We start from the raw sequence: 71,450 nt of genomic DNA on the forward strand, positions 1-71,450 counted from the left end.
GGAAAAAGCAGAGAGAGAGAGAGAGAAATTCTGGAAAGAAGTGGCTCGCAGTGTTTGAGATTATACAAGCTCTGCATTTATAGAAAAGAAGTCTATTTAACGTATTAGAAAGAGATCGAGCTGCTTAGAGCAGAGATTGGGCTGCTCGAAGTACTGGTCCTTGTCCTGTGATGGCAGGAAAAAATATTTCTGTGATTCCTGGAAATATTCCAAGTGCTAAGTGAGCTTCTGTGCTTAGCATATAGGCCTTCAGTCTGCAGGGGCGAGGAGGGATGTTTTGGTTGGAGCAGACCAAAAGCTGATCCAGTCCTGCTGCTTGTTTCTCACACTGGCCACCAGAGGTCCCATGGAAGCTCCCAAGAGAACCTTCCCAGCAATGGGTAGCCAGAGGCATGCCAGTTCTGATACTGGAGGTAGAATGTAGCCATCATTACTAGTCACAGGCATTAGCCTTACCCTCTATGGATTTGTCTCCTTCCCTTTGAAAGCAATTGACACATCTTGTGGAAGCTGTTTCTACCACAAGTCAGGTGTTCATTCTGAATCTCCACCGTTTTGCTTTACATGGTGATCTCCGGGTTCTAGTGTGATGAGAAAACGGGAGGAACATTTCCTCCCAGGGACCATAAGATCATAGCTATCAGATGTAGCTTTCAGGATTTGGCATTCACCATTAGCAGGCTGTGATTTGTCACCAGAAATAGGTCCCTCAGTACCACAGTTTCGGGCTGTACCACTGAACCTCAGATGTCTCTGTCGAAGATATAAAAGTGGCTTCCAATGGCCTCTAGCAAGTGGCAATAGCTCATCCTATTCCTTTGGATTCCAAACTGCGCTAGCAATGACGACACTTGACTTCTTAATTTCAATACAGGATTATCAAAATATGCTCTGAACAGGGGCATGTGTGGTGGTTTTCAAAAAGTTATAGATGGAAAGAAACCCTGCTGATACGTACAAATAGATACTTGGCCCCCAAACCACAACCAGAGACTCTTACTCTGGTCTGAGGGAAAGTGGGTGCAGGAATTGAGCAAGCCCTGGTGAGGGTTGGGCTGGGTTTACTAGTGATCCAAGCAAGACCAGTCTCAGCACCCGGACATCTGGATCTCCACCCAAAACTTTCCAGGCTGGGAGGAGGAATAGCCATGTTAAAAAATGCTGGATTAATCCAGTGATCTATACATTCACAAAACATTCCCTTTTCCTGGGAGCAGCATAACAAGACATTTTAAAAGTTGGTATCACTAAAAGACACCTACAGAATGCATTTGCACCATTGCAAGATTTATTTATTTATGTATTGATATTATGATTTAAGAAAATCATCTTGCTACAAGGAAAACATTTTATTTTTCATCACATTAAGAAGCTCAAGTTTCAGGCAGCTCCACAATCAGCTCCTTTCACATTTCTGTGCTCTGGTATGGCAGGTCCTTTGCATTTTCATTGAAATATCAGTGAAGATCAGCTATTGACTTTCTTTGTGTCTACCTTTTAGCCACCAGCCCTTCATACAACATGAATAATTTCATCTTTCTTGTAAACAGCACCAATGAACACATTTTTCAGAATTTTAGATGCTGGTTCCAAATTATTCTTCTCATTGGTTTTTTGACGGAAGTCACAATGATTGTCCTGTTTTTGTTTGTTTTCAAACGAGAAGGAAAACCCACCATCTGCTCTAGCTATATCATACTATGTTGATTTCTGACTATCCTGGGCTGGACCATAGCACATTTTGCAGGGAATGCAGATTAAAAAGTCTATTTAGCCAAGAAAGAGAAGAGAAGAGAACTATTTTTGGCAGAAATTTTACTTAGTGTCTATAATTCTGACTGTCAGGTGTCGCTTCCTTGCTTTTTGTTACAAAGTGGACTGGGGCAAGAACATGAAGTGGTGGTATTAAAGTCACACAGAGGGCTCAATAAAACATAAGCAGAAGAAGGGACATCATACTTACAGAATCTTCAAATGAATCTTGTAATATGCAGCTGGTCTATGCTATGTGTTCCTTAATTGTCTGTGTTCCAGAAATATATAATCCCCAGTTTTCAATATTGGCCACTAAGCAGAGCAAATATGGTGATGAAAGTGCCAGAGGGAAGAGGCATGAGGTTCTTCCAATCTCATTTTTTGCACTTTGTGTACTGGGACAAACAGATCAAGGATTATTTGCACCTGATGGCTCCCTCTGGATTGTTCCGTTGGGAGCAGTGGAGCTCCTTTCATTCCCTCTCACTAGTTCATGGACAGAAATAAAGGACGTTTCTGTGAATGTACAGGGACACATGGCCAATGTGCAAGGTGTATTTACTTGTGCTTAAAAGCATTATAAATGCTTTTAGGCAGAATGCAGGGACTAGAGAAGTGAGTGTAGAATGGCTGGTCAAAGACCAAGATGAGCCAAGCTGTTGTAATATGGATCTGTCCATTTTATAGGTAGGAACTACTGTCCTTGGGATGCATTTTTGCCTTAATCAGTGAAACAATGAACTCAAAGACATGCCTTAAGTAGGTATTATAAAGTCAAGAAACTAAGCATTTGGAAAACATACACCCATTTTAACAGAAGAGACGCATCAAAGACTGATTGGTGGCCACTTCTATGCTTTAGTGCTCACCAAGATTTATTTGCTTATTATTAAAACCTTTTATATACTGTTTGCTCTGTCACAAGCTTTTGGAATGTCCAATTCTTTTGTGATTGCTGATGAAACAATTCGCTTCATTGCTTGTGAAACTTAAGTGTCCTTAAGACACAGTCCTCTGCATGTTTAGACAGAATGTAAGTCTTACAACTCCCAGAATTCTCCAGCCGGCATAGAACTGTAGGACTCCTAAGACCGCACCCTGTGAATGTTTGTCCACCAGCTACAGATTTCTGCTGATTTTTATCCTTGGTTTAAAAAGACAAAAGACTAGGGTCTTGTGCACACCTTTAACTGATGTGCAAAAAATATGTGCTGGGGGTCTCATGTGATCAGAACATGTGTATATTTTATTCCATGCATACAAGCTGCTTGCATATGCAGAATGCTGGAGGCATGACATATCAGCAGGTGTGATATTAGCTTTTCCTTCACTCCCAACATTTTGCACACATATACTCAGGGCTTTTTTTGTCATAGAACGCACCGGAACAGTGTTCCGGCACCTTTTTCTGATGGATTTTTCCAAGTGATTGTGAATCACCCTGATGGGCATAGCAGGCTGGCAGCAAAAATAATTAACATAGTGCCTGCGGGCTGCTTGTGTGTCGGCGCTGATTGTGAGGGCACTGCTTGGCTTGGGACGCTGCTCGGCTTGGGATCGGTCGTGTGGTCGTGCACTGAGTGCTTACTGCCGGCGGCGACCATTATGTTTATGTGTGTGTAGAGTGACTGGCTACCTGCGAAAGGTAAATAAGTTCTTTATTTCAAAAAAAGTTGGTGAATTGAAAATCTTTTTTAGTGTAAAAGTGTGACCCCAAGACGTGAGTTCTGGCACTTTTTTTTTTTTTTACAGAAAAAGCACTGCATCTACTTATAAAACACCGAAACAAGAGAATAGCCCCTGTACATATGCAAGTTAGGCAGAAACAAGAGAGTTTGCACGAGAGAGGAAACAAAAAGGTGCTGCATGTTTTGTAATTTTGCTAGAGTGCCAAAGGAAAATTGTCAGATAAAATATGTGGGAACAGAGTACATCACACTCTGAATACAGTGGTACCTTGGCTCACGAACTTAATCCATTCCATGACTCTGGTTGTGATCCAAATTGGTTGTGACCCAAGTCCAGGGGTCAGCAACCTGCGGCTCCAGAGCCGCACATGGCTCTTGAATCCCTCTGTCGTGGCTCCATTGCTCAAAATACGCCTCACAGCCGCCAATCTGTGACCAAGGCTCCGAGTTACAAAATACCAATAGGTGATGATGAGGCATCCACTCAGGATGGCTGCGCTAGCTGGTTAAGTAAATCGGCACATTCCTCTGCTATTGCGCAGGGAAAGAGTGGAACAAGCTTCCTGCAGGCTCTCATGTTACAGGAAACGCTGCTGAAAAGATTCTCTTTGTCCCAATGTAATCTCCTTCCTCTGAATGTTAAAAGCTGCGCTTGGGACCTGTCATAGTTCACAGCACTTGACTGTTTATCTGCTATCAGTCACTAAACATACCTATATCTGCGACTTGTGCTGATTTACTGAGCTTTTCCCCCCAGTAGGCCAACCATGGATAAATCGAAGAAAAGAAAAGCTTCTGAAGAAAACTGAACATTTAATGGTACTTGGGTAAATTCATTTGCTTTTACTGCTGACGAACTTATGGGGTTTGCTGTTTAATGCATGCAGCCCTTTAGCACTGATTTTGACTCTACAGGAAGCTGTTCTCCTATTCAAAATTTATGAAAGGAGACCTGTTCTCCCTTGCAGAGGAAGGCAGGACGTGCTTCAACGGAGCAAAGCTCAGGGAGCCAAGGTGTCGTTTGGATGCCAGGAAGCACTTCCTGACAGTCAGGACCCCGAGGATGTGGAATGGGCTTCCACGAGAGGTCGTTGAGGCCCCATCGGTGAGGGTGTTCAAAGATAGGCTGGACGTCCACATGGTGGGCATGTCGTGAGCGGAGCTGGCTGGTGCCGGAGGTCAGACTAGATGGCCTGGGAGACTCCTTCTGACTCGCTCTGTTTCTATGTTTCTACTAGTTTATAGTATAAAATTAAAAATAACAGTTTTTAGTGACTGAACAAGAGCTACAGCTAAATCATAATGAAGATATAGATCTACTTCCTTGTTTTAAGAAGTTTCTTATAAAAATCCCAGCAACGTTATCACACTGGGAGAGGGATGTTTGTTCAATATTTCACTAGATTATTACTTATATTTGTTGTATTGCAGAAACTCTACTTACTGTATGAAAGTATCAATTAGGCCTTTTTTTATTCAGGTTGACAGCTGACTGCACCCTCCAGTACGTGTGATAAAAGGATGATGGCACACAGAAGCAGGGGGCATTTTTGGTTTGCTGCAGGTGGATAATTTAAGTTCGGCTTTTTATTTCATAAATACAAGGAGGACTCAAATAGACATTGAGTATTTTATTTGAAAGTAACCTTCAACCCAGCATCTTTTTTTTCGGAGTTCAAAATGTTTTTGTTGCATGCAGAAATAAAAATTTGTTTTCTCTGTAGCAATTCATTGATTTCAGAAATGCAACACACTATATTTTTTTTACACATAGCATATGCGGTGTTATCTTCATTTTAGATGTCAAAAGGGTTTTGCAGCTTCCGGTGTTTTCTTTTCTGTGGGAAACGGGTCCAAATGGCTCTTTGAGTGTTTAAGGTTGCTGACCCCTGCCCAAGTCAAATTTCCCCATAAGGTTCAATGTAAATAAGGTTAATCCATTCTGATCCCTCTGAATGTGGTTGTGAGCCAGTTTTTGGTCGTGAGTCAAGTCAAATTTCCCCATAAGGTTCAGTGTAAATAAGGTTAATCCGTTCTGTTACTTTTTTTTATCAGAAATTTTGAAACAAAGTGACAAAGAACAACAAAGTAACAAAGTCCTGTACAGTACAGTGGAGAACACTAACCTATGTCTGGGGGGAGATTATTGTTTTGAGGGAGAGTTCCCCTCCATAAGGACATTGGGGAGATCTCTTTCAGGGGTTTCCTCTCTTTGTCTCTTAGCTGCAGGGTCAATTTTGGTGAAAAATCTGCCTATAGTCACTTGTTTTTTCCTGTGCTGCATAGCCCTCCGGAAATGAGAGACCACATTATTGTTCATCAGATGCAACACTCTGTTCATTACATTTATGTTGGGGTGGGGCTTCTCAAAGAAACCCTGGCGTGGGCACGCTCCTGCAGGAAAGACGGGTGCAATCTCGGCCATCTCCCCTGCACCCCAACCAGCACGACTGCAGCCATCTCCCCACCCCCACCCCTGAGTGGGGTGATGGCCACGAATGCAGTTACATTCATGCAGGAAAGACGTGCGTGATCACAAGTCAAAGTTTTCATGAAATTTTTGTTCGTGACCCAATTTGGTCGTGAACCAAGGTGTTTGTGAGCCAAGTTACCACTGTATTCTCCATTCGTAAACAGAGCTTCAGTATCTGCTTCACCCTCTGATATTTATTTATTTGATTAAAAGCTTTTCTGTCCTGTCCCCTGCAGAACATCTCGGGATGGCTTACAATAAATAAATAGAATAGCACAGCCCCACAGCTTTCGATCATTAATATACTAAAGCCCCAATTAAAATAAATCAAACATTAAAATAACAGGGAAATAAAAAGGGTTTTTCCTGAAGCTGAAAAGAACATAACATTGGCACCAGGCAAACCTCCCTGTGGAGCATATTCCATAGTCAGGGCGCCACCACAGAGAAGGCCCTCCTCCGGGTACTCTCTCTCCTAATCCCCATCAAGGATGGCTCCTGGAGCAGGGCCTCCACCTAGGATCTCAAGGCGCGGGAGGGCACATAGGGAAGAACATGCTCCTTCAGGTATCCAGTACCTAAGTTATATAGGGTTTTATAGGACATCACCAGCACCTTAAATTGGGCCCGGGCATCAATTGGTAGCCAGTAGAGGACTGGAGTTATATGTGAAAATTTGCTGGTCCCTGTTAGCATCCTAGCAGCAATATTCTGAACCAGTTGAAGTATCCTGACCATCTTCAAGGGCAGCCCCACACAAAGTGCGTGACAGTAGTCCAGCCAGGAAGTTACCAGAGCGTGGGTCACTGTTGCAAGGCAATGCTCATCCAGGTAAGGACACAGTCGGTGGATCAGCTGAAGCTGAAGGAAAGCGCTTCTCACCACCACTGCTAGCTGGGACTCCAGGGGCAGCTCTAGGTCAAGGAGCACTCCTAAACTGTGAACCTATCCTTTAGGGGGAGTGCAACCCCATCCAGGACAGGGTGAAAAGCACTTGCGTGGAAGACTGAACTGCCAACCAACAGGACCTCCATCTTGTCTGAATTAAGCCTCAATTTATTGGCCCTTATCCAGCCCATTAGCTCATCCAGGCACTGGTTAAGGACAGCCAACGCCTCACCTGGGCTAGATGTAAAAGAAAGGCAGAGCTGGGTGTCATCAGCTTACTGATGACTCTGCAGCCCAAACTTCCTTATGACCTCTCCCAGTGGTTTCATGTAGAGGTTAAAAAGCATGGGGGACACAATGGAACCCTGTGGAACCCCATGACAAAATTGCCATGGCACAGAGCCAGAGTCTCCCAGCAGCACCTTCTGGAATCGGCCAGACAGGTAGGAGTGGAACCACTGCAAAGCAGTGCCTCCAACTCCCAACCCGGCCAGCCTATCCAGAAGGATACCATGGTCGATGGTATTGAAAGCTGCTGAGAGGTCCAGGAGAACCAACAGGAACGCACTCCCCCTGTCCCGCTCCCTGCACAGGTTGACCAAGGCAGTTTCAGTTCCATAGCCGGGTCTGAAGCCAGAATGAAATGGGTCAAGATGATCAGTTTCCTCCAAGAGTGCCTGGAGTTGTCCCGCCACCACCCACTAAAGCACCTTGCCCAAAAATGGGATATTGGCCACCCCCTCCCCCCATAGTTAGCAGCTATCTCTGGATCCAGAGACGCTTTCTTCAGGTCAAGCCTTAGCACTGCTTCCTTCAAAGGGGCAGGAACCCGGCCCTCCCTCAGAGAGGGGTTGATGACCTCCTGGACCCAGGTACATATCCCAGTTTTGGCTTTGGTGAGAAGCCACGAGGGGCAAGGGGCAAGCAGACAGGTGGTGGGTTGACCAATCCAAGCACCTTGTCCACATCCTCAGGTTGCAACAATTGAAACTCATCCAATAAATGTGCACTAGATGGCACTCTGGACACTCCCCATTCTTGGATCGTATCAACTGTGGAGTCCAGCTCGTGGTGAATCTGAGCAATTTTGTCCTTAAAATGCTGGGCAAAGTCATCACAGCAAGCTATGGATGGTGCAATAGGATTCTTTTTAGGGCCAGAATGTAACAGGCCATTTAGCACCCAAAAAAGCTTAGCTGGGCACTGTGAGGAGGCAATGGAAGTGGAGAAGAATTCCCTCTTTGCCTCCCTCACCACCACAGCATAGGCTCGATAATGAGCTCTAAGTTGTGATTGGTCAGATTCATCCTGGGATTTCCTCCACCTACGCTCTAGTCATCGCCCAGCTTGCTTCACTGGCTGCCGCTCAGGCATATACCATGGCGCCGAGTGGGCTCTGCATGATGGGAGAGGGTGCTCAGGAGTGACTGTGCCAATTGCCCTGGCCATTTCCCCATTCCACAAATCAACCAGGGTATCAACAGGAATGCCAGCTTTATCAACTGGAAAATCCCCCAAGTCCTCAGGAAACCATGTGGAACCATGAGACTCTGGGGGCAGACCATTTAATAGGGTCCACATCCTTACAGAGGGAGGCCACAAAAAGGCCACAAAATATGTGGCCTGTTTTGTTCAAAATTTGTCTGGTACAGGCAGATGCAGAAAAGCCTGCAATTGGTAGGTTGATTCAGGCAGACCTTGTGGCAAGTAATGGAGCAGCAGATTAAAGTAAAAGAGGTGGAAGGACAGAGAAAAGGAGGAAAGAGAGGTAAAACAGAAAGGTGCCAAGTAAATAAGGGAGAGAGAAGGCACGGGGGGAGCTGGAGGTGGAAAGGCTGGGCTAGATGAATCACAAGTCGGAATTAAGATTGCCAGGAGATATATCAACAACCTCAGACATGCAGACAAAACCACTCTCATGGCAGAAAGTGAAGAGGAACTAAAGAATCTCTTGATGCAGGTGAAGGAGGAGAGCACAAAAGTTGGCTTGAAACTCAGCATTAAGAAAGGTAAGATCATGGCATCTGGTCCTCTCACATCCTGCCAAATAGATGTGGAAGAAATGGAGGTAGTGACAGATTTTATTATCCTGGGCTCCAAGATCACCGCAGGCGGGGACTGCAGCCAAGAAATTAAAAGATGCTTGCTCCTGGGGAGGAAAGCTATGGCAAATCTAGACTGCATACTAAAAAGCAGAGACATCACCCTGCCGACAAAAATTTGTATAGTCGAAGCTATGGTTTTCCCAGTTGTAATGTATGGCTGTGAGAGTTGGACCATAAGGAAGGCTGAGCACTGCAGAATTGAGGCCTTTGAACTGTGGTGCTGGAGGAGACTCCTGAGAGTCCCTTGGATTGCAAAGAGATCAAACCAGTCAATCTTAAAGGAAATCAACCCTGACTGCTCTTTAGAAGGCCAGATACTGAAAATGAAACTCAAATACTTTGGACACCTAATGAGAAAGAACAACTCACTGGAAAAGACCCTGGTGCTGGGAATTATTGACGGCAAAAGGAGAAGGGGGCAGCAGAGGATGAGGTGGCTAAATGGAGTCGCTGGGGCAGTGTGTGTCAGCTTGGGTGGACTCCAAGGGATCTTGGAGGACAGGAGAGGCTGGAGGAATGTTATCATGGGGTCACAATGGGTTGGGTGCAACTTTGCAAGTAAACACATTTGGAAAAAGGGGCTACACAATTTTCAGCTTAAGACTTTCAGGTTGACTCTTCCCCAACAGATACAAAGGGTTCCCACTCAAACAGAGGTTTCTTGGGATGTAGTGCTGAAAATGTTGTAAGGGTTGCGGAGGATACAGAAGTGATGTAAATACTTGAATACAAAACCTCCACTTTGGATTTCCATTGCTAATCATATGAATAGTGCCTTGTGTAGCTGGCACTTCAATAAAATGAAAGTTAAGAGCATGGGACTGGGACTCAGGTGATCTGGGTTCTAGTCCCCGCTCAGCCATGGAGCCAACTGGGTGACTTTGGGCCAGTCACAGACTCTCAGCCCAACCTACCTCACAGGGTTGTTGTTGTGGGGATAAGATGGAGGAGGAGATGTAAGCTGCCTTGAGCCTTTGTAGGAAAAAGGCAGGATATAAATTGAAATAATAAATCAATACATAAATAAAATGTCCTTCAGGCACTTTGGGGTGGGGCATGTTGTTTTTAGAGCAATGGAAGATCCATCCTGCACTCTGGCAGAAATCTGGATTAGGAAGGCATCTATTACTTGCCCACAAATTCTTGCCCACAAAGAGCTAAGAGCTAGGGAGGACCACAAACCCAGACCTCTGCATGGGGTTCGGCAGTTGCTGTCTCTAGGTCCCATAGAAATAAACACGACTCAGTGAAAATCATGTCTGACCCTTTGGGTGTAGTCCTGCCCATTTGTTTCCATAGGACACCATTCCTTAGGAACCGGCTTTTTATGTAGTTGACCTAGGAAGGCTTGAGTTCTTTCAAGGGAAGAAATGTGTTACAGATTTAAAATAGCTGCACGTAAAGTTAATCTATGAGAGTGCAGAGTTTTAGCATCAGTTTTATTACAAAAAATGTTCTGCACCCATTCTTATTCTCTCAGAAAAGAACTGGTGCCCATGTAAAGCAGAAGGGATGAAAAATTCTTCATTTTTCAATGCTCAGCAGGCTGTTGTTTTCTCCTCATGTTCATTTTTTGGTGGGGTTCAGAATTTTCCCCATGAACAGAATGTTGTCCGTTTGGGTATGCCAAATGATAATCAAGAAAGGTCTGTTGAAATTGAGGACAAGCAGCGGATGAGGCGAGGCAGAGCGCAGCATGAACTCTATCGTGGTGACAGCTGCCACTTCTGTGCCGCTCTCATTCATATCCAGCATAATATGGTGAAGAGCCTATAGGGAAAGAACCACATTTATGGCCCGTGTGTGATCCAAGTACCCCGCCAGTGTGTTACAGACAGAACAGAAACACCACTGCAGTGATCACTGGTTTATGCTTCCCAGTACAGGCAACTAAAGAGGCCATTGCCAATTGCAGGACCCCAAAACACTCCAAAAGCAGTTGGCCAGAGGGAGACCACATAATAAAAACACCACAGTTATACTGTCCCAGAAGGGAGAGGGGATAAGAACAAAATGAACTTTGTGTAACCCACAGCTAGCAAGCTATCCTGATCTCATCAAAGGGACAGGGAAAACCGGTTGTAGCTGCCATGGAAGTTGCAAATGCAAGGCAGTAACAACCTGGCAAGCCTGTGTGCATCTCGAGAGAAATAGACATGGGAAATGTCCAGTCCTTGACAGAAGAAAGGACCCGTTGAAGCTAACAGTGGGCTGGGAGGTGCATACATTGATGTATGGATGCATTTGATGTGTATTAGGTGACCTAATTGCTTATGTACAGTAGCATATAAAATGCATATACTGGGCTGCAACTTTCGAGACTGATTTGGGAAAGCTTCATTCCCCTCTGTCTCTGTTTATGCTAAAGTGCACTAGAATAAAACTGTTTTGGCTCCAAGTCTCATCTCAGGCTCCTTTTGGCTCAGGGTCTGGGGTCCACCTGGGTTCGCTCTAGCTGTGGCCTGGCTGAGCCTGGAAACAAAGCTCACCGCCACCACCACCACCAGCATCGCCATAATTATCATTATCATTGTTATTATTGTCATGTCACCACCACCATTGTCCTCATAATCACCATCTACTTACTAGTCATAGAATGTTTACTACTTTTACCTCTTCCTTTTCCTTATTTCTATTTTTATCCTTCCTGAGTTGATTATGTTGCAGATCTATTATATTGCAATTAACTGTTTCATGACCTCTGAGATGTAGCTGCTCAGTGTATTTGCATTTTTATGCGTTGTTATAAGCCACCCTGGCAACTCTAGCACTGAAGGGCGGGATATAATTTTAGGAATATGTAGATATGTTCTTCATGAGAAGCAGCTCAAAAAACACCCCAGCTGGTGCAAATGAGGAGGCAACATGTAACACATGTTGCCTTCAGGTCCATAAATTAAAGTACAAGTGCACTAGTGGCAAGGTCCTCCCACATTTAAGTAGGGATGCATGATAATTCTATGCCGTCTGTGTTTTTATTTATTTATTTGGGACATTTCTATCCCGTCCTGCAGAAATGTCTCAGGACAGCGATCCAAACCATATGGTGGCAGCATACAGAAATATAATATAAATATCCAGTAAAACTAATATTAAAAACCAAAGTTAATCCTTAAAATACAGGGAAAATAAAAGGGGTTTGGCCTGGTACCACCCTTGATAACCCGCTGTGATGACTTTGCCCTGCACTTCAAGGAGAAAGTTGCTCATATTCATCAACAGCTGGACTCCACTAGTGACTCAGATTCCTTAGGGGAGGTGCCAATGTCACCGTCTGGTCACATATTGTTGGATGAGTTTCAGTTATTGCGGCCTGATGATGTGGACAAGGTGCTTGGACAGGGACGTACCACCACCTGTTTACTGGACCCCTGCCCATCGTGGCTACTGTCCAAAGCCAAAGACGGGATTGGTTCCTGGATCCTGGAAGTCATCAACGCCTCTTTGAAGGATGGCTGGGTGCCTGCCCCTTTAAAGGAGGCGGTGGTCAGGCCGGTCCTAAAGATTCAGGGATGGCTGCCAATTATAGACCGGTGGCCAACATCCCGTTCTTGGGTAAGGTGCTGGAGCGGGTGGTGGCGGGACAATGCCAAAGACTCTTGGATGAGACTGATTATCTGGACCCATTTCAGTCCAGCTTCAGACCCGGATACGGTACTGAATCTGCCTTGGTCGCCCTGTACGATGACCTGTGCAGGGAAAAAGACAGGGGGAGTGCATCCCTGTTGGTTCTCCTGGACCTCTCAGCAGTTTTCGATACTATCGACCATGGTATCCTTCTGGATAGGCTAAGGAGACTGGGAGTAGGAGGCACTGCTTGGCAGTGGTTCCACTCCTGCCTGTCTGGCCGATTCCAGAAGGTGGTGCTGGGGGACTTTGGCTCTGCACCATGGCAGCTATGCCATGGAGTTCCACAGGGGTCTATTCTGTTCCCCTTGCTATTCAACATCTGCATGAAACCACTGGGAGAGGTCATCCAGAGGTGTGGGCTGCGGAGTCATCAGTATGCTAATGACACCCAGCTCTACCTCTCATTTTCCACCAATCCAGGTGAGGCAGTGGCTGTGCTGAACCGGTGCCTGGCCGAGGTAATGGGCTGGATGAGGGCCAATAAACTGAAGCTCAATCCAGACAAGATGGAGGTCCTGCTGGTGGGTGGTTCAAACTCCTGTGTAGGTGACTTGGATCTTGTCCTGAATGGGGTTGCACTCCCTCTAAAGGACAGGGTCCGCAGCTTGGGAGTGCTCCTCAGCCCAGAGCTGACTTTGGAAGCTCAAGTGTTGGTGCTGGCGAGGAACACTTTCCATCAGCTTTGGCTAATCCATCAGCTGCATCCCTACCTGGAGGATGACTGTCTAGCAACAGTGATGCATGCACTGGTTACTTCCCAGCTGGATTTCTGTAACGTGCTCTACATGGAGCTGCCCTTGAAGACAGTCCGGATACTTCAGATGGTGCAAAATAGAGTGGCCAGGTTGCTGACGAGGACTGGGCATTATTCTCATATAACCCCAGTCCTCTACCAGCTTCACTGGCTCCCCATCGAAGTCCAGGATCAATTCAAGGTTTCGGTAATCACTTATAAAGCCCTTAACGGCTTGGGACCCGGATACCTAAAGAAACGCCTGTGGCCATATTTGCCCTCCCGCCCCTTGAGATCGGCAGCAGAGGCTCTCCTCCGGGAGCCTTCCGTGAGAGATATCAGGAGGCAAAGCACCCGGAGGAGGGCTTTCTCTGCGGTGGCGCCCCATCTGTGCAATGCGCTCCCCAGAGAGGTCCAGCTGATGCCGTCTTTTTTTTTTTTTTCGGCGCCAGGCCAAGACCTTTTTATTCAAACAATACTTTAATCATGTTTATTATTTATATATTTTTATGCAGCCAGTGTGTTTCCAGGTTTTAATTGTTATTGTTATTGTTTTATTGTTACTTTTGTGAGCCATCCCAAGGCTATGTAGCAAGGGGACGGCATATAAAAATTTTAAATAAATAAATAAAGCGTTGGTGCCAGGTACACCTCTCCAGGGAGCAGGTCCCAGAGTCAGGGCACTACCACAGAAAAGGCTCTTCTTCTGATCTCCTTCAAAGAGGGCCCCCAAAGAGGGACCTCAGAGGAAGATCTTAGGGGATGGGCAGGTGTGTACAGAAGCAGATGCTCCTTCAGATACCCAGGCCCTAAACCATTTAGGGTTCTATACCTCATCATTTAACACCTTAAATTGGGCCTGGATAGGGAGACTAGAGCTGATAGGGAAACACTGGTGCCACTTGTGGAATCAGCGGGTCAGATATACCCAGAGACAGGTCTAACATTCAAGGCACCAAAATCTTTGTTGGTCAGAATCATGTATATTTAGATGGGGTGGTTTGAGTAATCTCCAATTATTTTGAAGGGATTTAAGTTAAATGTGACTGTATTGGTCTTTCTTGGCAATTTTCTGCTTCAATATATATTAAATCTGATTGCACTGCCATCACTGTTTCCAACTACTTCAAGGGCATTTAGATCTTATACTAGCTCATGGGTGACACATTTTAGGATTAAATCCAGGGTCATCTCCTTTGGCCAGAAAGGAGACCAACCATTATAGGGCATAATTGTTTAGGGCACTAAGAGCATTGTTTTGGCCATTATCATGGTGGGAACATGTATTCATTCAGTCAATGCAGAGGTAATTAGAGTCACCCAGTATTATAGCACTTCCTTCATTCGAAGGCCTCCCTGATTTTGTTTCCATTTGACAATCACTCTGACATTGAGGTATGGGGGAGATAGCATAATCTTAGCAAGGCATCAGTTTTGGAGCTTGGCCTCATCACCCTTTTAGGCTTACTAACTTACTCTAGCTCTATCCTCTTTGATGTACAGAGAAATGCCTCCTGCAGCACACGCCACCTGCAGTTCACATCCAGAGACGATCCTATTGCACTAGTTCTCTCCATTCCATTGGTTTTCTGCGGTGCCTACTATATCAAGCCTCTCTTTTAAAACCAGGCACCCCAGTTCTCCTAATCTGGATTAGAAGCTTCTAACATTTGCACAGATACTTCTATATTCAGTGTCTCTCTCCAGATGTTCCTGGCATGTGCAACTTTGGCACGTAGAGGTCTTTGGTTATTATATTTCACCATATTTTCATGGCTCGTTTCCTTCCCTCCTACATTTTGGTAATCAGAAATGTTTCCATCTTCATCTCCTAGGGCAGTGATGGTGAACCTTTTAGAGGCCGAGTGCCCACACTGCAACCCAAAACTCACTTATTTATCACAAAGTGCCAACACTGCAATAAAACCTGAAAACTGAGTTTTTAGTTTAGAGAAAACAGCTCACAGCCAGTCCAAGCAAATGTATATATATCCTTGGCAGCGCACTGCCCAGCCATGCAAAAGCTCGGACGAGTCGCAGCTAATGAGTTGCAGTTTGTGATGTCATCACCTGGTGCCGCTGCTCCTTTTTGATCATGCACACGGCCCCTATGTGCGCTGATGCTCGGCTGCTGGGGCGATGCTGGGGCGACTTGGCTTGTGTGCCGACAGAGGGCTCTGCTTGCCCGGTGTGGCACCCATGCCATAGGTTCGCCACCACTGCCCTAGGGGTTATTTAACCTGGACCAAATACTTTCCAGCTCTTCTTGGCTTTCCGTAGGGTTCATTCTAAAAACTGCTCTGCCACCTTTTTATGCTTAGGTCCTGCAAGCTATCTCCATGTTGGTTCAAGCGGAACCCATTCCTCTTGTGCAGGCCTAGCTTGTCCCAAGAGGTTCCCCAGAACCTAAAAATCAGAGCTCCTGCTGCCTGCACCACTGCAGACTTACCCACAGATGGAAACTTCACGCCTTCACCTGGCTGCTGGCCCTGCACATGGAACAGGCAACCTTTCAGAGGAAGCTTCCTTAGGGGTCTGGGATTCCAACTTTCTACCTAGCAACCTGATTTTGTCTTCCGTGTCTTCACAGTTACATTTCCTGCATTGCTGCTATTAATATGGTTCAGAACTGCTGACTCCCCAGGTATGTAAATGGAACATGATATCCACAACCTTCACATCAATTTACTTTGCAGACTACACAGCTATAACAAACTCAGATGTGCATACAGTGGTATCTCGGCTCATGAACGCCTAAGTTCACGACCAAATTGGGTCACGAACAAAAATTCCATTAAAATTTTGACTCAGGTGGCGAACTCCGCATTGGGCGGTGACCTCGATCGTGGCCATCTCCCCACTCCCCCTCGATCGATCATGCTGGGGGCGGGGGGGGGGAAGATGGCCGAGATCGTGCCCATCTTTCCTGCAGGAGTGCGCCCGTGATTGTGCCCATCTTTCCTGCATGAGCACAACCACAATCTTGGCCATCTCCCCCCGCCCCAGCACGATCACGCCCATCTCCCCCCGAGGGTGCCTGCGTTCGCGCCCATCTCTCCCCCACAGTGCACCTGTGTTCATGTTCATCTCCCCCCGCCCCCCCCCCCAGCATGCCTGTGTTCACGCCTGTTTTCGGGCGGGGAGATGGCCATGCTCATGCTTGGGGTGGGGAGTGGGGAGATGGCCGCAATCATTGTTATTCTTTGTCACTTTGTTTCTTCACATTTTTCTGATTAAAAAAGTGGTTATAGAACGGATTAACCTTATTTACATTGACCCTTATGGGAAAATTTAACTTGGCTCATGACCAGTTTGGGTCACAACCAGAGTCCTGGAATGGATTAAGTTCGTGAGCCAAGGTACCACTGTATGTCCAAATCTCTCACTCCCTGCAGGCACTTCCTCTGTGCAAGAGGATATTTGCTCATTTTCTGAGAGATGCATCACTTCTCTCTTTCTCAGAATGATGCCCTTCTCTAAAAACCCATCATCCACAACAGCAGAAGAGCTGTCAGCCAAAGACCGGGAGACCTTCTATTCCTAAAGGTCTTGTTCATCAGCCTTTCTCCCTCTTAGCTTTCCCAGGTTAGCCACCTGGAAACTGTGCTGTTTACTAGGAGAAGGTGGGAAATTTACATACTACTACTTATGTATATGCATTTATTTAGAGTTGCCTGCTTTAAGAAGGGAGAAAAGAGTTGACTCCCCTGGCCTGTTGCTAAACTTTTGCAGGTTCTCTGTCTGTCTGTCTATCTATCTGTCTATCACATTTCTATGCTGCCCAATAACAGAAGCTCCTCAAGTGGTTCACAACAATTAAATCCAGTCAATGCAACATAAAATACACAATAAAAATTAAGTGGCAAAATAGAAGTAAAAGCCAAAGTAAAATTTAGCAATAGGACAAAGATTTCAATGGGGCTGTTGGCCACTTAAGTTTCTTCAGAATAGAGGCTTTCCACTGAGAAGAGAGGGCAATAGTCAATGGGGGATTTTTCTTTTTTGGGGGAAAGGACAAAACCAATGGGCCATGGTGGGGTGTGGGGTGTTCAGATTTAGGATGAAATGTCATTCAGGCTTCTTTGGAGATGTGAGGGACCAAGGAGCTGGCAGTGGGTTTCTGATTTGGGAAGGGATGTGGTTTGTAAGGGCTGGGTCCCTTTTGGAGTGGCTTTTAAAACAAAATATAAGTGAAACTATCATTTGGGTAAACCTATTTTTGAGCTTAGGTTTATGACTTGCTATAAGAATAAAAACTTGAGCTTGCTCTAAGCCCAGACAAAATACACATTTTTGTTTATAAGCAGACCCTTCCACTAGGTAGGCCTGACTCTTGTCAATACAGAACCATGCATCACTTTTCCTGCCCCTTTCTAAGCTTGGGTTTAGGTTAAAAATGGGGTTGAGATTCCCTTTGGCTATTTGGAAATCTCTGTTACAGCAACCATAAATACCTGCTGGATTTTACCCTTGGAAGTTTAGTCCTAGTGTAAATTTGTTAATGGTTGCCCTTCTTTGATTTATCCTTTTGCTAGGCTCTTGCTTTGGCCTCAACTGATAATTTATGAGTTTTAAATTACTCCTGGCAAACCATGTACTCCCTCCCTCCCTCATTTGCATATTTAATTGAAGGAAATAAGCATGGTGATGGGTTGCATCAACTCCAATCACATACTTACCTTAGAAACCTTCAGATTTCGCTGTCCAGTAATTCCAGACAGATCAGCACTGTCATTAAAGATCGCAGTCATACCCATTCTCTGCAGCACAGTTTTGATATCATAGGATGCAGTAATGGATAATTTGGGGATGAACAGAGCTATATTTCTGTTAAACAAAAGCAAAAATAACCCAAATTTTAAAACCAGCAGTCTTCTGCTGTGAGGAGGTGACCCTGGTTTGGCTCACGCCCCCACCTTCATTGGTCAAACTACTGGCAATTAGCATCATTATCGACCTTGTTAGGTTTGTTTACTTTTGCAAAGAGACAAAGAACAAGGAAGGGGGAGAAAAATGGAATATGATAACCTAAGAATGAGGCCCGAACTTCAGGTTATCATTAAACATAGGTGCTAGGTTCAACATATGTAGAAAATGATTACAATATAGAGCGGGCAGCAAGCCATTCTATTCAGGGAACATCCAGCAGTATAAAAGGAACTTAATTTTGGGGCGTTGTACTTCTGACTAGGGTTAGCATGAAACTCCATGGAGTCCATTCCTCTACCGTTCAAGGACTTCCTCTCATGTGTGGCCTGGTCTTGGAAGGTGAGCCGCGCCAAGAGGAAGTCAGCAAATATGCGGAATGAAGGCTGTGCAGCCATAAACCTCCTCTTGTGCCTGACCATGCTTTCTTCCTGAACGGACTTTGTCTCGTGTTTCAGCCACTGGCTCTGAGCTTTGGACTGTGTGACTGTGCTCTTGGACGAACCCTTGTGCTGCAGCCCGGCTGCCCGGGTCCTGGTCTGCAAGTCAGCCACCCCTGCCCTGGACGTGGACAGTGTGGACACAGCATCCGTGAACAGTGCCTAGCGCAGCGGCACAGCACTTGCATTGCACGCCGGAGGGCCCAGGGTTGGCCCCGGCATCTCCAGGGAGGGCTGGAGAAGCCCTTCTTTGAAACCCTGAAAGGTTGCTTCTGGTCAGTGCTGGCAATACTGAGCTTGACCGACCAGTGGCCCGGCTTAATATCAGGCCACTCCTCACGCTCCTAAATCACGAGGAGAACAGGTCCCTCCTTTCAGACTGGTGAACAACAGCCCAACCCTCCCACCCCATGCAATTGCGATCTTCCAAGGTCGCTGAGAATTCTCCAACCCCAGGCTTCAGAATATGGATCTTGGACTCAGGCCACCTGGGTTGTCGTGTCCGCTCAGCCACGGGGTTCACTGGGTGTCCTTGGCCCAGTCACAGACTCCCGGCCCAACCTACTCCACAGGGTTATCAGTCATCCCTATACCATTTGAGGATCACAATGTGATAATATGGTGTATTCAGAATGCTGTACGGAATACTATTAAAACAATATGCAATATACCATTTGATTTAAAAACAGATTTAAAACAAACAGGGTTGTCATGGGGATAAGATTGAGAGCAGGAGGAAGACGCCTTGCTCCTTATGAGTTCCTTGAAAAGGAAACAAGGTGGAATATAAATATAATCAATAAATAAATGCATGTCAGGTGGCTACTCTCAATTAATCTTGCGCAGTCCTTAAACAAGTGGCGGGCAACGTGGCATTGGGTGACAATTTCAGCCTCTTGCAGCCTCTCTGAAATTCGGCAGCGGCAGCCGCAAAAGAATCCATTTTGTCAGGAAATAGCAGTTGCCAACTGCCACATCTTAAGAAATCCAAATTTAGCTTTAAAATCAAAGGCATGAAGAGTTGCATTTAGTTTGCATGAATTTACTGCTACGGTAAATTCAAGGGGGAGATGGGGGTTACCAGACAGTGTCTGTGCCCATGGGCCATATGTTGCCTACATCTGCGTTAGAATACTCAGGTATGCAAGTGAAGAATATAAGAGATCCAACCCTTCCACTCCTGGTTAGCACAAACAGTGGCTGGGACGGCTCCTGCTCATATATAGCGTACAATAATTTTAAAACATGCCTAGCTTTGTTTGGGAACAAATGCAGTTTGTGTCTACTATGCTAAATAAGACTTCATTAGCATGTCAAAATAGGAAGGAGAAAAGGCTTACTCATATCTAAAGTTTTTTGTCCATTTAGACAGACTTTCTTTTGCCAAATTACTTTCCACGTGCTCCAGTTTCCCATTCTCTGGCAGAATGAAGAATGCTACTGCATTGCTTTTGTAGGGAAGTTCGACCACCCAGCAGGAGAGCTCTTCATCATGGAGATACTTGTAGTAGCCTTTTCGATGCATCATGTTGACTTTCACGGTAGTGTTTGCATCCACAAAGAAAGTTTTTTCCCTGATCAAGTGAGTATCAAAAGGATTTTTCCAGGAAGCTTGGAAGAAAAAGATTATTTAACAGAGCAGTGTGAATATTTCATTCCTCAAAAGACAGTGTTGTATACAATAGTTAACTATAAAAGGTTGGAGACTCCCAATGCTGGTCCACGAGAGGGTAAAATCACATTTGGGGAATCCCTTTTTAAGAATATGTAAAGCGGAAGTGTCCAACCTGCAGCCCGTGGGCCACATGCAACCCAGCATGGCTATGAATCATAAACTTACTTAAAAATCATAAATCACAAAAATCATAAACTTACTTAAAACATTATGAGATTTTTTTGCAATTTTTTTTGTAACTTGATTGCACAGTTCTCAGGCGTGAATTTTGCAGACAACAATGTTGTGTTGCAATGTCACGTAAAATAAACATACGTATGCTATTTGTATGCCTGCATGGCTTCAGTTTTACGGCAGTGTGTGGCTTCCAGTGTGTTATATTCCAAGCTCAGTCGAACTGACACCATCAGGAGTTACATGTGCTCATGGTGACTTGTCAAGTGAAACACAGCTAAGATCAATAATATTTTAACCTACCATTGCAAACAATGGATATTACAAAAACTATGCAATTTTTCTTTGCTCATTGGCTTTCATTAGTGTTTGTGCATTTAATGTGTAGACCAAGACAATTTTCTTCTTCCATTGAGGCCCAGAGAAGCTAAATGGTTGGACACCCCTGGTCTAAAGGGTCCCAAGGCAGTGAGGAAGGCTATAGTTTCCTGGGATCTGTTGATCAGGATAGGTGGTTCCAAAAGCATGGGGCAGAGACGAGAAACCAGCAAACAAAAATGCAGAAACTGGGCTATGTGTTATAGCTGTGATGTTCGCGGTTTAGACAGACTCTCAAGATGGTGATTACAAACTGAATCAAGCAATATTTGGGTTGCATCTCTTGGTGCTGTTCCACTGAAGGAAGCAGTTCCAGAGCAAGAATCAGGAACTGGGGGATTCCACCTCCTCTTGGTAGTTCTTCACATAACTGCAGCCAACATAAGAGGCTGGGAATTGTGTGATAACAATCCTAATAAATACATGGAATGTGCAGGCCACTTCTGCATCCAAATATGGACTGGCGAAAAGCACCACTGGGGCAAAATTGTGAAACAGAGGCTGAAACATTCTTTTTGCATCTTTTTTGCCCTCTCTGGGAATACCCTAAGCATTCAGTTCACTCTCCCATGACATATCACCCCCCCCCCACACACACACACATCTGTTATGACTGGAAATTTGCACTGCTTTTTAATAAAGAAGGAGGTTCGCTATTCCACAGCAAGCTGCAATTTTGTTCTTCTCCAGATTCTAGAGACATGCATATTTCTGGCTGCTGCAGCCTTCTCATTTAATAGAAATTATTCTGGTATAATTCTGCCTTGTTATTTACTTGTACAGGTCTAACTACTTATTCTCCACATGGTATAAATAACCATGAATAGTTTAATCAGAGCCCAAGGGAATAGCAGAGGGCTACTCCACTGTCAGGGAAGGACCCCGAGGGGGCACCCCAGTGCAACAGCACCCAACTCCAAATTTTTAATGCTATTCTATGTTGTTTATCTTTTTGTAAGCCGCCCCGAGACTTTCTGCGATGGGGGCGGCATAAAAATGCTATAAATAAATAAATAGATAAACAAACAAACGAACTAACTGTTATCTCTACTTTCAGTCTAAAGCCAAGGAAGCTGTTCTGGATCTACACCAGTGCTTGAAGTTGGTAATGAACCAGATGAAGGCAAGAAAATTATTTTTACATTTAAATCTTGCCATTTTTTTCTCCAAGGAACTCAAGGCAATTTGCATAATCCACAACCTCCTATCCATTTTATCTTCACAACAACCTTGCACGCTGTGAGGCTTAAAACTTCTTCTCTCTGGCATGTTTTAGATGAAAGAAAGGAAAAATGGGTATGCCTTTCCTCCTTTCAGTTCCCCAGAACTGATGCCGAACCCCAGCAATGTAAGTAGAAAATGCCCAGGTTTGTGGTCTGTAACGCTATATTGCAGGAGATAGCCTTGCACAGAGAATTTAAAAATGCCATTTGGCCTTCTCCCCTCTCCAGACCCCCCCCCCCACCTTTTCAGGTGCCAAGCGGATCTTGGAAGACCTGCCAAGAAGCACTGCTTGTAAGGAGTGGTTGGAATACAGTATGTTGTAATGCGTTCCAACACCACAGCAAACCCTGGTGATTGAGTACCTTGCAGAAACCCAAAGCCAGCCAGACTGCAGATGGCCCTAACTGTTAAGAGACTGGTATTGGATGGCAAATAAAAACTTTAAATAAATAAACCAGTCTGTGGTTGACAGCTGTTGGGTTTGTGTTTGTGTAACAGTTGTAAACACCACCACCAGTAAAAAATGGGAGGCAGGCAGAGGGAGGGCAATGGCTCCTCAAGACTTGACAAATTAAAGCAACTGTCAGGGGAACATGTCATGAAGTTAAATAAGATGTTTCAGGAGGAAGAAGGGAAAACAATGCAAAACAAAACACCCTTTTCCCTTTCCTAAAACCCAGTGCAGGCTGACTCATGCCACTTAGCTATACAGTGCTCAGATCTGAGGCTGGCCCTAAATAAAACAGCAGAAGGGCTGGTGAAGAGGAGGAAGGCATCCGTTGTCCCTCCCCATCCCTCCAACTCTCTGAACTAGACTCCAGTTCACGGTGGCTGCACGCCTCAACAAGAGCACTCCTTCCCAGGCTGGGGCTATTGCTGGTCCCGTTTGCTAATAACTGCTCTTCAACTTACCTTTGAAGAACAAGTAGTTCACAAGAAGCATCACAGTGCCTGGATTAAGTTCATCAAGAGCATGGGAAATTTTTCCATGAGTTTTGTTCTGCACATAATCATTTATCAGTTTTTTAGCCACTCTGGAAGCATTGAAGTCCACAGAGAAGCCTTCTGCTTCATAGAAGGCTTTGGCATCCTCCAGGAATGTTGGCAAGAATTTCAAGGACTGATCCATAAACAAGGCATTTCCTAGGTTCACTAGTGCTTTGCTATCTGTCTGGTGAAGCATATGCATGAGCTGCCGGAACCCTTCATGTATCTCCTTCTCCTTAATTTCCAACAGGTTAAAAGCAAGTCCTTTGTAAATCTCACCCTTGGTTTCAGATTTGGCACCTAAGGTCAGCAATGCAAAAGCTGTGCAGATGCTGAAGGGAGAGAAGAAAATATTTTTGGCAGCTGCATCTGAAGCTATGTTCCTGTAGAGTCTGAATGCAAAGTCAGCATTACTGGAAACTATCTTATGATAGTCTGGGGATGCGAGCTCCTGTTCTTCTGCCGAAGCAAGATGATGATGTTCAGATGGAGTTTTATCTTCGTGATCCTCCTGGTAGTCATGGTGTTCTGGGAGCTGCTGACAACGGACTTGAAGACTAATCAGTAACAAGGAGAGGTTGATGATGGGCTTCATTGGGATTTGTAATCCTTCTGCTAATAGTCCCCATAAAAGACATTAGAGGATCCAGAAATACACAGGAATGCTGCAACAGTGGGGATTGGGCCCTAGAGCTATACATTTACACAATATAAATGATTCACCTTTCCTGTGAGAATCATAAGGAGGAATTTTAGTAGTTAATGCTTAAATTACTGTTCTTTTTAAAAACAATGTAAAGTATTAGAACAATCTTTTTTGGAACATACTTTGCATGACTTGAAACTTTACTTTGAAAGAGTAATATTAATTCAAATATTAAATCAAAACAATTTCTTAATAATATGGTTCTCATATCATTTTGAAGTTATCTTTGAGATAGGTATAGAGTTTCATATTTTTTAATGCCTATATGAGGAGCCTTAGCCTCTGCCCTTCAGGCATTATTTAGTTATTTCATTTCATTTCTGTGCCGCCCCATAACCTGAAGGTTCTCTGGGTGGCTTCTCAGAATTGCATTCTTTCAAATTCTTCACACTAGTAGATCAAAAACAATAAACAAAAACATTACAAAAAATCTTTAGCTTTTAAACCTGAAGTTTTCTTATTATGCATTATACCTGATGATATTAGTAAACAAGAAATGTACTTGACTTTACATGTAATTACTGCAGCGAGGATTGCATTTGCCCAACACTGAACTGATCCTACCCACCCACCAATGAACTGATCCTAAAAAAGATCTTGGACTGTGCAGAAATGGGCAAATTGACTTTGTCACAGAAGGAGAAAGAAGATACGGACTTCTATCAAACTTGGGGCTCTTTTTATTATTGGCTAGAGAAACGGGGCTTCACATAGATTTAAAAATCTTCATAAGTTAACATAAAAAGAAAAAATGTGGGGGGTTGACCCAGTAGGTCCAATGTTTCTGATGATTGATGTTGCTTTTAGTTTTTCTTTGTATTAGGTTTATTTAGAATAAAACTTATAGGAAAAAAAAAACCCAAAACCAAAACCAAAACCCACTATTTGGGATTTCCCAGTTCTAGCAGAACATCAATGAAGATCTGCCATTATCTTTAATAGAAACTGAGTTGTACCCGCAGTGTCAAATTTTTAGGCATGGGACCAGAGAGTTCCATCCCACTCTTAGATGCTGGAACTCAGTTTTTTCTTAGGACGTTTGCACTGATATGCTGTCCTTTTTCATGATAAGAAAATAAAATCAACATCTGCTTGGACACAGGATAATGGCTCTGGGATTGCCTTGGAGAGGTATCCAAGCAGGCCATTGTGGAAGAGGGAACATATGGAACAGCATGAATTGCTTCCTCCCCGTTGTGCTTATAGTTGTCCCAGGGCCAGGAGCAGTTATTCGGATTCCACCCTTCATGTATTTTTAGGAGTGGAGGCTGGTGGCTTTTTATCTACTCTGGGTTTTATTCTGAACTTTGAAGCTACTATCCATGGTCCTGAACCTAGTTTGGAGATTGGGTCAGCACTATGGATAGTTTCTTTAAAGCTGAGAGTATAACCTGGTGCAAATAAGTGGCCCCACTGCCTCCACAGCTTTTTAACCTAAGCGGGGAGTGGATACATGCTGGTTTTATGGCAGAAAGCATGAGCAGGGGTAAACCAAGGCTGCAGCTACAGACCGACTCAATTTAGAGTTAACCCCCTTGAACTCAAGGGGATTTACATATAAAATTGAAAGGCCAGGGGAAAATGTTTATTATACTTACTGATCTCCGAAAGAATCCAATGGCACTCTGCTGAACTACAAACTTCTTTGCTTTGTAGTTTATATACCAGGTGTGTATCCCATTATGCAGAGCAAATAGTTATGATCAAAGCAAGTCAGAGTAAAACATGTTGCAATGCTCATGTAGCTTGACTCTGACCTTTAAGCAATGGAGTCAACAGTTGATCAATAAGGGGGCAGGTTTTAAGTATGAACAGCACAAACCAGTGCCCTTACAGAGTGTCCAGAGGGCCAGGGGATTACTCAGAGACCAGGCTATGAAACCAGAAAACAGTTCTGACCTCGGATCTGGCATTCCATGCTTGGGCTGGTCTGCTTCTCCCCTGCAGCAGACATGGAAATCCCACATGGTCTGCATCAATGAGGTTGCAAGAGCACCAACAGAGACTTCTCTGGAGGAAAGTGAGGGATTTTCACCAGATCCTCCTTTCCCCTCCAGCCACCCCGCTGCCCGAGTGTGCTGGGGGATGCAGGATGAAGGAAGACTAGGCAAAAATCCCATTCCTCCAGCAGGAGCACCCTCTAGGTGGAGTTCAGCTGATTAGCATCCTGGGGACAATGTTCTTTCTCTAGGTTAGTCCTACCAGCAGAGGCTGATGGGCCAAGAGTCAATGAGGTGGGCTGTCCACCCTGGATATCCATTAGGAGCTATCTATGGTGCTGAACAACTCCCAACGTCCTACCAGTTAGCAAACTTTCTTCATGCCCCTGTGCGGACTTTGGGATTCTCTGTCCAGTCAATTCTACCATGGCCCTTTCTTGATGGATGTATGCCACAGTATGGAGTTCTGCTACCGATTTTAGTGAACTTTTTAAATAGAGAAACAGAGCGAGTCAGAAAGGGTCTCCCAGGCCATCTAGTCTGACCCCTGGCTCTAGCTGGCTCTGCTCATGACATGACTACCGTGTGCGTGTCTACCATGTTCCAAATTATATTTAAAAGATCATGCTTTATTATACATAAATGTTCCCATTGCATTGAGGATGGATAGGCCTGACAATGTCTGGTTACTGCATTAATGGGGCCACGTGGACGTTGACGAGAGTCTGGAGGCAAATCTGTTTCGTCAACACCGTCTTAGCCCCCTTTACTGAAAGGCACGCTCCACTGTGTCTTCAGAATTGTATATAAAAGTGCAGCTGTGAACACACCAAGTGTAAATGCAAGCCCCGGGCTCTTCCCCTGGTAATTATTTGGGTCCACAATTTCCCCAAGAACAGCAGAACAGCATATCATGTGGGGAAGAATGCAAGATGAACATCAGGAAAGTCTGTTGAATTTGATGGTTAGAGGAGGGGGAGAAATCCCTTCGGACAAATGCACAAATTCAAACCCAGTGGCTGCTGTTGCTTCCCTGCCATTGCCTGAGCTGCCTGCAGTCAAGGAGCAAGAGCTCATAGCATGTAAGGCAACTCAGCGTTTCAAGCACCTGCAATGAGCCTGATGGGCATTGGGCCCATTGTGGGCACTTGGCTCCCTTCCTCTCTCTTCCCCTTTGTTCTTCCTGCTGGTATCCCAAGGGACACAGCAGAGAGGAATGAGGCTCCCTGTTCAAAGTTGCAATCCCAAGCCAGTGTTGTTTTCTGCGGCTGCCTGGAAGTCTCTCTTGTGCAAACAACGCTCCTGCCCTGAAGCACACCGGTGGCAGCTTCCAGCCTTGACTTGATACAGAGGACCAGAGGTTAGAACAACTGTGCTTGGGGCATCCTTGCAGAGGGCAGCCCCCTGCATGTTGCCCCAGTAGTGGCTGGAAGTTGACCCCCTTGTGCTTCAGAGCCGGAGTCTTGTTTGCACAAGAAGAAGAAGAAAAAGGAAAAATACCTTCCTTGATCTATTCTGAGCTGGTGCCCAAAGCACAGGGCAGCTGTGCAAGTGGACCAGAGCACCCTGCCTCCTCCTCAAGAGGAGACCTCTCAAACCGGAAGGGGAGACCTCTCAGCTCTGTGTCAAGGGCTCAAGGATGGGCAGATGGCATGGAACAGTGACCAGCAGTCTCTAACAGCTGACTCCGTATTTATTTTGCATGAACACTTTTGGGGCAAGAGTCAGCCATGCTTTCTGGATCACAGCTTGGCAAGAGTGGAAATGGCAGTTCTTGCCAAGCACCTCTCTCATTGGGCTTGGCCCATGTGGGGCTGCATTGCCTACGTCAGTTGGCTCAATAATCCATTGTGAATGCAACAAACCCTGCAGCAAATGGTTGGCTCATATTTTGGTTACCAAGCAGAGTAAGAATCCGTGGTTGCTCACTGCCCCGGCTTGCATGAGAAGCAACTGTTGCCTGCTATTCTTGGTTGCTTGTCATGCCTCCAAATCCAGGTTCTGAGTGACATCACATGATGGTTTTGCACAAGCAGAGAGCACCTCCACTAGCAAAGCACCAAATTTTGCCAATTTCGCCCCTCTTGTTGTTTCCAGCTCTCCACCACCCACCCACCTGCTAAATGAATGGGAGGATTGGGTGGGTGGTATTGGGAAAAATGAAGTATCATACCTTGCAGAAGTTAATTAGTACAAAGGTACCAATGAATACAACCTATTGTTAGTAAGGCTACCAATCCCATATGAAGCACCTGCCCACCTATTATATATTCTAGCAGCCCAATTATATATTCCATCTGCTGTAAATCCCCACAGGGGTTCCTTGTGCTTTGATGATTTAATTGCAAAGGGCATGTTGGGGTGTCTGTTCCTTGGATTAAAAAGCAAATAGGCAACCTTGAGAAGCATGCGTGCTCCTACAATAAGTGGTCGACGGTGATGACATGGCAACCCGGGGCTTACGATGCACATCCCTATTGACTAGTCAGATGCGAATCCCACTGAAGGAAAGGTATTTCCATCTGATTCTACATGCTACTTCCAAATGTGGCAGACATCTTGCTGGAGGCAGGATGTGCCTTCTACCCACATGGGATTTTAAGACTTCTGGTGAAGAGAGCTGACTAATGATAAATTCAGGACTCACATTCACAAAACCTGAAGGGTGCACACAACAGGCAAAGTAAGGACAGTGATTTAAGGTAAGGATGAGGAAATATGGATTGACTGTGGTAAATAGAGACACTGGATGGTATAACACACATCACCCGTCTCCCAGCTGGTGTCTCCAGATGTGTGCAACTAGAGCATCCATAGTGTCCCTGCCAGCTGTTGATTATGGGAGCTGTATTCCGCCCCAGATTAGAGAAAGCCAGTACATGCAATGGCAATCTGAATTGTTTGATATACTTTGATTTTGTCCTGCATTTCTTCCAAGGAGGTCAGGCCAACATGCATGGTTTCCTTCCTCCCCTTTTTATCCTCACAACAACTTGTGAGGTCGGTGAGGCTGAACGATACTGAGTAGCTGAAGATCACCCAGCAAGCTTTGTGGCTGAGTGAAGATTTTGCCCCCGTGGAGCCTTGTCTGAACCTTTAACTGTTGCACCATGGGCATGGACTGAGAGTACTCAATTGACTTGACCTGCCACTCAGTGGGGGGGCTGGGGAGAGGCTGAGCCTTTCCAACCCTGACCAAACACCAGTCGTGTGTCTCCTCTAGATGGGTCAGAGGGCAGCCTAGAGGAAAAAGTTCAAGAAGGAGGATTGGGGGGGGGGGGGGGGGGGGGGGAATCGCCTCTGTTGTACCTTGAGCTGCCAGCCACACTGCAGCAGGATGCAGGAAATTCAGAAACACAACTTCTGAGAACAGCTGCTTCCATTTAACAGATGCCAACCCTATTGGGTTGCATCCTTAAATGTTAAAATGTGATTTTCTTTTAAAGAGTGTTTTCTTTATGAAAATGCTCTGTCTTTAAAAAGTGCAACGTATATACTTTGGTCCATCTTCTCTGGACTGAGCTTCATTTTATTAGCCCTCCTCCACTCCATTGTCACACTCCGGGTTGGCAGACTGTGGTTGGCGCACTGGGTTGGCACATCCACAGTCTCATCTGATGGAGATGGAAAGAAGTAAGTCTTTTGCACCTTAAAAAGAGAGAGAGAGAGAGAAATGGACCACTATTTTTTCTGCTTAAGGGCTAACCTCCCTGAGGAGCTGTCAGAATCTGTAGGCTGGTGAGGAGAAGGAGGAGGAGGAGGAAGCAGCAGTGGGTGAGGTCAGAGTCAAAATTTCTTTCTGACAACCACTTTTCCCTCTGTTGTTTTGGCATCCCTTTAACCATCATTTTCTTGATGATTTCTTTATTTTCTTTTCTTTATTTTCCCAGAGAAGGGCCTCTCCCACAGATCTCAGGGGGCGGGCAGGCATATATGGACATAAGCGCTCCTTCAGGTAACCAGGACCCAAGCCGTTTAGGGCTTTATAGGTCATCACCAACACCTTGAATTGGGCCCGGACTTCAATGGGAAGCCAGTGAAGCTGACAGAGGACTGGAGTCATGTGAACATAATGCCCAGTCCCCGTCAGCAGCCTGGCAGCTCTATTTTGAACCAATTGAAGTATCCAGAACTTCTTCAGGGGTAGCCCCACATAGAGCGCGTTACAGAAGTCAAGGCGGGAAGTCACCAACACGTGTGTCACTGTCGCCAGGCAGTCGTACTCCAGGTAGGGGCGCAGCTGATGGATCAGCCGAAGCTGAAGGAAAGCGCTCCTCGCCACTGCTATCACCTGAGCTTCCAGTGAAAGCCCTGGGTCGAGGAGCACTCCCAAGCTGCAGACCTTGTCCCTAAGAGGGAGTGCAACCCCATTCAAGACTAGGTTCAATTCACCCTCACCGAAGACCAATCTGCGAACCAACAGGACCTCCGTCTTGTCTGGATTGAGCTTCAGTTTATTGGCCCTCATCCAGCCCATTACCTCGGTCAGGCACCGGTTCAGCACAGCCACTGCCTCACCCGGATTGGTGGACAACGAGAGGTAGAGCTGGGTATCATCAGCGTACTGATGATTCCACAGCCCACACCTCCTGATGACCTCTCCCAGCGGTTTCATGTAGATGTTAAACAGCAAAGGGGACAAAATGGACCCCTGCGGTACTCCATGGCATAACTGCCATGGCGCAGAGCCATAGTCCCCCAGCACCACCTTCTGGAATCGGTCATTGAGATAGGAGCGGAACCACTGCAAAGCAGTGCCTCCTACCTTCAATCCCGCTAGCCTATCCAGAAGGATACCATGGTCGATGGTATCGAAAGCCTCTGAGAGGTCCAGAAGAACCAACAGGGACGCACTCCCCCTGTCCTTCTCCCTGCACAGGTCATCATACAGGGCGACCAAGGCAGATTCAGTACTGTACCTGGGTCTGAAGCCGGACTGAAATGGGTCCAGATAATCAGTTTCATCCAAGAGAGCTTGGAGTTGTCCCGCCACCACCCGCTCCAACACCTTGCCCAGAAATGGGATGTTGTCCACTGGACTATAATTGGTGGCCATCTCTGGATCCAGTGACGCTCTCTTCAGGACCGGTTGGACTACCGCCTCCTTTAAAGGGGCAGATACCCGACCCTCCCTCAGAGAAGCGTTAACCACTTCCAAGATCCAGGTCCCAATCCCGTGCTTGTAGTTACTTATTAACCAAGACGGGCAAGGGTCCAATAGGCAAGTGGTGGGATGTACTCGTCCAAGCACCTTGTCCACATCATTAGGTCACAATAACTGAAATTCATCCATTAATTTTGGACCAGACAGCAGCACTGGTGTCTCCCCAGAAACCTCTGAGTCACTAGTAGAGTCTAGCTCGTGACGAATCTGAGCGATTTTCTCCCTGAAATGCTTGGCAAAGTCATCACAGAGGGCCTTCGAGGGTGGAACCAGATCTTTCTTAGGACCTGGATGAACCAGGCCTTGCACCACATGAAAAAGCTCCGCCAGATGGCATTTTGAGGAGGCAATGGAAACAGAAAAGAATTTCTTTTTTGCCGCCCTCACCGCCACAGCATAGGCCCGATAATGGGTTCTTAAGTGTGTTCGGTCAGATTCATCCCGTGATTTCCTCCACCTACGCTCTAGCCGTCTCCCAGCCTGCTTCATCGCCCACAATTCAGGTGTATACCAAGGGGAAGAGTGGGCTCTGCCCGGCGGGAGAGGACGCTTAGGAGCGATCGTGTCAACAGCCCTGGTCATCTCCCTGTTCCACAGTTCGACCAGAGCCTTGACATGAGCACCAGTCTTGTCAGCTGGAAACTCCCCCAGGGCCTTCAGTAATCCATCCGGATCCACCCGCCTCTGGGGGCGGACCCACATGATCAGGTCCACACCCTTACAGAGGGAGAGGCCGCTCTCGAGCTCAAACCTCACCAGGAAGTGATCTGACCATGACAGGGGTGTCAGACATAAATTCCTCACCCTCAGACCACCCTCTTCCTGCCCCGTCGAGAAAACCAGGTCCAGAGTGTGTCCACGTTCATGGGTTGGGCCGGTGACATGTTGAGACAGCCCCATGGCCGTCATGGAGGCCATGAAGTCCTGAGCTGCCCCGGTCAGACCAGTCTCAGTGTGGAGATTGAAGTCCCCCAGGACCAACATCCTGGGGGTTCTCAACACCAGGTCCGAGACGATCTCTGTCAGCTCAGGCAGGGAGACTGTTGGGCAGAAGGGTGCAGTGTACACCAACAGAATTCCAAATCTGTCTTGGTTGCCCAACACCAAGTAGAGGCACTCCAACCCTGACCTCGAAGGGACCGGAAGTCCCGCAAGGGAGATGGAGGCTCGGTAAACCAAAGCGACCCCCACTCCCCTCCGCTCCAGGTGTGAATGGTGCTGAACCAGATACCTGGGCGGGCACATTTGAGAGAGGGCGACATCCCCCCCTCCCGCTCAGGTCTCTGTTATGCAAGCCAGGTCGGCCCCCTCATCCACAATCAAGTCATGGATGAGGGAAGATTTATTGTGGACTGACCTGACATTGAGCAGCAGCACCATCAGGCCTGAGGGGCGGTTGACAAGGCTATCTGGCACCCTCTGGCTGGGGGCAAAACCAGAAGAAGGGACAGGTGTCAGCCATCTGTTCCTCCTTCTTCTACGCAGACACATTAAGCCCCCACCGCAGTAACATCCATTGCCCATAACCAACCCTATGGTGGCGCCCATGCGCTTCCCAGGAAACACAAATGTCGACATGGCCAGGGACGACTCCATAAAAACAAATTAAAATACAATAAAACTGGTGCGCCCCAGTCCGGCAGTGGCGGCAGATGTTCGGGGGGGGGGGAGCTCCAAGCCCGCCCAGCTCCAGGCCACATGCAGCGGGTTAAGCTGGCGCCTGCCCGTGCGCCCCGCCCCAATCCGGCGTTGCTTTCACCGGCACCGGCGGGTGGAGGGAGCAGGGAGGGGCGCGGAAACCCGTCCAGTGGCAAGATGGCGGCGCCCTCCTCTGCGCCGTCGGCGGCGGGCCTGGCGTGGCCCTGGCGTCCTCTGTGCCCGGGGTGGCCGAGCGATGGCCGCGGGAGCGGCGTCAGCAGTATCTGAGATGCTGCACTGAAAATGATATTCTTGGCTCCTGCAGAAGAGGGCAGTGCATTTATCCAGCCAAACTGATAAAGTCCAAGGTGAAAAACAGCTTTGCTGTACTTACAAAATCTCCAAAAGAGAAATACTGTCATTCAACCTGTTGATGTGGGTCCTTGCTTGATTTGCCTACCAGACTTATATAATGGCTAGAATTTAGTATTAAACATTAACTGTACAAATATTGATCACGGGGGGGGGGTGCAGAGCAGAATATGATGCAACAAATTTACAACTTGTCTCTGTACTTTACACAATGGCAGAAATGGTCAAGGTAAAGAGTCATCCTGCTTCTCTGGCTGCCGGCCTCATTTGTAGGAAGGTCATTTTGAAACAGAGGGTTCGTACTTTTTACTTCACAGGTAAACAAACAGTACCTGGAGGGACAGTTTTAGTAAAAAGTCAGGATAAAAATAAATGGAGCACTCCTGAAAATCTCTAGGAGGGTGTTCAGCCTCAAGACCCTGTGAGCAGGGCCTAATCATTTCAGATGATATGAGTTCTTTGAACAGAAGGAAGGAAAGAATAAAGGAGGAAAAATAAAGGATACCGAGTTGGTGACTCTTCCAGGGAGCAAAGGCAATGAGGAATGCATTCATCATATTTTATATATGTATATGTTTTTCTATGCATATATCATCTACAGAGAACTCAATAAACTTATACATCTTCTCACCTTCTCTCTTTTATTCACGCAACTGAATGCATATAATTATGCAGAATACACACTTTCTCTTTTATGCACAGAGTGCTCCCCTCCACACACACACACAAGGGTCATCCATTAGTAAAATTACTATTGAGAGTCAACAGTATTTCTCTCTAAGTTCTAATGCAAATAACTTTTACAAATATTTTGATATTGTTTTGTTGTCGTTGAGGCCCCATCGGTGCAGGTGTTCAAGGATAGGCTGGACGTCCACATGGTGGGCATGTCTTGAGCGGAACCGGCTGGTGCCGGAGGTCAGACTAGATGGCCCGGGAGGCCTCTTCTGACTCGCTTTGTTTCTATGTTTCTATGTTTTGAAATAGGAGTATATTTTATCCCAAACACTGGATGCCAGCTATTGCTCACACGTGCCTGTGCAAATGTTATCAAGGTGCATCATTTTGAGGCTTTAGGGAACAGTTGGTAAACCTAAATTTTCCTAACCCATTGGTTGGGAAAGAAGTGCACCTTTGAATGTGCTTAAACAAGCTTAAGGAGCATCCACATGTGACTGACAGCATAAGCAAAGCCCTTTCTTTCAGGTACTGCTTGCTATCACTCTATGTTTCATTGAACTCTTTAGCTCACAGAGAAACCTTTGAGACAAACAAAATCTCCGTGCCAGGTGCCTTGGTGTTCAATGCCATCAGTTTCATTCACCTTCCAGGGAACTGAACAGAAGTTTATTTAAGTATAGGCGGACATGTATTCCCAGTCTGGCATCCAGGAAGACAGTGGAGACTAAATAGGTGGTCTGGCTTTGTGTGCACAGATGTCTGTTGTTGCAACAGGAGCACCGTCTCTTCCCTGCTTTCCCTTGTGAGCCCAAAAGTTGCCCTGGAGGGAGTCCCGAGCATCAGGGTGGACACTGAAGGATTGTGGGTAGACAGGTTCCCCATTCCTGTTCTGTTGATGAAGCCATTCTGTTGGTGGGAGAGGTTAATTGACTATTACCCCCTAAACAAAGCAGTTTTGCAGGGACAGTAACAAAATTCAGAGTATCTTGTCAAATGATGCTTCTATGCTCTTCTGTTTTAGGCACTGAGATTCTTCAAGCTGCAGCAGGCTAGAATAGGCAAGGAAGTAGGAAGTACGGAATCCAGAAGTTCAGATCCAGACCACTTCTCCTATTATGGACTAGGAGACATTGCTACAACCCCCTCTTATGTCTGGAACATGTGTAAGGGTGCATTAGAGCTATACCTTTCTTTGATGACATGAGTGCAGGCTACAAGCACGACAACTCTATGCATGCTTGCTGAGTGCAGGATCCAAGTACATCCTAAAAGTGGTTGCTGAACGTGCAACTTGCTCATGATGATAACCAGCATGCACCCAATCACTGGAGGACACATGTCCCTTCTTCAACATGTGCAGGAGGTTGGGTTAAATTCCCTAAGACAGTGTTCCTGGTGCCCTCCAGATGCTCTGGCCTATAACTCGCATCATCTCCTGACAGTCGGCAAGCAAGCCAAGGCTGATGGGAATAATACTCTGTGTTAGGGAAGGTGCTTTGTTGTCTCCAACTTTCCATGAGCACCAAACCAGAAGCTCTACTAATATGAGGGCCCTTCCTGGGGACTAGGAGATCATGTTGATTTCAATTTCTGATTCCCTGTGCTTGAACTCTTTGGCCTCAAACAAAGAGTGCCCCTCAAGTTGTGCAGAAATTCAGTTATTTTGTGTGTTTGAATGCGAGACTAACCTAACATAAATCGTTCGCTGAAACAGCATCCTTCATTGTGATAATGCTGAGAAGACAATTGCTGGTACCCAACTTTCTGCTTAACTGTCCACTGTTAAGACAAGTGTGGAAAGTGGTCTCCTTCCTGTAGCTAGCAGAGTACAGAAGGAGGGATCAAGGCACAGATGGGAACTGGACAAATTGAGCTTGCTCTTAAAGAAATAAAAACATTTGGATTGTTAATTGCTGGTGCTGGTCCCTTGTAAAGGAAGAGCAGGTTGCTCGTTGTTGGCACATGCTTTTGATCTTGCTGGTGGATGGTTATCTCTTGCAGTTAGACAAGCAAACATTTAGGCCAGCTGGGGTTAAAGTCCCTGACACTGGGACATTGGCCCTCAGGTACTGCTCTTTCAACATATTTGCTTTCTTCATGACCATTGGCTTTTATTTGAAAATAACAGGATCTTACCAAAACTCACGATTAGGTGGTTTGTTGATACAATCTATTATGTTCATAATGCCAATGTGTTTCACATTTGTGTGACTCGCTAAAAAAATTAAGTGTTTTTGTTATTAAAGCGACTGATTATGGGCACCTGTTTGGTCTGCATGATGAAAGAATGCAAGTTCTTCATTTATCTGCATGCCCTGATAGTAGTTGGCTTAACCCTCAACATTCTAAAGGAAATGTAAATGCCCATTTTGGAATGTTCATGCTCTTGAATCTATGCAACTTAACCCTTTAGTTACAGCTTTCCAAACCTATCAGTGTAAAGGTTGAGCCAATGTGGTGTAGTGGTTAAGAGCATGGGACTGGGACTCAGACGACCTGGGTCCTAGTCCCCGCTCAGCCATGGAGCCAACTGGGTGACTTTGGGCCAGTCACAGACTCTCAGCCCAACCTACCTCACAGGGTTGTTGTTGTGGGGATAAGATGGAGGAAGAGATGTAAGCTGCCTTGAGCCCTTTGTAGGAAAAAGGCAGGATATAAATTGAAAAATAAAAATAAATAAATAAATAAATAAACTTTTGAAATCCTTCAATAACCAGTTATGTTTGAAGACGCAGGTTAGCAGCCCTGCCATAAGGCAGAATCCAGTGGGGGACTTGTGCTCCTGCCAATTCAGTTCTAGGCTGCTGGTTGTGTTGCACCCACTGCTTGCACTTTGCTGATTTAGCACTTCTGGGGTAAGCCAAAATGGAAAACTCCCTTCTGGAAGGAAGCAGGCCAGCAGTGCTCTGAAAAGAAAGCTCCATAGACCAATCTCTTTCCAGAAACAAATATTTCTGGTCATTTCAAGGTTTTCTCTAGGAAGTCCTACATTTCCTATGCATAAGAATTGGGTCCCACTTGTGCAATGCAATCAGCAGGACCCACTGCTTGAGGAAGGGAATAAGTGGGGCAGGAAAGTATCAGTGGGGGAATAAGCGACTGCCTTTACGTGTTCATTTTTCATGCATGGTTTGTCTTCCTTTCTCTTCTATAAACAAGGCATTTCTCTCTGGTATTGGTCGTCTTTTCATCTTGGTAAGCAGACACTTATGTTAGACTCTGGGGCTTTGTGGGGATACTAAAAAGAACCCAAAGAAGTTGGGAGAGGAGAAGTGCAGCCCAGGTGGCAGGTGGATGAGCAACAGGTTTGGTCTTCACTGATGGGGGTGCCGCTTCCACTACTCCTATCCATAAATGCAGCAAAGCCCTATTGAATGTGGGGTAACTGGAAGGTCACCTGGCAAAAGCAAGCAGAGAAATAACTTAGTAGGGGATAAGGAGTGTAGCAGGTTTAGCAATCAGCACAGCATAATGCCGCACTTATATTGTGTAAATAGACACAACAAGATAAACATCCATCTGAGACTGGATGGAGAAATTTGTAAATTGATGAGCAAATTACCTTTTTTGTTGGGCTAAGTTAACCTATAACCTATTAAAATTAAAATGAAGAAAAAGAAGAAATTGGAATAAATACTCATAAAAATATAATAATATACCTGAGACTGAAAATAATAAGGCAAAATAATTTAAAGGAAGCAATCCTTGTTAGGTATGGCTCTTTTCTTTTCTTTTCTTTTCTTTTCTTTTCTTTTCTTTTCTTTTCTTTTCTTTTCTTTTCTTTTGGGTGAGTAGCAGAGGGTCAAAGGAGATGTTATCTTAGAGTGGCAAGTAAAGCTAACTTTGCAATCACAGAACTTTGTGTATCCCATCCCTCACAAATGGTTTTTCCCTTGTTGTTCCACTGAACAGTCTTTCTGCACACAGACACGTGCCTCCCCAGGGCTCCAGGTCCACGCTTACCTCAGAAACACAGCCACGTATCTTTAAGCACACAGGACAGAAAATGCACTTGGGGGAGGGTAGACTTAACTGAAAAATGGCCGATGGGGAACGTAGGCATCTCCTCCACCAGTTTGTCCTCTGCAAACCACACCTTTCTGAGGCTGTTTTGCCAAGGAAAAGAAGCTGGCAAATGAACCAGACCTATCAATTCGTATCTAGTTTGGACAGAGCCAGTTGGTAAAAGAAATTGATGGATAACCACAGCTTCTTTTTAAAAGGATGGAGATAAGATACAAGCACATTCTGGAATGACAACTCTCCTCTAGGTTTTCTAGTGCTCAATGCTCAGCTCTCTTTGATGTACAGAAGGACACCTCTTCTAGTAAGGGAAATACTTAAATGACTTGTGGGATGGGAACTACCCCTGGGCCGAAAAATGTTCTCCAAGCACCACGAAGCATCCAAATGGCAGTAGAACCAACGCAATGTAATACCTCCTCCCATTCCTAGCTTAGGCTGTCATCTGAGAAGAATACCACAGTTATGCGTTTGATGTTTTGCTGTTGCTTTATCGTGGTGCTTCTTCAAATCCTTTTTATACTTTTTTTTAAAATGGGAGCTTTCCTTTTAATATTAGTGTAGCCTTATTTTTATGCTAATGGCAGAAAGAGAGGAGAAACTAAAGAGTCTTTTGATGTGGGTGAAGGAGGAGAGTGCAAAAGTTGGCTTGAAACTCAACATTAAGAAAATGAAGATCATGGCATCTGGTCCTCTCACTTCCTGGCAAATAGATAGGGAAGAAATGGAGGTAGTGACAGATTTTATTTTCCTGGGCTCCAAGATCACTGCAGACGGGGACTGCAGCCAAGAAATTAAAAGATGCTTGCTCCTGGGGAGGAGAGCTATGGCACATCTATACAGCATACTAAAAAGCAGAGACATCAACCTGCCGACAAAAGTGCATATAGTCAAGGCTATGTTTTTCCCAGTTGCCATGTATGGCTGTGAAAGCTGGACCATAAGGAAGGCTGAGCGCCAAGAATTGAGGTCTTTGAATTGTGGTGCTGGAGGAGACTCCTGCGAGTCCCTTGGACTGCAAGGCGATCAAACCAGTCAGTCCTAGAGGAGATCAACCCTGACTGCTCTTTAGAAGGCCTGATACTGAAGATGAAACTCAAATACTTTGGCCACCTAATGAGAAGGAAGGACTCACTGGAGAAGAGCCTAATGCTGGGAACAATAGATGGCAAAAGAAGAAGGGGACAGCAGAGGATGAGATGGCTAGATGGAGTCACTGAAGTAGTTGGTGTGAGCTTGACTGGACTCCGGGGGATGGTGGAGGACAGGAAGGCCTGGAGGAATGTTGTCCATGGGCTTGCGATGGGTCTGACACGACTTCGCGACTAACAACAATATTTTTATGCTTCTAGGTCTTCATTGCTGGATGAGCTCCATAAAGGTAGCTTCTACATATTTAAATATAACCAACCAGCCAACCAACTAACTAAACACAGATCATACTCCCTCTGCTGGCCCTCTTATCATTTGTGAATTGTTGGAGGGCTTGAGTGTAGTCCCACTAGTTCAATATGGTTTACTCATGCCATGAAGAAAAAGAGTCACTCAAATGGACCCTTAGCTTACTTGCAGGATCAAATTATTAATATTCCTTGCAATCATACTTCTGGGATGGTTTACAAAACTATAATAAATTGCAAATACGTATAATACAGCAAGTAAAATGACAAAAGCAGTACAAAAACAGTCAGTGGGATTAACACTGCATCCAAAAGCATTTGGAGAGGGTGGAGGAATCTTTGCTTAGTTCTAAAATTGCAAGTGAACCTCTCAGGAGCAAAGTTCAAAATTTGTTGCATCACATTTTACTCTCTGCTCCCCTGCAATAGCATATATTTACTTTCTTTAATGGTCAGCAATGACGACTGGGCATATTACCATTCTGGTGCATAAATTATTTTGTCCATAATTGTTTGGGGAAGCAACAGCATTGACCAGCTGATTATCTCAGGGAAATTTCAGAGATTCTGTAAGTATGATATACATTCTTCTTTACTTTGGTATTTATCTGTTAGGCAGGGCGCACAGCTACATGCAGCGAAGGTCAGAATTTAGGATGCAGAATCTCAGAACATAGTTGCAGGGAATAACTTCTACTCCAGTAAAACACTTCAAAAGCAAATGAAAAGCTTGGATATTCCAGAAAAAGCCTCTAAAGTGGGGCAACGTGAATGCTGCACCATGCTTGCTTATGAGAATAGTTTATTGTTGCAGCTCTCAAAATCTTTTAATGCCGTTGGGGTTTTTTTTTTTTTTTTTTACGTTTTTAAAATGGAAGGTTTCATTGTGATAATATATTATGGTATTTATATTTTTATTTTTGCATTCTTCATTGTGATATAATCCTAAATCTCAGAATATATTCTATTCCCAGTAAATCATTTTAAAACCAAATGGGAAGCTTGGGTATTTCAGAAAAGGTGTTCGGCATGGACCAGTGCCAATAGGGATCCAGTTTGCACTTGGTCATGGCAGAGGCCGACACTGAGTTTCTCTTCTGTAGTTTCCATATAGCCTCAAGTGTTTGATCCTGCCTAATCTTAAAACAGAACATAGCCAGGTATGTTGAGTATTTGGATGGGAGAATTAAGTTCTGCATGAAGTAGGGGATTGGACCCTATGGCCTTCCAGGCCTCCTTCAACTGTATGATTCTGTTCTGTTCTATTCTGCTGTGAAAAGCAATAGCATAATATTGCCATTATTATTACTGATGCATACTGAGTACCTCGTACATCTCCCCACACCCAGCTGACTGCTAAAATTCTTAATAAATAATCATTTGAAATTCTTGCTCGGTCATGTATAGGGCTAAATGGCTAAACACTGAGATGCATTAGTGGGGCAATCAAATTCTACTGAGGTAAATGGCAAACCCCCACTGATATTCTAATAGAACTGAGATGCCCTTCATTCCTCTTAGTGTATAAAATGTGTACTTAGTGTATCAAAATGTACAAGGTGTCCACTCTGGAGCTGCCTGAAGACAAATAGACAGGCTTGTCATACAAATCTGAAATAGGGGATGCATAAAAAATGGATTTTTATTCATTTTCACAAGAAGCTACCCAGTTTACCCAGGAACTGAATGTGAGTCCAAACACAATCTGTAGGTGAAGTTCATATGTTTCTGAGATCAAGTCTGATTTGCCAAAAAGTGCCTGAGAAAGTGCATACATTTGCAAAAAAAAAAATAAAAGCACTTAATTCAGTGAGAAAGATGCACATAATTACCTAATCTTGAAAATGAGATGATAATTCCAAGCACGGGATTGGGATCTGGATCTTGGAAGTGGTTAACGCTTCTCTGAGGGAGGGTTGGGTACCTGCCCCTTTAAAGGAGGCGGTAGTCCGACTGGTCCTGAAGAAGGCATCACTAGATCCAGAGATGGCCACTAACTATAGACCAGTGGCCAACATCCTGTTTCTGGGCAAGGTGTTAGAGCAAGGGTAGTGGCGGGACAACTCCAAGCACTCTTGTATGAAACTGATTATCTGGACCCATTTCAGTCCGGCTTCAGACCCAGGTACAGTACTGAATCTGCCTTGGTCGCCCTGTACGATGACCTGTGCAGGGAGAAGGACATGGGGAGTGCGTCCCTGTTGGTTCTCCTGGACCTCTCAGCGGCTTTCGATACCATCGACCATGGTATCCTTCTGGATAGGCTAGCGGGATTGGGGGTAGGAGGCACTGCTTTGCAGTGGTTCCGCTCCTATCTCAATGGCCGGTTCCAGAAGGTGGTGCTGGGGGACTATGGCTCTGCACCATGGCAGCTATGCCATGGAGTACCGCAGGGGTCCATTTTGTCCCCTTTGCTGTTCAACATCTACATGAAACCGCTGGGAGAGGTCATCAGGAGGTGTGGGCTGCAGAATCATCAGTACGCTGATGATACCAAGCTCTACCTCTCGTTGTCCACCAATCCGGGTGAGGCAGTGGCTGTACTGAACCGGTGCCTGGCCGAGGTAATGGGCTGGATGAGGGAAAATAAACTGAAGCTCAATCCAGACAAGACGGAGGTCCTGTTGGTTGGCGGATCGGGCTTCGGAGAGGGTGAATTGAACCTAGTCCTGAATGGGGTTGCACTCCCTCTTAGGGACAAGGTCCGCAGCTTGGGAGTACTCCTCGACCCGCAGCTTTCACTGGAAGCTCAGGTGACAGCAGTGGCAAGGAGCGCTTTCCTCCAGCTTTGGCTGATTCATCAGCTGCGCCCCTACCTGGAGTACGACTGCCTGGCGACAGTGACACATGCGCTGGTGACTTCCCATCTTGACTTCTGCAACGCGCTCTACATGGGGCTACCCTTGAAGACGGTCCGGATACTTCAATTGGTTCAAAATAGAGCTGCCAGGCTGCTGACGGGGACTGGGCATTTTGTTCACATGACTCCAGTTCTCCGTCAGCTTCACTGGCTTCCCATTGAAGTCCGGGCCCAATTCAAGGTGTTGGTGATGACCGATAAAGCCCTAAACGGCTTGGGGCCTGGTTACCTGAAGGAGCGCTTATGTCCATATATGCCCACCCGCCCCTTGAGATCTGCGGGAGAGGCCCTTCTCCGGGAACCCTTCGTGAAAGAAATCAGGAGGGTGGGTACTCGGAGGAGGGCTTTCTCTGCAGTGGCACCTAACCTATGGAATACGCTCCCCGGAGAGGTCCACCTGGTGCCGTCATTATTTGTTTTTTGGTGCCAGGCGAAGACCTTTTTATTTAAGTGTCATTTTAACTGTTAATATTATTGGATTTTATCTGGCCAGGGCGACTTATTTTATATTGTTATTTTTTATATTTTAACTTAATGTTTGCATCTTACAAACATTTAAACTTAATGTTATAACTTAATGTTTGTATTTTAATTTAATGTTGTGAGCCGCCCCGAGGCTTCGGCGAATGGGGCGGCATACAAATGTTTTAATAAATAAAATAAATAAATAAATAAATAATTCTTTTTAAATGAAAATGTTGCTCATAGACATTATGCATTTTTCAGAATATATGGTAGGAAGTTTGGAAACTAAAATTAAAATAAACCCAAGCATCTATTTGCTATGGAGTGCATGAATAATTATTTTAAAATGATGATAATATTGAAAAGAAAAACAGTTTGAAAAACAATGGTAGATTAAAAGTACATTCCCATATAAAATATACTGAAACTAAATTCCAAAATTACCTGTACAAGAAAGATCAATTAATTATGGTGTGGAACTAAGCAGATCAAATAACGATCTACCATTCCCAAATGTCTCATTGTAATTTCATCCTTCAGTGTCTTCCACAGGATTTACTGGGCAGAACCATTGCAAATCCCAATGAAGTTCATAATTTACCTTTCCTTGCTGCTTGGTTTTCATGCCAATGGTTTTCAACTCCAAGGAGATCAACCCTCCATTTTGGACAACTGGGCAAAGAAGACCACAGACTCTCATAAGATGGCTTCCATCAATGCTGCCTTTGCATTTAGATTCTACAAGCACATCGCCGCAGATGTGGCTGACAGAAATGTCTTCTTTTCTCCTGTGGGCCTCTCCACAGCATTTGCAATGCTTGCCCTGGGTGCTGAATCTGAAACAAAGAGCCACATTTACAAAGGACTTGGCTTCAACCTGTCTGAGTTTGAGGAATCTGAGATACAGAAAGGATTTCAACATCTCCTCCACAATCGTCCATATATCAAACCAAATGAAACCATATGGACTGAAGCAGAGGTAAAAATAGGGAATGCCTTGTTTATAGAAGAGTCCTTGAAGGTTCTACCCAAGTTTTCGGAAGATATCAAAAAGCGATATGATGCTGAAGTCTTGTATTGCAACTTCGACAATTCCACAGCAGCTCTCAAGCAAATGAATGATTATGTACACAATAAAACTGACGGGGAAATAGCACGGGTAGTTGAGGGGCTTGAACCAAAGACCACACTTGTTTTTCTGAACTTTATCACCTTCACAGGTATGTTGAGGAATATTAGATATTTAAGGCAGCGGGAAATATTTTGCCAATGAGGCACAGCAAGAGGATTGTCTTGCTTCAACTTAAATGGTCTTGCAGGCTATTGTAGCAGTAGTATAAACTATGAAGGCATGGTGGGGAGTCCAAATGCATGGTTGGAGTTTGGCAAGAAATGTGGCAGAATTTAATAGGTGCCTTTCTTATTTATTTTTTTTAAATGGCAATTTCTTCATCATAATTTTGTGTCTGCAGGGTAAGAAATAATTCTGGGATTTTTCAAGAGAAATGTTTAAGTGTTTATATGTTTTGAAATGTAGCAAAAGCCCCAAATTCTTAGCTGACTCAGATTAAAACCCACACAGTCCTACCCTCTGCTACTCCCCACAAATGACAAGTTTAGAAACATAGAAACAGGGTGAATTAGGGCCATCTAGTCTGACCCCTGGCTCCAGCTGTCTCCATTCATGGCATGCCTACCATGTGCATATCCAGCCTATCCTTAAACACCATCACTCATGGGGCTTTAACCACCTCCCATGGAAGCCCATTCCATACCTTAGGGGGGTCCTAACCATTAGGAAGTACTTCCTGGCATCCACCTTAAATTTTGTTCCCTGATCTTTGCTGCATTGGAATGCGCCCTGCCCTCCACTGCAGGGGAAAAAAGGTCATGACCCACCTCTGGGTGGCACCCCCTCACATACCTGTATGGCGCTAACAGGTCCCCTCTGAGACTCCACCTCTCAAGGCTGAAAAGACCCAGCTCGTTCAGTCCCTCCTCATACGGCTTTCCCTGCAAACCAGCCACCATCCTTGTGGTCCTTCCCTGCACTGATCCCAACCTTGAACTTCCAACCTTGTTCATATGAACATTGGTCCAAGGAATCCATTATTGTTGACACTAACTGGCAGATACTTTCCAAGATGTCGGACGGGGGGGGGGGGGGGGTTTCCTAGTCTTACCTGGAGATGCCTGGAGCCGACCCTGCAAACTTCTGCATGCAAAGCATGAAAACCACACAGGCACTCTTGAACCTTGATAAAACATTTTGGAACTTTCAGTTTAGCTTCTAGTTTAAAGCGGAAAAGAACCATGAAATAAGGGGTACTTCTAGAAGGCATGAAGCTGTACTCAGGGCATACTTGTTTTAGTGTCTGGCTTTACTTGTTACTGCTTCTGCTATCCTGATCGATGTGGAAGCAGCTTGCACAGTTCAACTTGTGGTTAATATCACACAAGTTCTAGGACCCCATATCTACTTGATTCCCATAATTAACCATGCAAATTTTATGCCTAAATTTGACTATTTGGAATCAATTTTCACACTATATTATCTAATCTTTATTTCCAAAGCTGAGTGGAAACTGGCTTTTGACACAGCCTCAATCAGGGAAGAAGATTTTTTTGTAAATGAAAGCAAAACTGTGAAAGTCAACCTAATGCACCAAGAAAGCTATTACAAATTTCTCCATGATGAAGTTCTTTCCTGCTGGGTAGTAGAAATTCCCTTCAGAGGAGATGGCATAGCAGAAACTTACAAAGGAGACAGCATAGTAGCATTGTTTATTCTGCCAGATGAAGGAAAACTGAAGCATTTGGAAGGTGCTTTGACAGAAGAGGCTATCACTAAGTGGACATCATCTTTTGCAAGTTCTGCATATGAGTAAGTCTTGTCAGTCCTGCTCATGCATCCTGTTTCCTTTAAATGATTATTTCATATAGCATGGTGCAAAATTAATGGGGTGCCTCAAAAGGATGCTTTGGGGTGTATATGAATTGTAGCTTCAGTTAGGTAAAGAGGAAGCGGTTTTCGGTGCATTCGTCTAAAAGTAATACCTTGCTTCTCTAAAAAAGATGGAAAAGACAGCTTAAGTTAAAAATACAATGAAATCACATAGCTACCCGAAGGGAATTTTGCAGCCTTGGTCCTGCTGTTGAAAAACCCTGGCTGTGTATCACAGCCAGCTGAACTTCTGGTCAAAGGTCTCCTGGGATAAACACAGTAGGCTCATGATGAAGAAGCAAGTTTTCTAGTTGTCGAACCCAAAGCAATTTACTGGCAACAATCAGCAGTTCAAGTTATGGATGGAAATGAAATAGCAAACGGATAACACTTTAAATAGAATGGATGGGGTGACCATTTAAGGCTGAAGGCAATTTCCTAGAGCTCAGAAATGTACTACAGATGTCCTCTTCAAGAACATTTCATCTGTGAAGTTGAATATTAACTGGATATTTTGTGAAGTGTCAATATTTCCTTTATATATGCTTCATATTTGACATTAACACTAGGGATGTGTGGGGGATCTGTTAGGGTTCCCACTGGATTCCCTGAGCTCTGCTCCCCGGACTTTGGTCTGTTTTGCAGTAGTATTTGTATGGCGCATGCCAGAAATTGAGCCCACGTAGCTGCAGCTGATGCCCAAGAAGGCTGGTTTATTTATTTAAAACATTTCTATGCCACCCCCATCGCAACAAAGCCTCGGGGTGGCTCACAGCATTCATAAATGTTGTGAGGGGCTTGCCAGGAAAGCGGACCTCAGGACCTCTGTGCAAAGAGCACTCCTCTTCTGCACCGCCTGCAGCAGGCACTTGGGCTGCTACAGCTGATGCAGGAGAAGGTTGCTGCTTGTGCGCCTGGGGCTTGGTGAGCCTCTGCAGGCTCCATCTCAGCTTGGCTCTCTTTGGAAGATGTGGGAGAAAGAGCATAAATTCTCTCCTAGTTTCTCAGCCTGGACAAAAAGCAGTTATATGCAGATAGTGTAGAAAAGATCGAAGAGAGCCTAATTTTAACAAGCATTTTAATATTTTACGATATTTACAGCTTACACAGATATGGGCACAATCCTATGGAGAGACGCCCAACTAGGGTCAGGACGAACCCTGTCAGAATCCCTCTTCTAGCATCTGTGGGCTTCCTCTGTGCTGTGCCTAGTCCTGCAAAGTGAGCTGAGCCCAGCAGATGTCCATGAAAGCTCCTAGGCCCCAGCGGCACAACTGGCAGCCTTCCCAGTCACATGCAGAGCAGGGACACTGCTGGCAATCATGCCAGGGATGACGTCTGGAGACCAGCCTTCTTTCCCTCCCAGTGCATCTGCCATGGAAAGAGGGGCACTGTTATGGTCACGCCAGATGCCATTCCAGTGACCCAGCAACTGGCCGCTTTCTTGCTCAATGCAGCCAGCAGGAGGAGCACCAGGCGGGGCCCAGCTGCTGGCAAGCGCCCTGCAAGTGTTGGGAGAAGTTGTTGGGAACTTGGACTCAGGGCTGCTGCAAAGCGGACTGGAACCTGGGGAACTGATCCTAGAGAATCCCATAGATCCCCACCCATAGCCCACCAAACATGGAAGATCATGGGGAAGGCTGGGAGAAGCACAGTGGTGAAGATTGCATCCACCTCTTATCTATCTATCTATCTATCTATCTATCTCTATCTATCTATCTATCTATCTATCTATCTATCTATCTATCTATCCTGCCTTTTTCCTACAAAGGGCTCAAGGCAGCTTACATCATTCTCCTCCTCCATCTTATTCCCTCAACAACAACCCTGTGAGGTAGATTGGGCTGAGAGTCTGTGAGTGGCCCAAAGTCACCCAGTTGGCTCCATGGCTGAGCGGGGACTAGAACCCAGATCGCCTGAGTCCCAGTCCCTGCTCTTAACCACAACGCCACTCTGGCTCTTTTCACTCTGCAAAGTGCAGAGATCACTGATTTTAGCTAACTATGGTGCTTCAGTGTAATAAGGAAGAGCTGACATGCCAGCATGATATGTCCATCCCTCCCATTCCCTTCTCTACCTGCTTTTCCAAAGCCTTGGAGAAGCAACCGGCAGGGTTCCTTTTGCACCAGCTGTACTTTAGCAGCATCAGTCCATAATCCCACAGAGGCAGTGGGGAAACAAAACATCAGGTGATCAAAGAACAAGTGAGAAACCTTGTGGTAGCATAACGGAGCACATGGAAAGGCAGAGAAAGAAAAGAAAAGCCCTGGTGAGGGGAAACATGTACAGGAGCCAGTCTTATTCCCACTAAGAATCCAAATGCAGATGAAGTGGTGAGTTAAAAGCTCCATGCAGAGATGCTTTCGGACATCACAAACACAGCACATGTTTCTGAACATTGGTTGAACAATACCATGTGTACCTTTTTATGTAATATTTGGGTGGTAGCTCAGTGTTGGTTGTCCGATACAATCACAGGTGGGCAGTCATTTAAAACTTGGAACGTTTTGATTTTTACCTACACAGTGAGCTCCATCTATACATTCCGAAATTTTCCATTTCTGCATCCTATGATGTGAAGGACGTTTTCCAGGGAATGGGTATGACTGATGCTTTTAATGACAGAGCTGATCTGTCTGGGATTACTGGAGAGCACAATCTGAAGGCTCCCAAAGTAAGTATGTGGGTAGGACTGGGATATATGGTCCTGGCTTTTCCTTTAACAAATTCTTGTAGACATAGAGAAAGGTGAGAAGCAAGGTAAAAGAAAATGTGAGCCCCTCTTGAGAAAAACGACAAGTGTTCTGGGAAAAAAGACAACTATTCCTGTGTACCCAAAAGGGTTCTTACCCCTGGTTTATGGTCTAATCTCAAGAAATGGTGGGTAGGGCCATTGCTCCTGACAGAGATTAACACAAGTAGGAATTGTTGAGCAGTGGTAGCAGTCTTTGATAGCCTGGATGCAAGTCCTGTTCAGAGCTATAAAGGTGATGACCAATACCGCAAATTGTGCTTGGAAGCAAACTGGAAACTGAATCATGGTGATGTACTCTTGGAAGGACCCCCCCCCCGCCCCCAAACCTAACAGCATCATTCTGTAGCAGGCATAGTTTCCAAACGCTCTGACAGAGTCTGTTGCAACCACCAGAATATATGCTAATATAAGCAGAGGCCTCAAGCAAGGCTCCTTGGCATAAGAAAAGCATTCTTGAACCTGCCTTTCTATGTCATCAGTGAAGTATCGTTCTCTCCTTGCAGGTCATCCACCATGCAGTTCTGCATCTTCGGGAGAGCGGCACTGAGACATCGGTTGTCACTACTGTATGGAGCAAAAAAACATTTCCTCCAGTTTCTCCGCCTCCTACCCTCAAATTTAACAGGACCTTCCTGATGGTCATTGTTGAACTGGAAACAAATAACTTTGTCTTTATGGCAAAGGTTGTGGACCCAACGGAAGGGTGAATGTTACTGGATCAGCCACCAGGCAGTGCTCTGTGCCATCCATTCATCAGAGGGACCCACAGCCAGTGCAATGGAAGGCTAGCAGTTCTCAATGGAGCTGGAAATGCTTCATTTCCAGAAGGGGGCAGCAGGCGGATCTTGCAGAAGGGACCTCTGCTGACCTGCCATGCTGACGGCGCCACTCTTTTCTGGGCTGGCTTCAGGGAGCACCAATTCGCTGCGGCACTGGAGGCCCCTGTGCAGCAGAATGATTTGCAGTGGGGCTGCTGAATGCCGCTTGCTCTGCTTGCTGCTGAGTGCAGAATGCTGGCTTTGTACAACACCTGTGCTAAGATTGGCTGCTTAATGCCAGGCACACCGAACAGCTGCTGTGCTGCTCCCTACAAGACTGAGGTGGACATGCTTCCCACCCCAGCCCCTTCTCTCATGGACAGGGACTTTCCTTGCCCCCCTCCATCTCCTAGGCAACTGGGGTGAGTGGAAAGGCCCCTCAGGCAATAACCTGTGTGTGATTACATGTTAGAAACACACATCTGCGAATGTGAAAACGTGATGTTTATACAGGGTGGTGCAGGGAAAGGGGAAATTTTCAACTGACATTCAATGCACGAATAAACACATTACAAAGTACATTTTATGAAGGAATTTATTGTACAGGATATGCAATGAATGATGGTAATCAATATTCATTTTATGTCTTGAAGATAACATCATGAAGGGTTGTCTATCTCTCTGTACACATCCTGATAGCCCGTTGTGGAAATTCTGTATTGCTCGATGCAACAAGTCAAGATTTTCCTCTTCAGTCTTCCTTCTGGTTGCAGGGCGTGCGCTGTACACTTGGCTTTTAAGATGTCCCTACAGAAAAAAATCACAGACAGTGAGATCTGAGGATCTCAGAGCCCATGGGATGCCACTGTTGAACACCACCTGAGGACTTCTTTTTTAAGGCTGAATCTGTTTCTTCAAAATTAGGCACCCTTGTTGTAATCACATGAGCAGATGGGACATGATCATGATGTCCGAACTGGTAATGGCACCGAAATTCCCTTTGCACAGCAGTCACACTATCACAATTCTTATAACAGACTTTTACAGCAAACGCTTGATGTGCACCACTCCACTGCTCCATTACAACTAATGGCAAGGTGTTCTAGTCAAGGTCGCACCAGTTCCAAACAATTGCTGACGCCGTAGGGTCGCCAACTCCTAGCTTCAAAATTTCCCGTTTCCCTGCACCACCCTGTACATATTGTTGACCTCTTGTGGAACCCCAAGTGACATTTCTTGGAACTCTGGTTGAGAAAGGCTGGTACAGAGCAATACAAGCATCACTAAGATGGAACAGCATCATTAACTTAATTTGAAGTCATGTTGCTCATGTGTATTTTCCAGAGGTGTTTCAGACATGCCACAATTTTTGTTTCCAAAACTACCTGTAAGTTTGGCACCACTCCCAAGAGGTGGCAAGGTTTGCTGTGGAAATATTACATGGTGACATTCTGTTCGTTTTAGAACAACTAGTGGAGCCGCCTTTGAAAATCTTTAACTTGGCTGGTTATAAATTCTTTAACTTGGCTGGTCAGATATGATGGCCCCAAGCTGTTTCTTGGGCTTGCATGGCAAGAATATGGCCTTGGACACAGCCCTGTAGTTAATTTGCAACCAGTGCAAGTTCCTTTAACATGGCTCTTCTGTGAACACAACCGGGTGTCCCCAGCTACTGTATTCTGCACTAGCTGAGGTTTCTGAACCACATACAAGAGCACATACAAAGTTCAAGAACAGCCCCACAGGGAGTGTATTGCAATACTTTCATCATGGGGTTACCAGGACATGGACCCCATGGCTAGGCTGTCCCCACCCAGATATGGGTCTAATTGGCACACCAACTGAAGCTGGGCCTCATGTGAAAGATGGATTCAGGAAAATTCCCAGGCTGCACAGCAACTCATCGGAGCGCATGCAAGCCCACCCGGAAAAGGCTCAGTTCCCAGAGCTGGAAACTGCAGCCCAGAGGGTCTCTGCCTTATCAGGAGGTTATTTATCCAGGATCAACATTTGTGAGGAAGGTTTTGCTGCATCCTGCTTTGTAGCTGAGCCGAGCTTGTGTTGCAAATTGTGGATTCTGTCCTGTGGAGGAGAAAAATCAATGGCACAGTAAAATAATTTACTGATCAAACAGAGCAACCCTGCTTGGTTGGGGAAGGAAAACGGGGGGGGGGGGGGATTTTGTTACTTCTTCCTCCCCCCACCCCATTCATGTGCCCCTCCTCCACTGCTTCCAAAGGCAAGGACAAATAGCAGCTTTAAGTGTCTTTTTTGCACAAAGGATATACATTTAATAAAGGATATAAATTTAATAAAGGGAGTGTAGTGTAGTGGTTTGAATACTGGACCAGAATTCTGGAGATCTCTAGTATTATAGAAGTGTTGCATAAGGAATATACTGTCAGGGCAATGAATCCTAATAGTAGGATGTGATGCTTAAAGGAGGAGAGTTGTGGTAGAGACATACTGTATTTTTCGCTCTATAAGATGCACTTTTTTCCCCCTCAAAAGTAAGGGGAAATGTCTGTGCGTCTTATAGAGCGAATATGTGTGTGCAGTAAGTCTGTCAGATGTGCTGCATGGTGTGCCCGACACCTGGGACATATAAGACCACCACCGGGACGCTGTAGGCCCGCCTGCACCACATGGCACCACCTGGCCGGCACGCTCTCGGCGTGTCCTGCTCCGCCCCCCCCGGCGCACATGAGAGCTGTGCCGCTCAGGGGGAGGGGTGCGGAGCAGGAGGAGCCGTGGGCTTTAACCTGCCGGCCACCACGGAGAGACGGACTGCGATGGACTGCCCACCCCCACTGCCCACAAGTCGGTGTGTGTTTTCAAATGGTAGTGGTGAAGAGCGTGGGACTGGGACTCAGACGACCTGGGTTCTAGTCCCCGCTCGGCCATGGAGCCAACTGGGTGACTTTGGACCAGTCACAGACTCTCAGCCCAACCTACCTCACAGGGTTGTTGTTGTGGGGATAAGATGGAAGAGGAGAATGATGTAAGCTGCCTTGGGCCCTTTGAGGAAAAAGGCAGGATATAAATCACAAAATTAAAAAAAAAAAAAGCCCGTCTTTTAATGAAGCCCATGGGGAAGTGATGGGGAATGTGCCTGTGATTATCAGGAAGCTTTCCATGGATCAGAACGGTGCCTGCTTTACAGAAGGACCAATATCTGTTAGTTGATCAGACACATTTTTTTTAGGATCAGTGGATATTTGAACAGCATTACCTTCGTATATGAAGTTTATTCTTCAAATGCTACTTAGTCCGCTGCGTGTTTGATTTACCGTACAATATCTCATTTTTTGTCAGAAGGTTTTTTTTATTATTTACTAGTAGGGCAGCGTGGACATTACTGGCTTTTTTAGATTTGTTATTGAATTGTCTGCAGCAGCTCTTGTATAACTGGTGTAGATTGTGGATTCCTTCAATAATTCCACTACTGACTGCAAATTTTTTGAGATTCAGCAATGCAGATAGTAATGGCATATTATTCTAGATAAAATGTGTCTGCTGAGTATGGTAATAAATGTCATTTGGAATGTTCTGTGTGTCATCATCTGGCCAATAGATTGTCACTGGGAAATGTCATACCGTATATTACTATATAGCTGTTATGTATAGTCCTTGTACATGTATAGTCCTTGTACAGAGTGAATACGGTATACTGCATCATTTGACCATTTTGCACTGAGGTTTTCTGGTGCATTACTGACAGTTCCTTCATCACTGTACCTTCTTGTAGAAAACCTCCCCCATTCCACATACAAGGATGATAAAGCAGAAAAGACTAGCATATAAGATTCCTTTTAAACTAGAGGTAGTAGACTATGCTAAGGAGCATGGAAACAGAGCAGTGGAGAGACATTTTGGGCCACCTCCAACTGAAAAAATAATAAGAGAGTGGAGGAAATAGGAGGATCAGCTGCAAAAAGTGAATAAAAGTAAGCACACTTTTCATGGGAATTCTGCAAAGTGGCCACAGTTAGAGGTGGCCATGAAAGAATGGATCACACATCACCGGAATAATGGCTTCTCAGTCTCTACAAAAATGATAATACATGAAGCCAAACGCATTGCTGTAGAGAAAGGCATTCACGATTTTACTGGATCACCATCGTGGTGCTACAGATTTATGAGGCGATATGGCCTTGCTATGCACACCAAAGCTAGAATTGCGCAAAAAATGCCAAAAGAATATGAATCTAAGATTCTGTCTTTTCAGAAATTTGTAATTGATGCTAGGAAGAAAAATGGGGTTGAAATCGGCCAGATTGGGAATATGGATGAAGTCCCACTAACCTTTGATGTGCCATCTAATAGGACTGTTGATTTGAAATAGGACTGTTGCCAAAACTATCACTGTGAAAACCTCTGGACATGAGAAAACCCACTACACGGTTGTGTTGTCTTGCTGTGCAGATGGCACCAAATTGCCACCCATGTTAATTTTCAAAAGGAAAACATTTCCAAAAGAAGTGATTCCAAGAGGAGTTGTTGTACATGTTCATGAGAAAGGATGGATGGACGAAAATGGAATGAGAGTATGGGTTGAAAAAGTGTGGTCCAAACGTCCTGGAGGGCTTCTGAAAAAACCTGCCTTATTAGTGCTTGACCAGTTTAGAGCACATATTAGCAAAACTACAAAAAAGTGCTTTAAAGAAGTGAAGACTCATCTAGCTGTCATTCCTGGAGGTCTTACCAGCCAGTTGCAACCTCTCGACGTTTCCATCAACAAACCATTCAAGGTCTTTATGCGAGGAGAGTGGAACAAATGGATGGCTGCTGGTAATCGTGATCTGACACCTACTGGACGAATGAAGAGGCCCACTATCACTCAAGTCTGCGAATGGGTGAAAACATCATGGCACTCACTGAAGGAGGAAATCGTTGTACAGTCATTCAAAAAATGTGAAATTAGCAATGTTTTGGATGGAACTGAAGATGGTATCTTATATGAAGATAGTGAAGAAAGTGATGTCAGTGATTGTGAGCAACAGAGCTTCATAAATTCTGACTCTAGCGATGATGAGTTCTATGGGTTCAACGAAAGCTAGAAGAGTACTCGAACTTTAAAGTCTCTCTTCTGTTAATGACAGTGATGATGGTTCTTAATGCCGCTGTTGACTGCTGTTCACTTTACAAGGTTGAAATATGGTATTACTGTATTCTGTTATAGTTTATTAAATAGTTTAAACCATTTGATTCAGAATATTTTTTTCTTGTTTTCCTCCTCTAAAAACTAGGTGCGTCTTATGGTCAGGTGCGTCTTATAGAGCGAAAAATATGGTACCTCTTCCAGGCAGGAGAAAAGGATCTATTGACAGGATGGAGGGAACACCTGTGGAGTGGCAGACCTATGTCTGTGGATTTCTGAATGATTGGTTTTAATAAGTAATTTACAAATTGATCAATGAATGGATATCTGGGCTGCCTTTGTTGAAGTCTATGCATAATTATTCCTAATAATAGTAGTACATTTTGCTATGCATAAAATATATAGAAGTACTTTATGTTTGTGTTCAATTTATTGCACAAAATGTACTTACATTTCAGGTAAAAACGGCAATCTTTATTTTAGTTCTGCATTATTTTTGGTTTCTGTTTTGATTTAGAAATTTGCAATAAAAATAAATTAATTAGAGAATAATCATAGAATCATAGAACAGCAGAGTTGGAAGGGGCCATGAAGGCCGTTGAATCTAACCCCCTGCTGTTGCCGGACACCATGTAACATGTTACCCTATTGTCCACAATTATTCCAAGACCTTTTTCTTGTTCAGTTCTCTTGAGTCACGTACTCCTCGTCTTGTGTTGATGCATTTGGTTTCTTTTTCCTAGGTGGAGGTCTTGGCACCGGTCCTTATTGAATCTTATTCAATAAGAGTCTGTTGTGTTCAGATAGAGAGCATCTTGCCTTGAAAGCAACAGAAAGAGTTGAGCAAATCTAAAGGCTCAACGTAAAGAATCCCACAGGAATCTGTTTATTAGGACAAACATTCTAATATTTATGAATGATCTGGAATTGGGAGTGAGCAGTGAAGTGACCGAGTCTGCTGATGAACCAGACTTTTAGGGTGTATAAAACGAAAAGGGCCTGAGGAACTCCAAAAACATTTTTCCAAACTAGGAGAATGATGAACCAAATGCAAGTGTGATTCAATGCAGGCAAGTCTAGAACACCCCAACTTTAAATATAAGCTGATGGGAGCCGAGCTAGAAGTAACAGAGCGATCCTGGAGCTGTGGTGAGTAGCACAAAGAAAATGTCAAGCCAGTGCATGGCTGCTGTGAAACAGGCAAACTCCATAGCATGATTAGGAAAAGAATTGAAAATAAACCTGTCAGTACCATGTTGCCCTTAGACAACAATCTACTTACTCCTGTAACAAACTTACAGGAGACAACAGGTTGGCGTTCAATGTGGATAAGTGCAAGGTCTTGCACTTGGGGCATAGGAGTGGGTGTCCTACGTACAGGTTAGGTGACAAGTGGCTGGAGAGCAGCACTTGTGAAAGGGACCTCGGGGTGCTGGTTGACTGCAGGCTAAACATGAGTCAGCAGTGTGATGCGGTGGTCAAGAGGGCGAATGCCACCCTTGGTTGCATAGCCAGAAGCATGGCTTCTAGATCGAGAGAGGTATTACTATCACTCTATACGACTCTGTGAGCCTGCAGCTGGAGTATTGTGCTCAGTTTTGGGCCCCTCATTACAGGAAGGATATAGCCAGGTTGGAGTCAGTGCAGCACAGGGCCACAAGGTTGGTGGCCGGTTTGCAGGGAAAGCCATATGAGGCGAGACTGAGGGAACTGAACAGAGAGCTATTTTGAAAAGCCATCTTGAGTTGGTTTTTCTGCGCAGCTCATCATTTCTGCCTCATTTAAACACCTTCCAACCACCAAAATCACACCAGGACACCTCGGTTTTCTAACCCTATTCCTGCTCTGTTGCTCTCCCATAACCGTAATATAGGGCTAAAGTTCCATTGAAAATATGCTGATCATGAAAAAGCCTTCTTGAGTAGCTTCATCTGCACAGCTCATCATTTCTGCCCATTCTAAACACATTCCAAGCTTTGAAATCATGCCAGGACACCTCATTTTTCTAACCCTAACCCCACGCTGGTGCACACCCTAACCCTAATATGGTGCTAAAGTTCCATTGAATATAGGGTGATTTTGAACGAGCCTTCCTTGAGTAGCTTTTCCTGCACAGCTCTTCATTTCTGCCCATTCTTAATGCATTTCAACCATCAAAATCTTACCAGGACACCTCGTTTTTCTAACCCTAACCCTACCCTGGTGCTCACCCATAACCCTAATATAGGGCTAAATTTCCATTGAAAATAGGACAAGTATGAAAAAGCCTTCTTGTGTAGCTTTTCCTGCACAGTTCATCATTTCTGCCCCATCTAAACACATTCCAAGCATCAAAATCATGCAAGAACACCTTGTTTGTGCAACCCTAACACAGTGATGGTGAACCGTTTAGTGACCGAGTGCCTGAATAGCAACCTGAAACCCTCTTATTTATCCCAAAGTGCCAACACTGCAATAAAATCTGAAAACTAATGTTTTAGTTTAGAAAAAACAACTCACAGCCAGTCCACATAAATATACATATACCCTTGGGAGTGCACTGACTGACCATGCAAAAGCTTGGACGAGTCTCAGCTAATGAGTCACAGAACGTGACATCATCGCCTGGCGCCGCTACTCCCTTCCGAGCATGCGCATGGCCCCTATATGCGCTGTTATCCAACGGTCGGCCGCTGGGGCGATGCTGGGGCAACTTGGCTCGTATGCCGACAGTGAAGGCTCTGCATGCCCACTGTGGCCCGTGTGCCAGAAGTTCACCACCTCTGCTCTTGACCCTTCACCTTTAGTGCTTGGGCACCAGCTTGCACTCAGCGTGAGTGCACCCTGGCTCCTCCTGGGGGAGGAAGATGACATTCCACAGGAGGTTCAGCCAACCATCACATGGTTGCTCCTTCCAGGGCCTTCTCCTGGCCTGGAACAGGCCACCCCTGAGAAAGCCATGCCTCTGCTTGTCCTCCGCACTCTTCTCTCACCTGCACTATGCTTCCCTCAACTGAGGCTGGGAACAGTGCTCCCTTGGCGAACCCAAAGTCCCTGGGGAAGAGAGTCCCTGGACAACCCCTGCCGCAACTGAAGGATGTCAGCTGTTGGTGTCATGTCTCCTGGCATCTCCAGTGGCTGAGTGCAGCTTTACAAGCCTCAGAGGCTGCTGGCCCCACCCCCTCTGCTGCCCCTTGGGCCTCTCTAGCCCCACCTCTCTTCCTCTCCATTTCTCCTGCCTCTCCACCCCAAACCCAATCCTCTACCTAAGCTCCTACCTTGCCTTGGCCAGTTCCCTGGTCACTCTTTCCAGCCTCTGCTGCCAAGATCGATCCATCCATTCCTCCCCTTCACCGCACGAAAAAAAAAGAAAAAAAAGACAGCACAAAGGAGTGTGTACCTTGGAGCTGAAACCAAACACAGCAACAGCTTCAGTATACTTGCGAGCAATGTTGCTAAGGCAGCTCCTAGAGGGGAAGAGACAGCTCTTGAATAGCTCTTGATGGTGCTGCCAGGTGGTGCTCATGAGGGCCCTGGCAGCTGCAGCAGAGTGTGGGTCAGATCCTGCAACCTCCATGGCTGTTCTTCTGATGCTTAGCCACCAGGAGGAGCCCTGAAGCTTCCCAGATTCTGACTCTTTAGGACTGTCAATTGTCCTTTCCCAAATTCAGTTTTGAGTAGCAGAAGTGCACTTGAATTGTAACTGGTTTTGATGGATTTCAGTGCACAAACATGATTGATGTGTCATAATATTTGTACATCTGTTTGTTTGAAAAAGCATTAAATATAAGGGCATCGAGAGCCAGGATTGCTGAACTAGAAAACTGTATCAATTAAAAATTTGTAAATAAATTTCAACTAGGAGAACCTTGTGACTAGTGCTGGACAAATCGGTCACTACCTTAGTATTTAAATTTTAAAAAATCTTAAGCTCTTTCCATCCAAAATATGAAGAAATTCTAAACTTTGGTGGATTCTTATGAAAAACAAACTGAAATTAAATTCTCACCAATTTGCACCAGCCAATTTCAATATGTTTTGCTGTTCCCAGTATGGGAAGGACTGCTGCATAGCTGCTTGCTGTATCACTGTTGTAGGTGAGGAGAGTATGAGAAAAAGACCTGGCAAACTTAATAGAAGACTTCCATGGCTAAAAATACAGAGATTCAAATTCAGAGTTTCAGGACCTTGGCACTCACAGTCCCGGGCCTAGACAGACAAATCTGTCCTCTTTTGTTTCTGCCATATTCATTAAAACAAGGAAGCAAACAAACCTCAAGTATATGGAGTTTTTTGAGAATTTGGATAAATTCTTTAACACTGAATTGAAATCAAATTCTCACACATTCCTGCTTGAGAGTCCCCCTCCCAGAATCCCAACAGAGCAATTTAAGAGTTGGTCCTTTAAAGCTACATAGTGCAATAGCACTTTGTAATCACCCATGCAATAACGATGAACAAAGTGATGGGATGGGTAAAACCCTCCCTTTGAGCATAAACCTGAACACTGATTATTCATGCCTAGATCACCAATACTTGTAATGTGTTCTGTGTAAATCTTAAGGTAGACTTTAGGAGGCGACGCAGAGGTGGCACTTCTCCTAAATCTCCACATTGACACTAACTTTATAATAAAATCTACCTGACATCATCTTAGACATTAATATCGTTCTACACCCTATGGAATATCAGCCAGTATCTGGATCTGCACGGTGCTTCATCTCCCCCTTGTGGCCTGATCAAGAATGCAGGATGGCTCACCTTGCTTCATTAGCCTCCAATCTCGAAGGGCTTGCAGGATTCGTGCATTCATGCAGGCCAACTGGGAGCCATAGGAAGACCTGTGAAAGGTATCCTATGGCCCATTCAGCTTTGATGCAATAACAGGAGTCTTTGTGGTGACTGCCTTTTGTTCCTGACTAGCAGCAGCTGCATTTGATTATGGTCAGTGACTAGCTTGTCCTTAATAAACAATGTACAAATAACAACATAGGTTAAAGTATTCCAACTGTTAAAAGACAAAATAACAATAAAACAATGATATCAAGTTGTTTAAAATTACCTGTTGCAATTTCTAATTAAAAAATTAAAACATTGCATACAATATCTTTGCAGATTTTGCAGGTAGCTGCAAAAATCCTAGCACAACAAGCTGTTAACTGGACATTGGTGTTTACGAGGAGCTTCCTGGCAACCTCAGCATCAGACCTGCCTGATCACCTTCTAAAGCAGATGAGAAATAAACTTGGCCCATATTTCTTGATAAAACCGACTGTAAAAAAATAACATGTTCAATTGTTTCAACCTCTCCGCCATTGGTGTCTTGCAGTATTTCTCCTCCAAGACCACAGAGGGGAGAACTCACTATCTTGCTAGAGAGAAGGCCCTTCGAAGAGTGGGAACCTTGCTCCTAGCTTAGTGCCTGCCTCTAGTCCTTCAGCGTCTGCATTACATTGGGCATTGACTATTCTTGACCAGGGATATGTGAGGGTGGGAATCCATTGGATTTCCTGGGCTCAGTCACCCAAACCCTGGATCATGTTGCAGTCCCTGAGTCCAGATTCCTCGCAAGTGCATCCAGCATTCACAGGATGGTTGCTAGGAACTGAGTCCCACACGCTGCACAAGTGGCATCCCTCTCCTGTGTGCGGCGCAGTTGCTGCTTGGGACCTGCACCAGGCTGAAGCGGGCTGGTTGCGAGAGTCTTGCCAGGAAAGGAGCCCCGCTTGGCCATTGTGCGAGCAGTGTCTGCAGCCCCTGTTTGGGCTGCTTCACCTGATTTGGATTCAAGACTGTACGTTGTTTATTCTGCAAGTGCTCATGGACTTCCCATCAGCTCAGCTTGGTTTGCAAGACTGAGCTGAGCACAGCCCATGCATTCTGGAGGGAGAGATTCTCCCTATTTCTGACTCTGCTTTTGCCCCTGGTGCTGCCATGCCTCTGTATCTGACCCATGCCTTTGACTTCCCCCTGGCCCTGCTATGCCTCACCAGGTGCCTGACCCTTACCTGAGCAAACCTTGGTTCCCCTTCCACCTACACCACTCTAGCCCTGGTGTTCCAGCTGAGGATGTCTGACCCAAAGGCCCCAGAGCTGACACAAATGACAGCAGTGAGGGAGCAGAAATCTGATAGGGGATGACATCCTATGGATTTTCTCAACTTGGGGCCCCAGATTCTGTCTGTTGACACCACTTTAATCTGACACAAGTCAAACCAGAATGCAGGCTTGCATTTTTAAAGCAGGCTGCCATTTGCTTAAACTTTTATAAGCTAGCAAAATTTGGATCTTAGTGTAAGTTTGCTGAAATCTGGAATTAACTGTTAGGGTGGCATTCAAGTGGTTAAGGTACAGGTTGTGTATATGTAGTGAGGGGGATGCTTCCTTATGTCTCATGTGAAATGCTGCAATTGGAACAAGAACAGTGGCTTGAATCAAATTTGCACAAATTGCATTAGAACACCTGAATCTGAACCTTTATTTACATTGGCCACTGGCCTCAGCATACAAAATAAAATATATAAAACTAAAAACCAATGTGTACTTAACTAAAATTGCCCTATTTACTGCTGTGTGCACATGGGGAAAAGTGGCCAGAAGGGCCAAGGTCTGTTGAGAGATCTGATGGGAAATGGAGTTCAGAAAATGAAGACAAAGCAGTTTTGGAATGTGAGCAAATTGACAGTTATCAGATCAAGGTCAGGGTTGGGGTCAGGGAATGTCTGCAGTGGAAGCACCATTGCCCCCCCCCGGATGGGGGTGGCAGCCAATCATCCTGTGGGAATGAAGAGATAGCAGGGAGACCTGGGGTGGAAGATGACAAGAGCCCCAACCTGCCAATGGGAGAACAGGAGGCGGGTTCAGGGTCTGCCCAGGGTGTGCACCAATGAAGGAGCTGTCAGATGTAGAGCCCCCTCCCCCTGAGGAGGTGTTGCTGGTTGCTAGGAGGCAACACAGGTGGGAGATTCCATTGTTGGACCCACTCGGGGAGGGGGGAGGCAGGTGAGGGATGGCAGTGCCCCCCCCCCCGAGCCGGTGACGGAGGTGGTCTCTTCAACAGGATGACAATTAAGGGAGGGTTCAGAGAGGATCCAACACTTTATCCTGGGCTTAGAGATGTTTGACAAAAAGGACATGTAACAATAGAGCATTGAGAGAAGGAGCTCAGAAGCAGCGTGTTCACTCAGGAGAAGGACTGCACCTCGTGTCACTTACACTCCAGATGTTCTATTGAGCACAACAGCATCTCCCCAAAGAGGTCTGCCGGGCACTAGCCCGACCTTACTATCTTTTCAGCACCAGGTAAAGACTCTCCTCTATGACATGGCATTCAAGGAGCTTCTGGTGCCTGCTAGCTGCTGACAGGACTGAATGCTTTCATCTTTTTTCTTTTTCTTTAAGACACACACACACACACGGGAATAGAAACCTATTTAATATGTGGTATTAAATTTTGTATTGTAAACTTTTAATGACATTTTAATCTGTTTTTATACAATGTATCTTTTATTGGTTTTTTATGTGTTGTGTGAACTGCCCAGAGAATTTTGGCTATCGGGCAGGATATTAATCAACAAAAAACAAACAAGTGCCAAAGGGAATACATAATGGATTTCACATAAATAAAACTTCTGTTCTACCTGGTCCAAGAAATAGAGCTCTGGTAAAATAGAAATAGAGCTCTTATTTTAATATCACCAGCTAAAATGCTTGCAATTTGTGCTGCTTATTTTAATCTGCAAGAAAGAAGAAAAGAGGAGCAGAAACCAACCACCCTAATCACCTCTTCCTTAAGTACAAATATTATTAATATAATATATATGGTAATAATATAATATTAATATAATACATTGTAATAATAATAATAATAATAGAACAACTATATCAATACTGCCATTCCCACGTGGACAGTTTTCCAAAGAAATTATTTTACATCAGCACTCTTGTATGGCTGATGATAATATATTCAGTCTTGCAGAAGTCAAAGTTTGTCAATATTTTAAGACAGATACCAGAGGCAGATTGTCTTAGAATAGCCAAATTATTATCTCATTCAATATCATATAAGTGCTGCCTAATTAAGTCTGTGGCTTTGGTGAATCTTTAATGTTAACGGTTGTTTGCAGTGTTAGACCAGAGGAAAGGAGCTTTGGAATGAGACATTTCATCCAAGGTCTACCATGGGGATCCTGCAGGAAAATAAACCAGTTGGGGCTAAATACAGCCAGATCCCACAATTAAATGCTCCTTTTTGTGCAGAAAAAAATGGACTTATGGTATGCCTTTTCCAGCACATCGTTTTGGTGGGCTGACCCTATTGACTGAAAAAACACTTCAAGGTATTTAAAGACTTTGGCTGGGTTTGCACATCATGATAATCAACCCTGGATAGTTACCATGGTTTGCATTTTTCTGCCTGGGTGTGCCTGGCAAACAATCAGTCTCATGGTGGTAAATCTCCGCCTGCCTGCCACCCTGTTCCACATCAGTCTTCCAGGAGGCATCCCGAGACATTGCCGGGAGGAACAGGCTCCTCTCTTTAGCAGCCGTGACTGTGTGCTGGGTTGGGCTTGTCATGGCTGTCAAGCAGTTTGTGTTGTGCGAACAGCATCCATGCCCTGCAGTGCAGCCAAGAGGACAAGGGAGCTGATTGGCTCCTGCTCAGAGGGGACTGGTGGCGCAGGAGGGGGTGCCTGATCCATGCTCAGCAGGAAAGGGATGGGCTTAGCTATCGAAAGACACAGCATTGCTCAGCTGATTCTCCACCTTCCCCCCCTCTCCACACACACACAGGCGCAGGAGGGAAGCCCTTCTTGCATGCCTGGGAGTGGGGAGAATCAGCTGAGCAGCACTCAGCTGGTTCCCTCAGCTGCTACAAAGCAAGTGTGTCTCCTCTCTGACCAGCCAGAGCAGCGGTGGTGGTGGTGGTGGTGCAGCCTCTTTGTCATTGCTGAAGTTTGCAAGAAAGGCACTCGGGTGGAGTGGGGTTCTTCCAGAACTGGGAGAGAGAAGGAAGGTGACGCTTCCCCCTGCTTGCTGCTGTCACCCAAAGAAAGGTGTTCAGGTGGGTGCCAGGTTGGAGATGTCTCTCTGCCACGCAGGAGCAAGAACAGGGAGCAGCAGGGAATCAGCTCCACTGCCCAGCTGATGGTCACCCTTCAGGTCCAGTGGGGGAATCAGTGGAATGGTGCTCCTCTCCTCTTTTCTGCAGATCTTTCGGGCAGGAGGAAGGGCACCTCTGGCAGCCGTGCATAGGGGCAGGTGTTGGGGTTGCTCTTTGGCTAGTCAGTGGCAAGGGCGGCAGCAGGGCAGGCTTGCCACGCAGCTTCTGGTTGTGGCCTTGGTTCCATGCTGGGTCGTGCTTTCTGGATTCAGATGGCACAACAAGCCACTGTGGTACTGAAAAGCCAGGGGAAAAAACTGTGTGTGTGTGTGTGTGTGTGTGTGTGTGTGAGAGAGAGAGAGAGAGAGAGAGAGAGAGAGGGGGAGGGAGGGAGGGAGGGAGGGAGAGAGAGCGCAATCGAATGAACAATTTTGGAATGAGAACTTAGCTGTGTCTGCTACATTCCCAGAGGAAGGATAACCCCCAGCGCCCTCCCCAAGGGTCCCAACAAATAGCCCGAATGTATAGTTTTGAAAGAGGAAGGGTCAGGGTTTAAATCATTTATTAAGGTGGGTCACTCCTATGAGGGCAATTGGCATAAGAATAATTTCATGCACACTCTCCATTAAGCCGCAACAGGGGTGAAGCCGGGGCAATAAGTATGCTGTTGGACGTTACTTCTTCACAGGGTTTACTGTTTTTCCCATGAAAAGGATGGTGGAATTGGGAGCTGCGATTAGGAGTATGAAGGGCTTGTTGAACGCCATATTTACTGGAAGGGATTCAGGAACAATACCAAGGACACTTGCAGCTGCAGCTTCTGTGCCACTCTCCCTGACAGCCGGAAAAGCCTTGTGGAGAGCTTGTAGAGCAGGCAAGAATTAGTTCGGAACAGAGAGTAAGCTTGTATGAGATCCAGCTGAGCTAGTCCTTCTAGTCCATAATGTTTTAAGCATCGTAGGAAGCAATCCTCTTGGGATGCCTGTAAGCCTCCAGACTCAGAGGCTTATGGGTATCCAGTGCAGTTTTTATAATAAAAAGGTAAAGGTTTCCCCATGACATTAAAGTCCAGTCATGTCTGACTCTTGGGGGCGGTGCTCATCTCCGTTTCCTAGCCAAGGGAGCCAGTGTTTGTCCGCAGACAGTCTCCATGGTCATGTGGCCGGCATGTCTAGACACCGAGGTGCACAGAACGCTGTTACCTTCCCACTGAAGTGGTTCCTTTTTATTTACTTGTATTTGTATGCTTTCGAACTGCAATACACACACATTATATTGCAAGCACATCCATTTGAAAGGAAGTATGTATGTGCTCTCTGCTTGTACGAAGACTATGTTCATGTGTGAAGCAACCCCCAGAGACAGATACAAGCACTCTAGACCTCTTGGTGCCTCCACCAGGGCCTAAAAGTTCTTGGCCTAAAAGTTCACATGGAAGTTTTGGTTTAATTTTTGTAATGTGGTCAGCTTAATAAACATACCTTGGAAACCTTCAGGTTAGATATCCCAGTGATTCCAAATAAATCTGCTTGGTTTGTGAACACATCGCAAATTTCTTAGTGGGTTTTAATATCATAGCTGCCAGACATGGAAAACCTTGGAAGCTGGAGAAGGATTCTCCTATGGAGAGAAGAACAAGAGACCCAGTGAAGTATCATGCTAAGAAAATATATACATAATGCAAAGTGTGCAAGTAATTTAAAATTTGGTTATGGGGAAGGCGCTGAGATGTGAATGGTTTTGTCAAACCTAGCCATTTAAACTGCCCTCCTAACACAGTTTTACATTAAAATGCTTTCCCCAGTTTTAGTATGCTTGGAATAAAATATTGTTATGAGATTTCATTTTGCACTAATAGTAATTGTGTAGTCAAAGAAATGGAGTCAGTATGGTTGATTTCAGTGTTTACTACAGCATTTTAGATGTGGCTGCCCATCTTTCTCCCAGCAGTTGTGCAAGCGCTGGGCACAGAGCGATGCATCGCTCCAGGGAGGGGCAAAGCGCCAGCATGGGTCCACAGCCAGGTGCGTGTGCATCATGCGGCTTTATCCAATATGAGGGGATGGCAAGAGGAAGCTGTTCAATCCAAGGGCCACTCCACAGAGATGTTGCCTTTAGTTTCTCTGTAGCCATCCATGCAGGGCAGGGTTTGGAGTTCACAAACACATGTAGTCATGTTGCTGTTTTCCTCCTGCCATATCCATCACTTTGGGACTTGGGCTGGGCTGGGCTACTCTGCCTATTCATGAGTGAGCCTAGGCTACAGTGGACTAACTGGGCTTTACTGGGTGTACAGTGGGCTATAATGTAGGGAGAGCACTTGAGAAAGTATTCACAGCTGGAAGAATCCAGGTAAAGTAGAACAGGAAGGAAGACACTGGGGAACACCCAGGGGCATCAAGAAGATAAACAGGGATGCTATACCCCTAACAGCTCTGAGCTTTCAAAACTGGGGAGTAGCTCTTTACCATACATACCCTGAACTTCAGTACGTGGTGACTGGTGATGCCCACAAGTGTCCCTCAACAAGAACTTGTAGCATCCGGTGTGACCGGGACAAGTCTGATGTGGCAAATGCATTGTCCCTCAGATTTTCTGAGTCAGGTTTACCCTTGCCCTTAAATGAGACATAAATTACTAGAGGCATATTCCTTAGGTCAAGTCTTGGCTTGCACTTTGGCATTCATTGCAGGTCTTCACTGGTAAATGTTAATACAGCTGTGGTCCTAGTTTAACCCGGAAACATGTGTCTCTCCTCTTAATCCAGGGGTGGGTTGGTAGAGTGGTTAAGATTTTGGAATGGGACTCGGGAGACCTGAATTCTAGTCCCCTCTTGGCAACTTTAGGCCAGTCACTGACTTTCAGCATAACCTACCTCACAAGGTTGTTGTGGAAAGGAGGACCATGGACATGCCCTGGGGCTCCTTGGTTAAAGCAAGGTGTACATGCAGCAAATGCATCCCTTCATGGACCCACAGGTCAGCCTGGAGATGAGCTTGGCGGCAGATGTTTTGGCACCTTTAAATGCCCTAAGAAGATGTGTAGGTCAAGATAACCATGTGCTTAATGTTTTCTGCTATGATGTTTTCTCTTATTAATCATTGCAAAAAGCTAAATGATTAAATTTGCTGTGCATGATGGTCCTGACCGGAAATGGGCTCACTGGTTAGACAATAAAGAATCTGTTTTATAGAAAACTACTTGCAGGTGTTGCCAGTCAATGTCTTGGTCAGACAACAAATTGAGATCTCTTGCTCTGAGATGGTCAGGGCTGCACACACAGCTCTGCTCCCCATTACTTAACCTTGCAAGAGAGCATCAATTTTGCAAGGTTAGGTTGAGGGATGACAACTAATTCAAGGGGTTAAAATCAAACTCTTCACAGTTCATTGCCAGCATTCGGTTCCTTATGACACATGGCTTACTCTACTCTGAGGGAATTAGTCCATTTTAACAGAACATCTTTCCCCAGAGCATCTTCCACTTGCTTGATTTTCCCATTGTCAGGCAGAATAAACAATGCTGAAGGACCACCCTTGTAAGGGAGCTGCACCACCTGGCAGTGTAGGTTCCTCCTCATAGTAAGTCTTAAATGTGCTATCGTTGTTTGCCATAGGAACATAGTTTGTTCATCCACAAAGAAGCCATTCTCTTCTGTCATTTCAGGACTGAAAGGCTTTCTCCAGGAGGCTTATGAAGAGAAGAACACAAGGACATAGGCTACTTCTATAAGATCTGTTTGATGTAGGAGTGAAAGGTCATTTCACACAACCTCCTTCATTCCAAGAAAAGCTGTACATCTCCCAAAGCTCCTCCTACATGTGCATCCCCTGCTCTACCCTGTTTCTGAGTAAGCTTAGATGCTGTGAATTGATTCTTTTCTCTAAATCTTTGTTTGTCTAGAATTCAAGCCACATAAACCACACTGAGAGAGACTGTTTTCCCAGCTGATCTCCAATGTTCCACATCAAGCCTTCACTACCCAAACAAGTAATCCCAGAGAGTAGAGGCTGCCTTGACATCTTTCACTTGGTCTCCGTGACAATTTTTTAGAAGAGCAAGCAAGAGAGAACTAGATACCCTAGGCAGGTCACTTCTCTCAGGTGTGAACAGCACAGCAAAGCATAGAAAACATGTGGCTTGTTTGCCCAAGGCGTCAGGTCCAGGACCCAGGGAGCAGGTGTCTGCAGCTGGAACACGAGCATCAGTCATGGTGGAGGTGGATAGAAGACCTCCTTTATTTATACATTTATTTACTGCATTTGTACGCCATGCCATAGCCCAAGGGCTCTCTGGACAGCTCGAATAATTCTGAGTAGACCTGCCAGGGATTGCATTGTGAAAAACAGCCAACAAGCAGCTGAGTACATTATACTGAGTTATGCTTTAGAAGGAGATTCTAAGAAAGAGAAAGAGAGATTAACTATTTAACTATAAACAGCAGTTTCACTTACCTGAAGCACTATTTTTGATGGACCTCCAAGTTCTCAATAAAATTAGTGTAATGCAAAACCCTTCGAGTGAATTAATGTGTTCCAGTTTCTGAACAAGGTTAACATTCTAATTTTTATTGTTTTATTTTTGAATACTCTGCCTATTCCGCCATTCACAGCATCCAGGAGGGCCAGAGGCAGAGGTGATAGCAGGAGCAAAGAATGTCAGGTGTCTAGGAAGGGATTGCTGGTCCAAAGGCAAAGGCAGAGCCAGGAATGAGTGAGGTCAGGTACTGACAAGGCATGGCAGCTCCAGAAGTTAAGGGAGAGGTGGGCTCAGAAAGGGTGAAATGCCAACAAGGCCTGGCAGGACCAGAGGCAAGGCCAAGTCCAGAGGCAAGCTGAGCTCGGATACCAACAAGCCAAAGCTGGGCCAGGAACAAGGCAGTGTCAGAAAAAACAAGGAAAGGGCCAAGCCAGAAGCCAGAACTGGCAGAAGAAAAGGCCCGGGCAGGGTAGGAAGCAGAATCAGAAGCACAGCGTGGCTACCACAAAGGCCTGCACTGTTATGGCAAAGCCAAGCAGCACTGGGCAGCCTTTGACACAGCCTTCCAGTGGTCCCAGCTGAGCCGCAGGATTGTATGGCCCTACAGGCACTTCAGGGCGAAACGTGCAGCTCCTCACCAGGGCTACTGTGCCAGGGCTTCGGATCCTGACACAGAGGCCCCGATGGTCCTGATGGTCAGGATGGTCAAGAGCAGTGGGAATCCCAAAGTACCTCCTTCCCCCTTGGCTTCCAGCTCACATACCAGGGGCATTGTGGGAGCACCGAAGGGGACTGAGCACTTGAGGGCAGCAGTCAGAGGCTTCCTGCTGCTGATCCTGGCAGGGAGGGGCTTCTGGGAAGCCATGTCCTCTCTGCCTCCTCCTCTGCCCCCACCTGCCATGCGGATCACCCGGGGCAGGTCATGTTCTCCTCGTCCTCCTCCTGATGAGGCACTGGAAAATTTGTCTCCCTTTCCCCCTCCGCTTGTTTCCATGAACGAAATTCTCCAGGGTCTCCTCAGGAAGAGGCTCATAACACAGCTTGTACCAAAATGGTACCCTGTTTCCCCGAAAGTAAAACCTCACCAGAAAATAAACTCTAGCATGGTTTTTCAGAATGCTTGTAATATAAGCCCTACCCCAAAAATGAGCCCCAGTTAAGCCAGATGGACGTATTCGGAGTTTGGAGAGTTATGGCGATGTTCCAGAAGAAGACAGCATGACTGTATTTGAATAAATGTAGATTTTTGTACATGAATAAATGTAGATTTTTGTACATGACTAAATGAATAAATATAGATTGTTGTAGATGAAAAATAAGACATCACCTGAAAATAAGCCCTAATGCATCTTTTGGAGCAAAAATTAATATAAGACCCAGTCTTATTTTCAGGGAAATACAGTAGATGGAGTGCTATCAGTCAATTAAAGCTCACGCTCCTTCTAACTTTGCCTGCCATTTGGGGCTGGCAAGGAAGAGGATTCAGTTTCAGCCACCTGACTGAAACTACCCCTTCCTCGCTGCTGGTCCAAAACAGCAGGTGGAGTTGCAGCCGGGAGTGGCACTGGTCTTTGCTCCCTCCACCTCCTCAAGCCCCGGGGCTTGAGGTAGCCACATGACACAAAGACCAGGAAGTCAGCGGCAGCTCCCCATGTTGCTGCTCGGGCACCTTGGGCAGCTGTCTGTGGCATGATTTTCTGCTGCTCCTACCAAGTGACCCTGTAGGCATTGAGGCATCACTGAGTTATCGTGTCATCCATGTCCAGACAACACTGAGAGTCCAGTGGCGGCTATAAAACCCTAGCACAAGGCAGGGCCCCTTGGGGTGGCTTCATAACCATGAGGAAGAGACTGGGCAGCCTGGGTTCCAAGAACATGCTAAGTCACCACGGCTTTCAAGCCACAGGGGCAGGACAAACTGTGCAAACCCAGTCTCTGTGTCTCAGGAAACCTGCCCTGTGGCAGCACTGTTTTGCAAAACAAATACAGGGCGAAGAATTAAAAAAACACAGTGGTCAGACTCTGGCAAAGATCTCCCAGCCAAGGGGAACATGAGCCTGAGACATTTGAAAAGCAAATTGCCAACGTTCAAGGTGGCAGGAAGGAGTAATCATGTGGGGCACCAATTTCTCGGAGATCTGTTGGGAGACTAATTCTGATGACACAGGAACCTGTGGAACCTGCCCCCTGTTTCACAAGGATCCGCTGCTGGACATCAATGAAGATGCCGTGCACTTCCTGGCATGCTCCCTAGTCAGGGCTTCAGCCTAAGGCTGCAGTCCCATTCACATTTCCTGGGGGAGAAAGCCCCATGGAAGGCAGCAAGAAGCCAGAGGTGGGAGGGAGCAGGGAGCAGCTGCTGAGAGTGTGGCTGGAGCTGAGGCATCAAGTGCTGGGCAGGCCTACACAGTGGATGATGCAGACTGAGGTGTCTTCCTCAGCAGCTGCCTCTTCCTCTAGTCCCTATGGTGGCAGTATGGAACCCATGCCTCCGGGTTCACACCATCGAACAAGCCATGCGGAAGCAAGGAAAGCATAGAACAGACTGTAGTTTCTCTCTGTGGTGGAACAGAAACCAAAGATACCAGGCAGTAAATCTCTGATTGGTTCAAACAAGACGGGCATGGAATTTCGAATTTGTTCAGAAAGAATAGAAGGAACAGCCATATGACAGAAATACATATCTCTGCACAGGAGCGTAGCAAACCCATACAGACCGTCAAGATTAAAATTAAATTAATAGAGCAAAGAATAAAGGGAACGGTGTGGTCAGACTCTACTACTGACCACCCAAAAGGGGAAAATGAGGCTGAAACATTTGAAAAGTAGTGATGTGGGACATCAATTTCCCAGAGGCCTGTTGGGAGACGAATTCCACCAAGAAGTGACTGACTTGCGTTGCTGATAAGTTCTTCTGACAGAAAGCAGAGGAAGGAAAGAAAGGATCCGTTCTCCTGAACTGGCTTCTAACCAGCTGAGATGACTTGGCGCGTAAAGAGACAGGTAAGGGAACTCTGCGGGGAAGTGTCCAAGCCAAGCTTGCATTCATGATTCTAAGGGAAGCTAAAGCCAAGCATAGGCAATACATACTCTGGATTTTAGGAAAGACAACTGCAATAAACTCAGAACAATGATAAGTAAGCTCCCATGGTGAGCGAATGGAAGGAGAAACGGAGTCCAAGACAGGGATGCGGGAGGAATCCATGTTGAGCGTGGGGATCTGCTGGATTCCCTGGGCTCAGCAAGGTTGGTGTCGCTGGACCTGATGCAGAAGAAGGTTGTTGCTGCAGAAAGGGAGCCCGCTGTGACCCCTGCCCAGCAGCACCTTTCCTCCATGCCATGCCCCAGTGCTGCTGCGCCAGGTGCGGAAGAAGCTTGTTCACATGCGGCTCCCCAGGAACGGGACCCCACATGACCACTGCCCAAGAGCGTCCCTCCTCCGCGCAACTCACAGCAGCACTGCTGCTGCACCTGCTGCAGAAGAAGGTGGTTCACACAGGGCTCGCCAGGAGTGGAGTCCCACACAACCGCTGCACAAGCAGCATCCCTCCTCCGCACCCTCTGCAGCTCCTTCGTGCGGTTGCATCTGAGTGGAAAGGGGGCTACCGGTTGTGCAGCCGTCATTCTGGGAGTGCCGGCAGAACTGCTCTCGGCTCAGCTCCCTTTCTAGGACTGGGCCAGCCTTGAGGAGAAGTCCACAAGTGCGGGAGGGACAGATTTGCACAGAGTTGCAGCAGTGGCATCAGGAAGGCTAAAGCTGAGCATGAGCTCAAGTTGGCACAGGATTCTAAAAGCAACAGGAGGGGCTTCAGGGTTGCACTTAAAGATGGATCATGAAATTGCAGGTCAGCTACTTAAGGAGGGTGGCAAAAGGACTGTCCCCATTAAGGCCAAAAGGTCAAAATAACAGATGACAAAGACATGCAGGAGTGCTGCTTTGGCTCAGTCTTCTCCCAAAAGACGGCCCATGAATGCAGATCTCCAGGGCCTGATGAACTGCGGTAAA

General features: G+C 45.6%; 2 protein-coding genes across 3 annotated transcripts; one reads left to right on the top strand and one right to left on the bottom strand.

Moving 5' to 3' along the window:
* Positions 1 to 9,935: 9,935 nt before the first annotated feature.
* On the bottom strand, positions 9,936 to 25,470 carry LOC123026603 (alpha-1-antitrypsin-like). The gene is made up of 5 exons (XM_044436418.1): positions 25,381 to 25,470; positions 23,002 to 23,691; positions 19,979 to 20,249; positions 17,952 to 18,099; positions 9,936 to 10,679 (listed from the first exon to the last, which is right to left on the bottom strand). Exons 2-5 carry the CDS (start codon positions 23,669 to 23,671, stop codon positions 10,476 to 10,478), a joined length of 1,293 nt encoding a protein of 430 aa, XP_044292353.1. The 5' UTR covers positions 23,672 to 23,691; positions 25,381 to 25,470; the 3' UTR covers positions 9,936 to 10,475.
* Positions 25,471 to 39,482: 14,012 nt separating this feature from the next.
* LOC123026653 (thyroxine-binding globulin-like) lies at positions 39,483 to 48,806 on the top strand. 2 transcript variants are annotated; one of them, XM_044436527.1, is made up of 5 exons: positions 39,483 to 39,569; positions 42,866 to 43,545; positions 44,900 to 45,209; positions 47,796 to 47,943; positions 48,528 to 48,806. In XM_044436527.1, the coding sequence occupies exons 2-5, from the start codon at positions 42,909 to 42,911 to the stop codon at positions 48,729 to 48,731; spliced, it is 1,299 nt and encodes a 432-aa protein (XP_044292462.1). In that variant the 5' UTR covers positions 39,483 to 39,569; positions 42,866 to 42,908; the 3' UTR covers positions 48,732 to 48,806. The 2 variants fall into 2 exon arrangements, with proteins under 2 accessions (XP_044292462.1, XP_044292464.1); XM_044436529.1 differs by having other exon boundaries at positions 39,526 to 39,569; positions 42,878 to 43,545.
* The last annotated feature ends 22,644 nt before the right edge of the window (positions 48,807 to 71,450 follow it).

This window comes from Varanus komodoensis, unplaced genomic scaffold (genome assembly GCF_004798865.1).
Source record: "Varanus komodoensis strain SLA01 unplaced genomic scaffold, ASM479886v1 scaffold3, whole genome shotgun sequence".
Classification (NCBI taxonomy): Eukaryota; Metazoa; Chordata; class Lepidosauria; order Squamata; family Varanidae; genus Varanus; species Varanus komodoensis.

Excerpts from the sequence above, each read along its gene's own strand:
- LOC123026603 (XM_044436418.1), bottom strand. The coding sequence starts at position 23,671 with ATGAAGCCCATCATCAACCTCTCCTTGTTACTGATTAGTCTTCAAGTC. Across the intron at positions 20,250-23,001 it reads GAACTACTTGTTCTTCAAAG|CTTCCTGGAAAAATCCTTTT; the intron begins GTAAGTTGAAGA and ends TTTTCTTCCAAG. Across the intron at positions 18,100-19,978 it reads ACAAAAAACTTTAGATATGA|AAATATAGCTCTGTTCATCC; the intron begins GTAAGCCTTTTC and ends TTTGTTTAACAG.
- LOC123026653 (XM_044436527.1), top strand. The coding sequence starts at position 42,909 with ATGAAGTTCATAATTTACCTTTCCTTGCTGCTTGGTTTTCATGCCAAT. Across the intron at positions 43,546-44,899 it reads GAACTTTATCACCTTCACAG|CTGAGTGGAAACTGGCTTTT; the intron begins GTATGTTGAGGA and ends TTATTTCCAAAG. Across the intron at positions 45,210-47,795 it reads TTTGCAAGTTCTGCATATGA|TGAGCTCCATCTATACATTC; the intron begins GTAAGTCTTGTC and ends TTACCTACACAG.